General features: G+C 53.5%; 1 protein-coding gene across 1 annotated transcript; it reads right to left on the reverse strand.

Moving 5' to 3' along the window:
* Nucleotides 1-1,456: 1,456 nt before the first annotated feature.
* Nucleotides 1,457-47,338, reverse strand: LHX4 (LIM homeobox 4). The gene is made up of 6 exons (XM_026001067.2): nucleotides 46,984-47,338; nucleotides 30,722-30,893; nucleotides 13,509-13,711; nucleotides 8,986-9,140; nucleotides 8,451-8,622; nucleotides 1,457-6,328 (listed from the first exon to the last, which is right to left on the reverse strand). Exons 1-6 carry the CDS (start codon nucleotides 47,057-47,059, stop codon nucleotides 5,934-5,936), a joined length of 1,173 nt encoding a protein of 390 aa, XP_025856852.1. The 5' UTR covers nucleotides 47,060-47,338; the 3' UTR covers nucleotides 1,457-5,933.
* Between the last annotated feature and the right edge of the window lie 19,595 nt (nucleotides 47,339-66,933).

Below are 66,933 nucleotides of genomic sequence, written 5' to 3' on the forward strand. Positions count from 1 at the left end.
GTATGTGTCACAGGAGCTGATATAGCAAAGGACTGTAATTCCCTCTCCTGAGAACAGATTTTGATCTTCACTAAAAGACTTTTAAGCTCCCCCAGGAATCTCACTGGGTGTCTGCCTGGGAGGCAGTGTCTTTCCCGTGTGACAGCATAGATGTGGGGCACGGCATGCGTCCAGGAGTTACACAGGACAACCTGGTGGCAGCTTTAGACTGAGGACTCAGGAGCCCAGAGCCCAGCGCCCGGCCCTTGTCCCTAAGCAAGTTATTCTTGTGGGCAGTGCTACACGCAAAATACGATGACAGAGGGCAGCCTGGGTGGCTCAGCAGTTTAGCCCTGCCTTCGGCTCAGGGCGTGATCCTGGAGACCCAGGATCAAGTCCCACATCGCGGGCTCCCTGCATGGAGCCTGCTTCTCCCTCTGCCTGTGTCTCTACCCCCCCACCCCGTGTCTCTCATGAGTAAATAAATAAAATCTTGTGTAAGATATGACAGAGAAGACGCCACGGGCTAAGGAGTCTCCAAATATTTCACCAAGTGCTCCAGGATAGCGAGTAGCTGAAGTGATGAGGTTTTCTCTGCCCATTCTCCCTAGGCAGACTCCATCAGCACTGTCCAGTAGAACGCTCTGCAGGGATTGAAATGTTCTGCATCTGCGTGTCCAAATACGGTAGCTACTAAGCACATGAAATAGAGCTGGAGGGAGGAACAAAACTTGCAGTTTTATTGAATGTATTAATCAATTTAAATAGCCACATGTGACTAGTAACTACCATTGGGACAGGGCACCTCTTTTTGGGATCTTCTCTTCAAATACAACCAATCACTAATGGAAAAAAGCACTCTAGTTTTTCCTAGATGGAAGCCCAGCTCTAAATATGAGGATTTTCTTTCTTTCTTTCTTTTTTTTTTTTTTTTTTGATGAAAGAAGCTGTGTTGCTTTTTCCATTCCAGCTGAACTTCAGATCCTGCACACTAATAAAGCCTCTTGCAGAGGAGAAATCTGAATGAAGATTTTTTTTTCTAGAAAAGCATGTCAAGGAGCCCTGATGAGTCTGATGAGGTGTTTCTATCCCCCTGTCCACCCCTCACCCAAATACAGATGTTTGCACGTACTTTCTCTAGGGAGAAAATGTTTAAGTGTGAAGGACTTTAAAAATACAACAGGACAAACATTAACTAAGATTATGTGGTCAGTGGGTCTTCTCTGCCCACCCTCTAAGTTTCCGAGCAAAGGATCGGGCTCCAGAAAATTGCTATAAGCCAGAGCACTTCCTCTAATCAAACAACCATTATTGAGCTGGTGTTCGTGGTTGTGAGTAGTTCTGGCATTCAGAGTTGTATTTTGGGTTTCCTTCTGGTGGTGAAAGGATCCCATGTCAGCTTAGCTTTTTGTTCTAATTATATCAAGAGAAAAAAACATCCAGAGAACCAAAATGAAAAGCAGGACACATCAGCTTCTAAAGAATTTCCATATTTATTTGACATAATTTTACCATACACATCTCATGCCAACACACAGGAGGCATATACAAACAAACGCACCAGCTTCTGTGTTCCAAAGTCACATGGCAATAAATAAGGATGGGTGGGTCCCTTTTTTTTTTTCTTTTTTTTTCCCCCAGGAAATGAGACTTCATTTCTTTTTAACTGTACAAAATTTACACTGCAAAGGGTGAGGGCAACAATCCAGAATGTAGGGGATCTGGGGCTTTGAGGTCTGAATGCAAGTTCAGAGCAGCTTCTGGGGCCCTGCAGCCCTGAACCCACGTGATTGGCTGAACACAGTCCTCAAGTGGGGAAGTACAAATGATTCTTGTCTCTAGGTGGGCAGCAGACGCGAGTGGGGGTGTCCTTCTCTGTCCACCTGTGCTCTGCCTCCCTAAGGAAAGGAATGCTTGGCACACCTCCCAAACCTGCAGCTGTCTCCTCACCAGAGCTAGCAGCATGAAACTGTGCTTTCCGTGGGGTCCTACCAAGCAGTGTGTGGATGGGATGGCTTTGCCGTGCTCTCTCTTTTTGGCTCCAGTCCCCATGTTAGAGCAGTTGGAGCAACTACTGCAAAAAGGGCCAATTGACCAATCCAAGAAAGAGAGAGCCAGTGATGTGCTTTTTATTTAGCTTTCAGCATGCCCAGAGCCCGTCAGCAGCAGCCAATAAAACAAAACTCATTTCCGCTTAATTGAATTTTTCTTCATCTCACGGTTTCCAATTTTTAAAGTGCAATGTTTAAAAATGAGCCTCCTCAGTCCTTCCAGACCCTGCTGGCTGAGGAGGTATGGTCATCATCTCCACGGTTATAACCGGGTTGTCAGTAGTGGTGCGTGGGAGGGGTTCCATGGGAGCATGGACACCAGTTGGAGCACCGTCATGGAGCACTTCTGCTAAGCCGGAGCCCTGAAGCCCCTCCTGCAAGGAGGCAGTCATTTCAGAATAACCAGCTGGAGCTTCAGAGACATTCATGTCTTTTGTTCTACAGATCTCTCACACTTTTTGCAGTGTGAACGTAATTATGCAGACCTAATGGCCCCAGTGATCCTACTAGATTTCATGTTTTACACTGGCAAGAAAACAAAAACAAAAATGACCAAGTTTTAAAGACACTCCCAAATGCTTGTTTTAGGTCTCGTTCTCTTTCCCTGATGTTTCACCGTCCTAGTTTGCAGGAATAATGTTATCAGTATGGTAGTTGGTTTTCCTTTTACGTTATTTTCGTAACTACCAGATGGGGCAGGAAAGAGAAAGCACAAAGATGGACAGCAGTTTGCCTCGAGTTGCACAGCAAGTCCCCGAAAGGAGCCAGGCTCCCCAGCAGTGCGATTCACCTAGAGGGCTGGCTGAGCCCCTGGATTTGGTAGTTCCTCTATGCTTTTCCTACTTCTCAACAAATGTAGATTCTCCTACAGCTGCTCAGGTCCCATTTTTGTTCATACTAGTTACCCCTGGAAACTTTGGGAGTTTTTTTCTTTTTGTCTTTAACTTGACTCCTGGATTCAGAAGCCTCCTACCCTAAGATCCTAAGATCTACTCCTAAGATCTATCAGCCGGGCACAGCAGAAAATGGTTGCTAGTTAATTGCCCTCTTAGAGCCAAAGACAAATCCAAATATTGTAAATGCCTCTAGAAGTTCTCATTTCGTTTTCCAAAATTCACCCATATTGTTTTAGTAAGGAGGGAACAGCTCCCATGTAGCACCTTATACCTCAGTAACAGACTAACACCATAATATTAGACTATCACTGTGATGAGGAATAGAGGAGTGCCTTGAAGAGAATCTCAAGGTGACGTTCTATTCTCCCTCACTGAACCACAGAAGAGCCAAGGAAGTCTTGGCATGTTGTGGCTCCTGGATGCCACTGGCCTATCCGTGTGCTAACCTCACTGGCAAGACGATCCACTTCGAATCCGAGGCCTCTTGCGGCTGTACTTCTAAATGAGGCACCAGTGTTTGCTGCTTTCTGGGCCCGAGGATTAGGGAACTTCCTTCAAGCTCCCCCCACTGGCTTTCTGGCCAGTGCTCTCGCCAGGGCTCTGCAAGCCAACCAACCCCTCCGAAACCAAAGAGGCTACGACAGCCACCGACTGCACCGCTCACTGAGTGTCGCAAGAGACCTCTGTCACTAGTGGGAATAGGGACAGCCTCCCAGTCTCCCACCATTGAATCAGGAGTGAGCATGAGGAAGTTACGTACAGAAACTAAAACAGGTGACCTTCAGCTGCTCTTAAAAAAAACAGTGCCAAGCTTAGCGGGAATGGCTCCCTAGAGAGTCTTCCCCCAGCTGCACCGTAATCCCCCAAAACATGAAGGTCCTCTGAGGTCTCATGAGATACGAGGCCAAAGAGTCAAAACCCGCAAGACTGGGCTGGGTGGGACAGTTTGCAACTGGTTCACTGCCCTACCCTTTCTCCTGCGTAGGGTGAGCAGCCTGCTGAGACTAGCGTGTATAAGCAGCTGTCCTCCTAAAAGACAGCTGGTCTTCCTTTCCTTCGTGTGGCTTCTCGTCTTACACTCGTGCCCCGCCCTCATTCCCAGTGTGGCACTATTGGGGAATAGTAGCCAACTGGCTGGGTGTAACACACCACCATCCCTACACCTGGAGCCTTAAGAAGTCTACATTTGTGGACTCTCCAAGCAAAAATCACAGCAATTGCAGCACACCAAAAAATAAGGGTACAATCCAAACCGATCAGAGCAAAGGTGGCCCGAAGGCTGATGCCAGGACTCTACTGACTTACGTGTTTTAAAGAAGGTTGCCTGACCTCAGTTTAGTCCTGTAAAGGAGGTTATGGTAGATGCAGTGGCCACAGCGGAAGTGTTTTGTGTCTTCCTTTAGCCCGCCCAGCACGTGCCTAAATCTCGTGGTCCTCAAAGGTGACGAAGCATTCACAGAAGGGAGGCCCCTCAGGATCTGTGGCCTCATCACCTCACGTGAAGGAAAGGCAATGCCTACTTACCCTCTCCTACTCTCTGATCCTGTTGAAGAGAATGGAGGCAGCAAGAAGCGAACCACCATCTCCCAAGGGGACCGGCCGAAGGCCCGCCTGGCTAACCACTGCGTGCTCGTGGAGAACTCCCTGCTGCACCACCTGCTCAGCATGGCCTCTCCCCGGCCGTGGGGTCTGCGCGGGGTGGGGGGTGGGGGGCGCCTCCAGCTGGGTGAGGGGCTAGAGCCAGCCTGCAAGCCGAGGGTCTTCGCAGCCACTGGCTGGGGAGCGCTGCCTCTGGGGCCGCAGAGCCTGGGAGCTGCAGCCCGCCAATGCTCCGAACACTTCGCACCATCTCGGGGCTGCTCCCTAGGGCTTCCTTCCAACCAAGCTAGGCCAGAAAGCATTACTAGTTTTGGGAAGAGACCAGCGCTGTCCCGCTGAGTCAGCTACCCCAGAGAAAGCTCTCGTTTGTAAAGGGCTGGGGAGGGCTGGCTGCCGGCGGGATGGGCTCGCGAGCTCACCTAGACCAACGTGGTATCATCTCAGCCCGCGGGATGGGGAGCTCGGGAGGCACGTCTGCCCACGGCTAAGCTAGCGGCGGGCACGGTTAGAGTCCCGGCGCACCTGCCCGAGTGCACTGATTGTCGTTCTGTTCTCTCCGCATTTTAGCTTTGATCCCTTTGCGACCCACAGCCTGTCTTGTGGAATGAATGATAGGGAGCAAATTAAAAAGGCACACTGTGCACCAAGGGGACTCGTCGGGCCGTCGCTCTGATGGTCCAGGGCCACTCAGCTCCAGCCTGAGTCACCTGCAAGGAAAACCACTTCTTGCCATCAGGGATTCAGTGAGAGGGACAGGATTTCTTAAAAACCCAAACTGACAAATATCGTCTGGCTTGTACTTCTGGGCAGGGAAGAAGTCATATTTTTCACAGCAAAAAAAAAAAAAAAAGAAGGGGACATTTTTAATATCAAACGGTGGCCATCAAAGTTTTCACTGACCTTTAATAAGTGATTTTTTATTTTCAAAATGAGCGTTCAATAGGGTGGTCCAGAAATCACTTTTATTATACTCAAGGGCCATGATGCCTCTACCTCAGGAATCTCAGTTCTGGAGAGAGCAGTGGTTCAGGAGGCATCTCATGAGACACACCCGTCGGAGCAGAGTTCCCAAAGGCCAAGGTGGCCTGACCGTCACCTCGTGCCACCAAGCACCGAGCAGCCAAAGCCTGTAAGCAGGACGGGGGTAGGAAGCCACCAAGCAGCACCCTAGCGCTCTAGGCTCTGCGCCCCTGTGCTGTGTTCTGGGAGGAGGCCGCCTTCCCACTACTTCCCCAGGATGACAAGGCCCTAGCGTGGTCTCTCGACCACCTAGGGATCAGCGGAGGACTTCCATTGAAAATAATGGAAATTCACATTGGTGCACTTTTGATCCTTAAAAGGCAAGTCTCTTTTGATCCTTGAAGATATTCTCTCAAGCCAGGACGGGTAGGGTGGGGAGGAGAGATGTTTAAAAAGGAGGATGATCCATTTCATCGAGCCAAGAGGCTGGGCTAGTTGGAAAGTCGGGATAGCCTACACTGCTTCCTGTGGAGATGTCAGAGGTGGGTCCCCCAGCCATGGCTCTCAGCGTCTGGCTGACTCCCTGCCCTGCATGCGCAATGATGCCCAAATTACTGTCCACCGTGTAATCCAGCCCATTGAGCAAAGGAGCGTGGGATGGCAGGGACGATATGGAGGAGGGAGACTGGGGGATTCCATAGGGGCTCCCATCCCTCAAGTCCTGATAGGATTGTCCTGTCCCGTCCATGGAGAAGCTCCCATTCATTAACTGTCCGCCTGTAACGTCCCCCACGTTGCCATAAATCCTATTGGTGTGGCCAAGTTCTGAGAGAATTTGATCCTCTGTGGACAAAAGAACGGAGATTTATTGTCAGCCGCCAGGACTCCAGTGGTCCCTGTTCTTCACAACCTAGGAATACACATGACCAAGAAAGAAGCCCAAGGATGGCAGCTGCCTCGCTGCCTATGCATGAGTCAGACACGTCAACCTGGCATCCAGAGACTGACCCGCATCAAGGGAAAAACAGAAGAAACACCTGCAGAGACTGAATGCAGATCCCGGAAGGCTGGACAGATGTCTGGTAAGTTTGTTGGCCCCATGTGGCTCATGTACTAAAATGGCTCTGCTAAAGAATATGAATGCCTGAGGTTTGTGGCTCATACGTTACCAACCTCACAAATGGAAACTACGTGCTGACAAGATTTAATCTGAAAGCTTTCAGGCTGAGAAAAGTCCTTGGTTTTACTGGTTGGGAAAGAAACAGGCCCGTGTGCTAAGGGTAGCTGAGGACCACTCTAAGGCATGTATACAAAATCCTTCTGGTCTACCTGGAAAAGCGGGTTCAATACTGAAAGACTTGGTTTCTCTATCGAATAAGCTCTTCACCGGGGACAAAGTATTGACTGGATTAAGGCAAATGGACCTTCTTGTTTCTTGAAGAATTTCATTAAGGGTTTCTAATGGAATCTGTGCTACCTAGAAGAACTCATCTCTCCAACAGAGGCAAGCAGTTTTAGTCTTAAAAAATAAAGTGTTATAGAATTACCCAGAGAGACCCATGACGGGTCAACCGGGGGTCCCACGTGCACCCAACATAAAAGAGCTACAAAGCAAGACTTAACCATCCTGCATGTGTCCCAGACATGGATTTTGGCAGCTCAAATGAGATCAGGTGGCTTTCCTAACCAGCAGGACTGGAAGGTGAGCACAGGCCCTTGAGCCCTTCCCGGGGCCCCACAGGACAGACTTCTAAAGTGAGCTGCAGTCCTCTCGGGGCATCGTGTTCCTTCCTCTGCCCCACCAACTTCCTCTTCTGTTTCCACTCTGGGCCTATGCAGCAGTTCCTAGCAAGCCTCCCCAGACTGAACTTCAACACCCACTCCTGGCAACCTGCCCGCCCCCCCACTCCGTCCCGAAAATGGAAAAGAAAGGAGATCTCATGCTCCTTAAAGGGGACAGAAGGATAAAGGCTCAGCTCCATTATTTGGCCTTTTGCCTATACCTGTCACTCCATACGACCCTCTGTGGGGGCCGCAGGCTCCCTGTGGTGGCAGTCATGTCTTCCAAGTGTACAGCTGTGCTGAGCTTCACCCAAACACATCCATGGTCAGCCGTGTTCATTGAACCCCACGCCACCACTGAGATGGGCAAGGATGTGATTATTCCCCAGTTATAGATGCAGAAACTGAGGAAGCAAATCAATCTGAGAGAGCCACAACTGGCAACCAGATTTCGGGCCCCCGCTCACTACTCTTCCTGTCCACCCACAACAGAGGACCTTCCACAGCTGAGGACTCAGTAAATGAGAACAGGTACGGCTGTTTGCAAACAACCTCGGATCCGGAGCATGCAGTGATTTGCAAATTTTGCTGATGCACAGATCTGAACGGAGCGCATGCTGCGAAGCTTCTGTGCAGGGGACAGGATGACGTGGGCGGTGGGGGAGGGGATTTCAAAAGTGAGGCCTGTCCCCATCCCACATGCACAGTATTGATTTCCCCCAGGGGCAAAGGGCCTCTTGAGCACGTCCTCCCTACCACCAGGAGAGGAGGAAGGGGTTGCTCCAGGGGGTCACGGGAGGGAGGCCAGCGCCCCTGCAAAGGAGGGAAATGCAGGAGAGGGTCTGAGGGCAGGGGCTGAGACACAGCTGTCTGCTCCCGGCTGCACGGCTGGTGAGAGAGCCCCAGTCAGCAGGAAAGGAGGGGAGGCCTTGGGGCCCACGGTCCTGGGGAACCCAGCTTCCACATTCCAGCAGCAGAGCTCTCTTGTCTTCTCCTCCTTGTCCCACCTGAAAGGGCCACTGCCTCTCCCCCACCCCCACCCTTTACTGCAAGTCGCAGGGAAGAGCCTGTGTTCAGGAGGCAGGCGTCAGGCCTCAAGAAAGATCCCTCCTGCGTGTCAAGAATTACTGTTTCCCAGGGGCCTTTCCTAAGGCCTCGGCCTCGCCCCTCCAGCCCTGCTCACCTCGGAAGCTCAGCTCACTGTCACTAACCCCACAGTCCTCTGCAGAGCTCTCCTTCTCCTGCTTGCTGCCTCCGCGGCTCCTCTTGACGCTCTTATAGAACTGCCCCCAGCGGTGCCGCCCCGCGTCCTTCTTCAGGCGCTTCTCCTTGGCCCTTCTGTTCTGAAACCAAACCTGCCACACAAGCCAAAGGGACACACTCGGGGGTTGTCCACCCCAAACCCCAGGCCCCCAGGCTCCCCAAGACAGGTAGTTGAAGACAGGCCCTGAAGCGTTGGTGGAGCTCAGGGCCAGGAGTGTCCCAGCCCACTACTCCTTCCCCCAGGGCCTCAGAACTCCCTCTCTGCTTCTACGAACATCCTGGGGTCACGGGCCTGAGCCCAGCTCCCCAGAGTGCTCCCTGCACCTCCTCCTGGCAGAGCGCAGAGGGCGCAGATCCATACCCCAGCCCCCCCACAGCCCAGCAGGATGATGCAGGCCCAGCCCCACCCCCCAACGAGGGCAGAGGAGGCCGGGGGCGGGTAGCTGGGGCCTCACCTGGACGACCCTCATGTCCAGGCCCGTCTCCGATGACAGCTGCTCCCTCACGTGCCGGGCGGGCTTGGGGGAGTTCTTGTAGGCGTTCTTTAGCGTCTCCAGCTGCTTGGCTGTGATGGTGGTCCTGGGCCGCTTAGCTCCGGCCTCGGAGTCATCTGCAGTGAAGAGCCCTCCTTACTGGCTTCTGCCCGCCCAGAGCAGCTGGCGCTCATCCCTCCCTCCTTTCCGCACGCGGTCTTGCCCACCGTGTGCTGAGCCACGGGGACGAGGGGAGGAATGGTGAAGGGCCTCGCCCCAGGCCTTCCCAGGTCACGGAGATGTGAGGACAACAGCCCTTCACTGGCCTCCCATCTGCCACCTGCCAGCCCTGCCACGCAGGGGCTCCCACCAGGCTGCAGGTGTAAGTTCCACGGGCTTCCCTGTCGTGGCAAACACCCTGCCGGGCCTGCCAGGCCAGCCGGGCCTCAGTAGCTGGGCTGTGAGGCTGAAGGAGCCAGGGCTGCCCCAGACACCCCTGCCCCGCCTCCCCTCCACGGCCTCTCATTTCCCAGACCCCTTTGTGGTGGCCTCCTTGGGCTCAGCAGGGGTGGCCTGCACATTCACGCGTCCTCTAAGCCGTGTCCACCAACTACAGGTCAGAACCCACTAATGGGTTTGTGCTGTCAATTGAGTGGATTAAAAACTGGGGGGGAATGTGCTGCATGGGATGGGATGGGATACGTGAGGGCAGGTATGGTCTCACAGGAGTTGTTTGGGGTTCACAGTATGAATATATATGTGCTGAGGTGAAAATGAGTTTCTTACTCGGGGTCATAGTCAAACTTTTTGAAAACCACTAGTCTGAAGAGTGTTCAGGACAACCCACTGACCGAGCAACAGTCTCAAGTGGATTCTGAGCAGACAGGCCTGGTGTTCCTGGTAGTCAGAGCTGGTTTGTCCAGTCAGAGGCATAGAGGCGCCCGGTGCATGCAGGAGCACACAGGCGGGTGTGGACGCTTGGTCTCCTCTCCCAGCACTAGACTTCCGTCTGCTCTCTGTATGGCACCTCCACTCAGTCAAACCACCACGGCGTCCCTGGCTCTCTGGGTTTTCTGGGTTCCCTCCCCTGTGTCCTTTAACATGTCTCTGCTACACCTCTACCTTCCTTTCTTTTTTCTTTCCCTTCCATTCAAGAAAACCCTCTCTGAGGATCAATAATGGCCAACATTTGCTAAGCACCTACTATGTGCCTGGTGTGAGCTGAGAACTTTATGGGCAAACAATTCTCATGACAATTCTAAAAAGGGTTTCTTGCAGCCAGAAGACCTGGGTTTGACATTCTTGTTGAGTGAGGGAGTGACATGGGCCTGTGGCCTCCCCACTCTGAAGCCTGGGACAACACAGCCTGCCCTGAGCCGGGCGACATGTTGTAAGGATCAGTTGTGCAGGCCGAGTCCACACCACTGTCATGCACATGGCAGAGGGGGCATGAAGTCCCCAGTCCTCTCTTCTCAGGCTGTTTCCTTCTTCAGAGCCATTACTGTCCTCAAACCCCAGCCACCCAACCCCTCCCTGGAGCCCTGGATCCAAAGAGCCTTCCAGAGCCACTGTGGCCAGAGACTGTAGAAAACCTCCAAAATTTTCTAAATTCTGTCATAAGGAATCAATCCCTTCTGCCCATATTTGTAAAGAGAACAGCATGACAGCCGTTGATGCCAACAGGAAATAGTGCCCTTTTAAAACATCAATACAGTCTTGAGATATAAAATTTGAAATAATGAAACCAGCAGAAAAAAAATTCATCAAGAATTGTCTAATTTTTAAATAGGCTGGCCTAATGATTTAGAAATGGTTTTCTTTGCCATGGCCACTGGGGTATAGCCGTCATCCTGGGTCGGTGGCCCACTGGTTCAGAACTGCTGTCTATGTGCACAGGACTTTCTTCTTGCGATTATGGGGACTATTATGCTGTTATTTTAACATTCACTGTTATTATAATTTAAAATCTTTTTTATATCCTATAACAATGTCATCCAAGTATTCATTAAGTAGTGGTGGCAGTGCTCGTGCTGAAAAATGTACCCAAAAATCAATAACTTTGGTACGGAAGTTAAATGTGATAAAACGCTATGAAGAAGGCCAAGCGAGACCACGATATCCTAGGCTGTTAATTTAGGAGAGAGCATTCTGCAAGGTATTAGAGATAGTGCTGAGAAAATAAAAAGTAGCATTAAGGCAAAGATACACTTCACCAGTTATGGATTTATGTGCTTCCAGAATACATCCCCCCTCCTACTTTTTACATTAATTCCTATGGGAAAATTAGTCTTAAAATATGTTGGTTTTGAATTATGCAGGGTCTCCTAGCACTTGTCCCTGGCATAAAATGCAACCTCATTATATTGAAAATGCAAATATCCAGGGAGATATAACAAATGAACAAAATCATTCACACTAAGGTACAAATAGCTGATATTGGTCCTTTGTGTAACACAAGGGAGGGAACTGGAAGCCTGAAAGAAGGTTTAGATCAGCCGGGAGAAATTAAAACAAAAAGAACCAGGTATCTCAAAGAAGAGAAAGATCAGGAATACTGTGTAACCTCCACTACTTGAAAACCTAAAGCAGATCTCAGCCCCGTTTGCATTCCTCTTCAACGTTGTCCTCACCCTCCGTCAGCATCCACCCCACAGGCGTCATCCTATTTGAACCTCGGGAAACAGCCTATGAGGCAGGTGCTCTTACCCCCGCCGCCTCCCCATACAGAGCTGAGAAGCCAAGGCTGAACCAGTTACACAGCTGGCCAGGGGACCCCCAGGTTAGTGACTGAGCAGAGGTGTCCACCAGCCTCTGGTGCCAAATCCGGTGTCCTACCGAGGTCTGGTACAGCACAGACAATCCTTGATAAGAGTGTTCACTCCACATCATTCTTGCCTCCCAGCTAGTCTCCCCCTCTTCTCGAACCATCCCCAGCAGAGCTGGATGCAAGGCCAGGTCTAAAAAGGCCTCCAGTGAGGAGAAGCAGCCGCCAGCCTGGAGGGAGGTGGCGCATTCCTAGCATCTCTGGGGAAGGGCATCAGAGTTCCAAAGGCAGCTGGGGATCTCTGAGTCCATCTGCTTTGATGGTTTATCCCCGACAAGATGCCCTAATCTTCTATGACATCATAATTGACTCCAAAGCAGCAGCATCAAGGGAGTCTTAAGGAACCAGAGTAGATGAATACATTAAGGCAGAGAGCCTGGGAATGGGCTTGCCGAGGTCCCAGAAAGAGGTGAAAGGAGACCAAAGGCCTGTCCATCCTGAAAGGCCAGGGCTGTGGGGGTTCTGGGAGACGAAAGTGGAAGCCTCTGACTCAGGCGCCCCTGCAGTGCTGTCCTGCTCACCTCCCACCAAAGCCAAGCTTGGCTCCAGCTGCCTCCCCAAAACAGCCCCTATACCTCTGCCTCCGCACTACCACAAAACCCTCAAACTGTGGTTATTCAGCAAAAATATACTTATTTCTCCATGTCTGTCTCAGATCTATAAAACACATGTGTGGGGGGCCCAGGAAAGATCTAGAAGACGACACATGACATTGCTGTCGCTTTTTTTCCCATCAAGCCCAGAGCTGTTGAGAGCTGCTCTTTGCAGTAACACCCTGAGTGGATGAAAATTCTAGTCAAAGGCAAATGGCCTTGATGTTTTGTGAGTTTGGGCATCTGAGATTCCCAGGGAGAGTTGTGCCAAATGCCACATCTAGAGCCAGGGTGAAGGGCACAGCCCCTGGGCGCCCAGCTGTGAGTGAGGAGCCCGAGGTGGGGCTACAGGGGAGGGGTCGCCGCCCTGTCCAGGCCCCGGAAAGGCCCCTGGCTGCTCCAGAACACGGCGCTGGAGGGCAGAGCCGCGGCCCTGCCCAGGCTGCCCCCATGGGGGCAGGTTTTCCAGGTGCACTGTTAACCCTGCGGCCTGACAATGACGGGAACCCTGTGGAGGTCTCTGCGTAGAGCCTGGGCCCCAAGGGGGCTGACGGAAGGGCAGGTGGGCAGGAAGCTGTGTGGTTGACTGGTATCAGGGCCTTGGGGAGACACAGGGAGTCCTCACCTCACGAGGAAGGGGAGACCCTGCCCTCGGCAAGCCCACAGCCTGAGACGGGAAACAGTACGCAGTTAACCAAAAGGGGAGTCGACTTAGGCCAGCACTGGGCTCGCTGACAAGCCTGTGAGGTGTGGGGGCCCCGAGGTACACGTGCACCGCAGGACAGGAGACCAGCGAGCAGCCCCGGCGCCCTCCCAGCCCCACCCCAGGCTAGGAGCCAGACACACAGGCCATGACCAATGCAGGGGCCGGGCCGCTCTCTACCTCTAACCCGATTAACGCTGCAGTGAAGCCCGCCAGAGAGAAAGGGGGGGGGGGGAGTGGTGCGGGACCTGGGGAGGGCCCTCAGAGCAGGCGGGGTGTGAGCCGGGCTCTGAGGGACAGGCAGCGCGCACGCAGGAGGACCCGGCCCGGGGCGCTACCCGGACAGAGGCCTGGAGAGGGCCGCGAGGGGGGTGCCTCGGCCTACCGTTCTGCTTGGCCGTCTCGTAGTCCTCCTTGCACACCAGCCGCCCGTCCTCCATGAGGTAGAACTCGTCGCCCGTGGCCAGCTGCCGGTTACAGATGATACAGGCGAAGCAGTGCAGGTGGTAGACGAAGTCCTGCGCCTTGCGCACCACCTGGGTCGGGGGGATGCCCTGCTGGCAGGCCGTGCATTTTGTGCCGAAGCGCCTGTTGGGGCAGCAGGAAGGGATGAGAGAGCGCGGTGTGTGTGTGTGGGGGGGGGTCTGGCCATCCCCCACGTCCTAATCAGCCGATTCCCACATGGGGTGGCCATGGGCATCCGGGCCTGGGCCTGCCCCCCAACCCTGTGCTTACCATCCACTCCCATCTCCGCCCGCCCTCAGTGTTTTGTGCCCCGGGCTCTTTAACCACCAGGGGAAGAGCTGGGTCACAGTGGTCTCCAGTGCCTCTTCTAGGGCTGACACACCAGGGCACCCACTGCCCAGTCAGTACCCCCAAGCCCCTCGAGCAGGCTGGTCTTCAGCTTTCCCGTGAGGCCTAGAGGACCAGCCCCACCGGGCAACTGCACGTTCATGGGCCAGTGTGCAAAGAGCCTCCAGCTGACAGTGCTCCCACAAGGGGAGCCAGGAGACCGCTCGTGCCAGCGTCGACACTGCAGTTCTAGAGAAACTCTACTCCGGCAGCAAGAGCAAGGCTCTCCCAAGGCTCTCTGCCCCACACCGAAGCCCTCCAGGCAGCCCCCATCCCCTCCCCACGCACAGCCCCTGAGCTGAGCTGGTCTGCCGTGAGCCCAGGAGTCCGCATTTCACACCCTGCACCATTCGGGACAAGGAGTCTGCAGACGTCAGTGCAAACGACGGTGCCTCAGCCCTCTCCCGGGGCTATACTTTTCTGGACCAGCACTGAGGCAAGAGGAAGGCGCCACATGCCACCCTGGGCCAAGGGTCGGAAGTGGGGGAGAGGCAGACACAGCGAAAATAGAGTCCAGTGGGGTCGAGGAAGCCCCCTTCCCCATGCGCCCGTAGGCACAGAGCCACACGGGTGGTCGCAGAGGGCCGAGGGGAATTTGGGGCCGGTGTAGACAAGGGTGATGAAGGGGGGCTCCATGGAGGTGAGGCTTGCCTGCTTCAGGAGGAAGGCGGGAGGGGTTGGAGAGGCAGGGGCAGAGTTTAAAACAGCAATCAACCTAATTATTCATGACATTTCACACAGCAGAACTTTATCTTCTTCAGGATGAAAGACTTCGCCTAATGGATCTGGGGAAGGTTTGATTTTAATGGTCCTTTTAACTAATGCTTATAGGCAGCCTGATTTCCCCTGAAAGGACAGTACATATTTCATCCACATTAATACCAAATAAATTAATTATGGTCATGGCTATCATGATGAATCCCAGATTAATGCAGAATGATGGGTCTCTTATGCAGTAATGATACCTGCTGGGGGGCTCCAGGGGCCCGGAGCAGGCGCGGCCAGCTGCCACTTCAGGAGCTCCCCGCCCAGCGACAAGGTGTCACGCAGGGAGTTGAGGGGGGTCTCTAGGTCTAGAAGTGTGGCCCAGGGGACAGCTCTTCTGAGATAAGCTCTGAGAAGGGTGTTGGGCTGTGAGGAGCTGGGGCAACTGGCTCAGAGGGACCCCAGACTCCTGAGCCCCTGGAAAGCCTCTCGATTTGGCGAGGAGGGTGGGGGGCGCAGGAGCAGGCCTCCAGTGCAGGTGTTCTCCAGCCCCCGGCTCAGGATGGACTCTGCAAACTGCCCCCGAGTCCTTCAAAATTGTACAGCGGTGGGGGGGGGGGTTCATTAGATTTTCAAGGGGTACAGGACCCAGAAACGGAGAGTTAACACTGGTTGAATGAATATATCATCAGCTAACCATGCTTTACAGAGGCGGCCCAGGGACGTGCCGAAATCTGAGGATGGAGAACAAAGTACACTGTCAGTTCTAGAAAGTTCTACACCTCCCAGAATGCAGTTGAAACCCGGCTCCTTCAACAGCTGCCGTTTAACCACATCAACCCGTGTTAAAGAGGAAGGCAGGCAGGCACCCAGTTCTACCTTGTGTGAGTGGGCGTGTGCATGTGTGCGCTTGGGGACAAAGAGAAAGGAAGCCTGTGTGTGTGTCTGTGTGTTACTAGAATGTGTTTCCGAAATGCCCGCAGTTTGCACGTCCTCTCCAGGCCAATTCAGAAAGCCGATGCTAGAAATGAGGGGATCCCTGGGGAGCTCAGTGGTTTGGCCACCTTGGGCCCAGGGCGTGGTCGTGGAGTCCCAGGATCGGGTCCCTCATCCGGCTTCTGCAAAGAGCCTGCTTCTCCCTCTGCCTGAGTCTCTGCCTCTCTCTCTCTCTCTCTCTGTCTCTCATGAATAAATAAATAAAAATTTTTAAAAAGAAAGAAATGAACCCAGGCCTTCAGCATGCCCCCTGCAAACCCTCCCAACATGCAACACCAGAAGTCCAGGGTCCAAATCCTTTGCTGCAGACGCTAGAGCTAAAGCAGCTCCAGAGAAGAACGAGAGATTTCCAAAAAGCAAGTGTGGTCTTGTGGAGGGGAGGGGGGCCCAGGGAGGCTCCAGAACAGTGAGGAGCCCTTGGAGAGGACCATCTCTCTCCACGGGGAAGCGGACCACGGCTTTCAGGAACCAGAAGCCCAGTTGACACCAGAGCCCCAGAGCCATGAAGGATAACGGGGTATAAATTTAATCTACATAGCGACATTGATTCATGAGTAAGGGGGGCAAGTGCACAAGAAAAATGAAAAATAAATGGACTTTCCCACCAGCATTTTTTAGCAATTGAAGCAATTTTCCTGATTGTGGGATTTATACTGATAGTAAGTGGAAGCTGCTCCTATTACCTTTCTCCCCTGGAGCACGGCCAGTGGGACCCTCAATGAGGAGACTGCGCCCGTCCCCTTGACCCACAGGGCTCCCCCAGCCCGGGCCCCCCGGGGGCACCCCTGGGACCTGTGGTCAGGGCCAGTGGGGGGGGGCGCTGCCCTGTGGGGGGGGCTCCGCAATGAAGACACGTGCCAGGGCTTCCAGGGCTTGGACCAGCCAGAGTCACCGTGAGGCGCGGCGCCCGGAGGGCTGGGTGACTGCCTTGGGGACGGCGGTGCCGAGGACGCCGAAGTCCAAGTGCCCTGGTCCTGGGCTGTGGCTGCCGCACAGGGGGGCAGCGTCTGAGCACCCTGAGCAAACCTGAAGGATGCTGGGGGGCGGCGGAGCTGGGCACCCGCCTCCTGAGGGATTCTCGGGGCAGTACCGCATCCTCTCCCGGGCACCCGCGGGGTGCAGGGCGCGCTCTCTCTGGCCAGGCCTCCCGGGGGAAGGCAGCTGGAGCTGACCCAAACGCAACGTGCGAGGAAGGACCTGCTAATGGCCGCAGCACTGGCCTCCTCAGGCGGCATCACGGGAAATCCTCTTATGTCTGCCCGGCGTGTAGTGGGCAAGGAAGGATGGGCCGCGGAGGGAGGGAAGGAGACACCGCGTGAGGGGGGGACCGCGTGAGGGGGGGTGACCACGTGACAGGGAGACCGCCTGCGTGACGGGGGGGGGGGGAAGAGACCGCGTAAGGCGGAGAGACCGCGTGGGGGGGGGAGACCGCGTGGGGGGGGAGACCGTGTGAGGGGGGGAGACCGCGTGGGGGGGGGAGACCGCCTGAGGTGGAGACCGCGTGAGGTGGAGACCGTGTGAGGGGGGGAGACCGCGTGGGGGGGGGAGACCGCGTGAGGGGGGGACCGCGTGAGGGGAGACCGCGTGACGGGGGGGGGTGACCACGTGACGGGGATGTGACCGCGTGACAAGGGGGGGACACGGCGTGGGGGGGGACCGCGTGAGGGGGGTGACCACGTGACAGGGAGACCGCCTGCGTGACGGGGGGAGGCGGGGAAGAGACCGCGTAAGGCGGAGAGACCGCGTGGGGGGGGAGACCGCGTGAGGTGGAGACCGCGTGAGGGGGGGAGACCGCGTGGGGGGGGGAGACCGCGTGGGGGGGGAGACCGCGTGGGGGGGTAGACCGCGTGAGGTGGAGACCGTGTGAGGGGGAGACCGCGTGAGGTGGAGACCGCGTGAGGTGGAGACCGTGTGAGGGGGAGACCGCGTGAGGTGGAGACCGCGTGAGGGGGGGAGACCGCGTGAGGGGGGGAGACCGCCTGAGGTGGAGACCGCGTGAGGTGGAGACCGTGTGAGGGGGGGAGACCGCGTGAGGGGGGGAGACCGCGTGAGGGGGGGAGACCGCCTGAGGGGGGGAGACCGCGTGACAGGGGGTGACCGTCTGCATGAGGGGGGCGGGGAAGAGACCGCGTAAGGTGGAGAGACCGTGTGTGGGGGGGGGAACTGCATGGGGGGGGAGACCGCGTGAGGTGGAGACCGCGTGAGGGGGGGAGACCGCGTGAGGTGGAGACTGCGGGACGGGGGGTGACCGTCTGCTTGACGGGGGGAGACCACGTGAGGGGGGAGACCGCGTGACGGGGAGGCCGCGTGGAGTGCTCCTTAAATCCTGCCTATACAGGCAGGGCAGTACGCGCCCAGAACAATACTGCTGCTCGCATCAGAAGCTTTTCCGAGAAAGGAATGGAAGCCGGGTTGCGGCGAGGCCACGGTTGAGGAAAACATGAAGCCCCGCGCCAGCCTCACGCCCGGTCCCCGGTGTGCGCCCTCCTAACGCCTGAGAAGCTGAGGCTCAGGTGGGTGGGCCCGGGCCGCAGCCCACAAAGGCGAAGAGTGAGAAAAGTGGGGCCCGACCTCAGGCTTCGAGAAAAGCGGGGCCGACCTCGGGCTTCTGATAACCCGGTGGGCTCACGGCAGGCCCCCAGCAGCCATCCCCCGGGAAGATGACTCGGGCAGAGGGGCCCTGTCCCCCTGCACCCCGCCAGCGACTCTGAGCCACAGAGCATGAGGCTCCCCCCCTGCAATGTGGGGGCTGCCCCTGGAGCCTCCACCCCAGGAACCCCCCCCCCCCCCCGCACCTTCCCTGCTTGGGCACCGGCCGCCGCCGGCTGGGGAAATGCCCAGACATCACCGCCCACAGCCGGGGCGCCCCTGAGCCCGGGGAGGGGGCCAGGCCTGGGTCCTTGGTCGCACCCTGGGCTCCCGGTGCCCAGAGCCCGAGTCCCCGCCTGCACCCCCGCTGCTCTTGACAGGCCTGGCAGGACCACTCTGCAAGGCGGGGACAGACTCCAGGGTGGCTGGATCCTGCAGGAAGAGGGCAACAGGCAGGCCCTGCAGACACCACACCTTCTAGAAACAAGTGCACGTAAATCCTGTCCCACGGATGCGCTGGCACGTCCTGATTTTAAGTTCTATTCTGTGACCCCAGGTTCCATATTCTGGGCCCTGAGACAGACACTACTAAGGAGGGCAGTGCCTGTTCACGAAGCACCTACTGTGTGTGTCCCCTGCCCCCGTGGGCACATACTGGTGCTCCATCCACAGACCACAGGCTGTGCCCCCTGCGGTGCTCACTGCCACCCCAGCACTTCCCCCAGGGCCCGGGGATTATTCAGCTGCTGCCCTTCCTGCCATAACGCTGGGTGACTTGGCGTCCACACAGCAGTCCTCCCTGCCCCTGCTCCCTCAGTTCTTTGACCGCTTCCTCTGAAGGTCACGGTCTCTAACCTCGCTCCGCCCTCCCTGACCTTGCTGTTGGCAGGAACCGGGCGACTTACAGGCATTGCTCCCTTCGGCCACCCCCTCCTTGTCCTTCAGCTCCCTCCCTGTAGCACCCACTCCCCCAGGGTCCGTCTTGCTAACCCCTCCCCTGCACACACCCTCGCCTTCCCACCTTGTGCTGCACCCTCTGCCTTCTCCACCCAGCACCCCACATGCCACCTCACTGATGGGGCTCAGTTCCAATCTGTGATCCGTGACTCGAGAGGGCCTGAGAAGCACAGCACCCTTCCCCAGTCCACTTGCTCTCTGGTGCTCCTGGGCACCCCCTCCCCTTAGCCCCCTCCCCTGTAGTCCCAGCCCACAGTTTCCTATTGCCTGATGAAGATGAGCACTGGGCAGAGGCCCGCCCCCATGTGCTCCCACAATCCTGTCCAGCTGCCCATTTGTCTTGCTTTCCCTTGGTTCCCTACCGCACAGCCATCTGTGCTCCTGTTGGAGGCTGATGCCCACCTAGACACAGAGTCCGTGTCCTCTTGCCCAATAAGATTATCCCAATAAGCAACTGTTCCTTTCGCCCCCCCTCAGACGTGATTAGTTTTCCCTCCTGACTAGATCCGACCCGGCAGTGTACAAGCATGCTTATTATTTGTGCCACTTCAAAAAAATGTCTCCTGACCCCACATCTCCCTCCATCTACCACCCACTTCTCTACTCCCTTTATAGGAAAACTCAAAAGCAGGGTCTACGCAGGATTCCCGATGTCCCTGTTGCTGCTCTTCTCTCCAATCTACTCTGATGGTTAATTTTATGTGTCCTCTTGACTGGGTCACGGGCTGCCCAGACATTGGGTCAAAGATTATTCTGAATGTGTCTGTGAGGGTGTTTGGGATGAGATTAACATATGAATTAGTAGGTTGAGTAAAGCAGATTGCCCTCCCTGCTGTGGGTGGGCCTCATCCAATCAGTTGAAGGCTTGAACAGAGCAGAAAGGCTGACTCTCCTAAGAGTGAGAGGAAATTCCTCCTGCCTGACTTCCCTGAGCCGGCACATTGGCCTTGCCTTGCCTTTAGACTTGAACTGAAACATCAGCTCTTCGTGGGTGTCCAGCCCGCTGGCTTTGGACTAGAATTTACACTCTCAGCTTTCCTGGGCCTCTGGCCTCCTGACTGCAGACCTCAGGGCTTCTCAGCCTCCAAAATCACATGAGCCAATCCTTATAATAAATCTCTTTATATTAAACACACACACATGCTGCTGGTTCTGATTCCCTGGGGAACCTGACTGACACACACTCCCAACGGGCTGCCACCCACCAATGAGCCATGACCCCAGTGCCGCTGACCCAGTGGTGGGGACTCATCTTCCCTGACCTTCCAGTGGCACTGGCTCTCTCCCTCCTCCTTAGAACACCGTGTTCACTTGGCTGCCGGACTGGCTCTCCTGCTTCTGCCCCTCCCCAAGGGCAGCCTCTCGCCTGGGACTCCACTTCCACTCAAGCCCAGACCTCTCGCCCAACTCCAGACTGGTATGTCCCATTGTCCCCTCGGCCTCTCCTCCAGGATGTCCAAAACCAAACTCCTGATCCTCCCCAGAACCTGCCCCCATCACTGAACAGTGATTTCATCCTTCTAGTGACTAAGGCTGAAAGCCTTGGAGAGCTCCACCCCATCTGTCAGCAAACCATGTTGGTACTACCCAAAATTCAATCCGAATTGGACCACTTCTGACCATCGGCTCTGCTGCCTCCCTAGTTCAGGCCACCATCAGGCCTCACCCACAACTAAGGCTCTCCTGGCTTCTGCCCTTCCCCCATGACCCCACGTCAGTCCCAGGGGCTCCCCCTGGCTCAGGGTAAAAGCCCAAGTCCCTTTACTGGCCTACAAGACCCCCACCCCCCAGACGATCTAGCCTCCCCTCCCATCACTCTGCCTGCTTGCTCGCCCAGCTACCCTGGCCCCTCGGGCCCACGACTCTGCCTCAGCTGGGAATGCTCTCTCCCCAGATACCTGCATGGCTCACGTCTGCATTTTCTGCAGGTCACCCCCTCGCGTGTTGCCCTCTCCAGGGGCATTTCTCCATCACCCCGGCCCCAATCCAGCACTCCCATGTCTCCAACAGATGCACAGCACAGTTCTTGTGTACCGTATGTCTCTGTCTCTAGAAGGCGAGCTCCATGCCAGCAGGACTGTATCTGTCTTTCCACCACTGCCTCTAGCACTTACAGCAGGACTTGCCAGGATACATGTCCTGTGAACAGCCGGTGAACTAACAGTGAATGACCCATCCTGGGTATGCATTAATACACGTGCCCCGTTTGTCGATGAGGAAACAGGTTCAGAGAGGTAGATAATGTGCCAGAGACTACACAGCCATCAACGGCGAAGCTGGGATTTGAACCCAATGCTCTTCCTTACTTGGCCATCGGGAGGCAGTAGGGGAGGGGCTAGCCCGGGCCCCCCACCTCCTGTCAGCCTCTGTCGGGGGTAGGGGGACTGCCACAGCACACTGCACTGTCCCAAGGAAACAAAATACTGCATAACTTAATTTTATGTTCTAATTGCTTGGTGGTGATTTACTGCAAGCTGTATATTTTTTTCCTGGCTGACACTTCTCTCCATGTATTTCTTTTATCTATCACCACACTTGACAGGTAAGTTGCTGATATTTACTGTTACTGTATGTACCAATATTTCCAACATATATCACCACCACAGCCATGTCATGGACACATAAAGTTCTGCCCAAGATGGTCAGCCTTCTCCAGGCGAAGAGGGCCTGACACCCAAAAGTGCCAGAGCCTTGGGGAGTGGATACACAGCACCCCCACAACACACATGTACACCTCCCAGACCCACTGGAACTGCCTCAAGGTGTTCTGCCTTTTATTGGGGGGAGGGGGTAATATAATGCTTTTCTTCTTAACAAACATTCAATATTATTCTGAGATGAATGCTACTGGAAAAGCTTTAGAATTGGTGACCTGGTCCAATTCCTCATTTAACGCAGAACTGGGGCCCAGAAAGGGGTAGTGACTTGTTCAAGACAACACGGGTCAGTTGGTAGCAGAAAAGGGGACAGAGCCCAGTTCCCCCTTTCCCTCAGCCGTGCTTCCCTCCTTCCCTGCTGGGGGTAGATTTGCTTCCCAAGAGGCAATGGGACATTGGATCCTGACCCGACTCTCTTCTACAAGAGTCCGGCCCACCTCCCTTAATCTGGGTAAACACACATCTGGCGCATAGACCGCAGGCAATTTCATGTGAGCTACATCATTTAAACCACACAACCTCCTCATGGGCAGGTATTACCTACTGGTCCCTTTTCACATATGGGGACAGGCTGGGAGCTGTCACCCACTGGCTCAACTACACTCCCCTTCCTTGCCACCCCTGTTCGCTCACCTGTCACCAAACTACCCGGGCAGAAGAGCCACCTGGGATGTCTGCTTAAAAGCAGAACAGCCACCCCTGACTCCTGACTCCTGACTCCAGGCTCAGAAGCCGCACATTTAGCAAGGCCCCCAGAAGGCTCCCCTGTAGCTGTTGCATGGACCACTCAGAGCGACCCTGGGCACAGATGTTCTCAGTGCTCCTGTGGTGCCTGCAGGTTGCTTGTTGATTCTTGTCCCTCAAGATGTCAGTGGTGGTGTCGCAGGCAATGTGACAGGCAGTGGCAGGGACATTCAGGAACAAGAGGTCCTATCCAACCCCTCACACCAGAATGATCTGCTGTGCTGAGTGCTTCCACCATAGAGCCCAACTCTAGCCTGTGGCTCCTCCCCAAGCAGGGGAGATGCCGGGAGCCAGAGCCACAAGCCAGACACCTGCTGTCGCAGGACTCTCTTGTGTGACCAGGGCCAGAGAACAAGCAAGAAGCGATCACAGCTGGCAGGTGCTGGGCAGGGAGTTTCAGGAGGCCCGGCAGGGAGAAGCTTCAAGCTGCAGAGGGGTGGTGCCAGGGGCTAGAGAGGGCACAAGAAATGGGGACAGAAAGAGAGGCCATTTGGGAGCTGGGAGCCTATGACTAAACGTCTGGGATGGAGATGAAGGAGAGAGAAGGTGGTTGCGCCCCAGCAACAAAGAGACAGGATGCTTCCGCTGCTGGCTGGTGTGTTTTCCTGGGATAAAGAGGCTGCTCCACACTTCTCACTCCAATGGCACCCACGTCCCTCTTTGCTTGGGGACCTGTTTCCACAGCCCAGATCCCACTGACTCCCAGGTTGATTTGCAACCACCTGGTCCCAAGCCGATGCCCCAGGGCCAAAAAGTCTATGGGCTGCAGGTCCCCCAGATGTCAGGAGGCCTTCACCCCAGGCTGGGCTGCAGGAGGGTGGGCAGGCACCGCTGAACTGGGGCCTCTGGGCGGGCAGACAGATAATCCTCGGACTCATCACCGCCTGATATACAGCCTCGGGTCCCAGGGGGAGCTGCTCGGCTAAGTAATTGCTTCTGCCTTGATTACAGGCCTTCGCAAATGACTGTGGGTCTGGTCCCACCAGTGTGTTTGAATCTTACAAATGTCCACATGCACAGACACTATCTGGACCATCTGATCGTTACCTTAAAAGGTTTAATTTGCTTAGCGAGGGAATTAGACTATAAACTATTCAGAAATTATGGAAAGTCACACGTCAAAGAGACCCTCCCCCTGTGGGTTCCCCAAGCACATTTTGCTAGGGAGAGAGAGAGAGAGAGAGTGTGTGTGTGTGTGTGTGTGTGTGTGTGTGCATGCATGAGCATCCACACACAGGTAGTGGGGAGGCTAGTAGGTGTGTAGTTACCAGAAATAACACTGGATTGACAAGAACCTGGCACACTGAACAACAACCAACCCCAGAACTAACTGAAGTGGCCTCTTCCTGGGGCAACAGAGTATAAATTGGCCACAGGGCACAGTTGCCTTTACGTCAGGTCATGATCCCAGGGTCCTGGGATAGAGCCCTGAGTCTCTGGCTCCGGGGAATCTGAATTCTCCTTCTCCCTCTCCCTGCTGCTCCTTCTCTATCTCTTTCTCTCTCTCTCTCAAATAATAAAATGAATGTAAAAAAAAAAAAAGCTGGTTAGAGGCAGCCACACAAGCACAGGCTGGTGCCTCCAGCTAGAACCAGGGTCCCTGCTCCGGGAAGGGAAAGCTGCGGGCTGCAGGCACAGCCACACAGCTCTGGACCACACATAGAGGGATGGCACCCTATGCGGAGAACTAGTGGTGGCTCCCCATGCCACCCCCCACACCAACAGGTGGACAGTTGCTCCAATCACCTGACCTGACATTGAGCATGGACACAGGCCACACCTCCTACCACCTCAAGACCCTGGGGTGCAGCCTTCTGCAGCCTCTGCCCCCCGGAACCTCCTACTCTCTTTTTCACTCCTCCCTACATACATCCACCGTCATGACCTTAATAAGAATAGCCCCTGATACTGACGACAACTAAGCACTTCCCTCATCTTACTCAATCCTCAGTAACTCAGAAAAGTAGAGATGTTTATTCTCATCTCTTTAGAGGCAAGACACTGAGGCTCAGGGGTCCAATGCCCCAGTGTCGCACAGAGTCTGGCTTCAGACCCAGAGCCTGCTCTCTCTGTGAGGTCCACCTTGCAGAGAGGCTGAGCAGGCCTCTGCCCACATTACCTGATTTCCTGTGGGCATCTGCCCGGCCCAGCTGAGCCATGGGGGCCCTGGTCACCAGAGTGACTGAGCCAAGGTCACTAGTGAAGACCAGGCTGGAGCCAGCAAAACCACCCTGCGTCCCAGCCAAACGCAGGGCGTGCTGGAGCTGAAACAGGCTGTTCTGAACTGCGGGGATAAATCAGCATCTCCCAGGCTCCCAAGGACGCTGCTTACCTGCCCTTGGCTGACAGCCTTGCTCTCGGCCTGGAGATTGACTGCCTGGGGGAGGAGGCACCGTGAGGGATGGAGCCGCCTGGCCTGGCTGGGGAGCAGCCCACACAGCTCCCCACTGACAAGCCACAATGAGCCACAACGCAGCCTTCCATCCCCCGGGGCCCCCAGCAGTGACCATCTCCACCAGCCTTGTAGGTGAAGGCCTCAGGGGCAAGGAGACACCCCCACAGAAGTTTAGACAGGAGCCCCCTGCGGTGGCGGGCACTCTCAGAACACCGCAGATTCTTCCCTTCAGCCCCCCTGTGGCAGGTAGGTGTGAGCCCCTAGCCCTGGTGGCTAGGGTTGCAAGCCTGGAATGCTCTCGAAAGCCGTGCCTGGCCTAAGTGCTGCTCTCCCTTTGACCCCATAGCCATATTTGTTTTCATACTGTAATAACTGCCGGTTTGTCTGCCAAACCTTCATGCAAAACCCCATGGCACCTTTAGCCTGTGGTCTGGTCCCAACACATGGCAGCACGCCCTCCCAGTCTGCCCGACTACCCCCACCGCCGGCGACCTGAACTGTCATCTCAACAGGTAGGTCTCAAAGTGGGGGTGTGGAGGAGGGAGGCCAGGAGAAGCCAGCAGGCCCGGCCCCACGGGACAGCTCTGACAGCCTGGCCTCAGGGGCTGTGGGTCGAGTGGTCGCCCGCAGAGACCCAGAGACACCGATAATGCACAGCTGGCATCATACCAGACTCAGTTTACACACTATTTCCTTCCCATGGCGCGACAACTCTGAGGGTTACAATGAGCGCCTTGCAGCAGTGACATTCAGAAGGGCCTTGTCACTTGTCTGCTGACAAACAGCTAGTTCAAGACAGGACAAGAATTCAACCGAGCACCCTCTGCGTTCACCAAACCACCCTGCTCCTAAAATCTGTGAAATGTTCCTGTGTCCAGGTCTCCTGAAGCAGGCACCATCCGCATTCTCACTTTTTCTGAAGAGGACACTGGCGTTCAGAGACGTGAAGAACTTGCCAAAGGGCGTCCGGCTGGTGCTGACGGAGCCAGTACTTGAACCCAGGTCCTGGAGTAGGGCATCTGGGCTGTTTGCTGGGGCGTCAGAGTGCGGAAGCTGCCAGGCTCCTCTCGGACCTGGTCAGCGATGAGGCCGGCACCCAGAGGCTCTACTCCCAGACACCTGCCCTCCCCAGGCCCTGGTCTGTCTGCAAGGAGATGGGGGACCTGAGACATGCGGGATACACGGTCCAGAAAGAAGCTGCTTAGCAAATGCAACACAAGGAGTTGCGGGCTCGTCAGCTGGTGATTCCGTCCTAACCCTGCCTCTTCTCTGGGTCTCAGAATTGTATTTCTGCTGGAGAAGGGCAGCCCGGGCCCCAAGAGGCAAACCCAACCACCGGCCAGCAAAAATCAGCCAAAGTTACTGAGCAAGAGAGAGTGCAGCGGCTCTGAGGGGAAAATGCAACAACCACAGAGTACGACCTTCCAAGGATACTGCCTTCCTGGTCTGTGCACACGTCAACACCGCCCTCTGCTGTCAGCCACCGGTATGACCGCGGAAGGCGACCTCCCCGCGACACAGCCTCCAGCCCTGCACTCTTCGCATCAGTCTTGCCTCCCACCTCACATGGAATAGGATACCCCCTGGGTTGTCAGAGCAGTGGCCCTGCCCCCTGGTAGGCGCAAAGAGATCGAAACCACTGACCCTGAACCTCAGCCCCGCAGAGCTGATCAGTGAGGTCAACGCCCTCTGAGCAGGACTATGGGGCAGGTATCAGAAAAGGACAGTGGCTTTTCTTTCTTTTTGCTCTTTCTTCAAGGAGCATAGAGAGGAGAGTGTCCCTGGCTGTGGCCAGGTCTCCCAGTGGAAAGCACTCTGAGGTCTGACAGGTGAATCCAAGGGCATGGCGCCTGCCTCCCCCGCATCAGGCTGCCGGAAGGGACTCCTGCAGCCCTGTGGGGGACAAGGGAGCGACCTGGGGCTCCAGGGACTGCTCTGTCCCTCCAGCCCTGCCCTGTGTTCTCTCTGGCTCACAGGTACCCTGGTGTGCCATCTGAAAGCAGACGCCTGGTGACGTTTAATGAACAGGAATGAGGAGCGGAAAACCGGCGCTGTGGCCAAGTGACAGCCTGAGCCCCAAGTGACTTCCCTAGATCCCTGGGGGTGGAAGGTAAAGCCAACCTGACCCTGGAGGACTGACTCCCTCTGTGTCCTCACTAGGACTGTGACTTGCTACACCAAACAGTCACAGGTCCAAACAGCTGCATGAGGCCTGACTGACCAGGAATCCAAATGTCCTCCCTGGGGGCTGCAGAGTGACCCAATCTTCAGGTCTGAGTGACCTTCCATTAACAGCAGGCAAAATCACCTCAGCTGTAAACTCCTCTCCACACAGCCCCTCGTCACAGAGTTAATGACCTGGGCTCAGCCCCGACTCTGTGGCCGGCTCCCCTACTTCACAAAGGGATCCAATCCTGAGATGGGTCATGTAGTGAAGCAGAGTGGTCCTGCGGAACAAGGGGAGTAACTGTGACTCCATCGTGGGCCCAGAGCACCTGGGTGGCGCTGCGGTTGGGTGTCTGACACTTGATTTTGGCTCCGGTCATGCTCTCAGTGTTGTGGAATCAAACCCCCCCTTGCCTTGGGCTCCATGCTCAGCGGGGAGTCTGCTGGATATTCTCTCTCTCCCTCTCCCTCTGTCCTCCCCTCACTTGCGCTCTATCTCTAAAATAAATAAATAGGGGCTCCTGGGTGACCAGTAGTGAGCATCTGCCTTCAGCTCAGGTCATGATCCCGGGGTCCTGGGATCGAGTCCCACATAGGGCTCCCTACATGGAGCCTGCTTCTCCCTCTGCCTGTGTCTCTGCCTCTCTATTTCTCTCTGTCTCTCATGAATAAATAAACTCATTTAAAAAATTAATTAAATCTTGTAATAAATAAATAAATCACGAACCTGTGACTGCATTTTCCAGGCAGCCTGGGCTTCCATGACTCACAGCATATCATGGGAGGGAAAGAAACTGGTCACCAAACATGCTGTAAATTCACAATGTGATCTACTCTTTGTTGCATCAAACCCCCCAACAGCCTGTGGGCAAGGCCACGTGCATATGGCAGGGACAGAAGAATGAATACTTAATAAACCTTTCCTCAAGCCAACTAGGAAGATCAAACAGGTACAGGAGGACTGACCAAAAACAGGGCACCTCATGCTGAGTCCCAGGAGAGAAAAGGGGCAGGGTGACCACGCCTCCGCAGGGAGCCTGCCCCCTGAAGTGCTGGGCTCATAGCACGGAAGGATTGGGAGACCTTGAGACACATACATCCCTGGAGGACAAACTAGCCTGGGTCAGGGCCTGCCCAGGAAAGGGGGCAACCTGCTGGGGGAACATTGGGTACCCAAGATGTGGTGAGGTAGGACTAGAAGGGAGGCAGGGTATGGGGGGAAGACTCTGTCAGCATAGCACAATGCATCTGGAATATTTTATAGGCAGAGGAAGCCGTGGTGGAGGAGCTGGGGGTCAGGGTCAACTGTGAGATTGGATGCTGGTCTGGTGGGGAGGTACGTGGGCTAGAGGGAGTGGGAGATTAATCACAAAGCTACTGCTGAGCAATGCTCTGGAAGGATCCAAATTAGGTCCCCGGCATGGGGAGGCTACAGAGGCAGGAGGTCAGGGCACTGGGTTGAGTGACTAACTGTCATGGTTATTTCTAGTATTGGGCTTATGGCTCATAGGCCTGTGCTAATCTTTCCTTTCCTTTCTGGGCCTCAAGGGGTCCCTTGACTTATCACTATTTCTCTCAAGCCCAAAACTACATTTGAGCTGCTTACCTCCTCCCTTTCCCAAACCTAGAGCCAGCTAGTCAAGGTCCAGACCCCAGATAGGGGCTCAAAGGGGCTTCTCTGGTGCCATTGTCCTGTGACTTGATCCGAATGGGCTTTACCTGTACCCCAGCCAGTGGTCTGACCCAGGGGCATCTTAGCACCCTCCTGTTCCCAGCTGCCCCTGGAGCTCATGGAAGCTTCCCAAAGGTACAGACAAACCGGAGGAGGATGGCACCCAGACCCTGGAACACAGCTGACCTAACCCCAGGGCCAGGCCCGTGCACCTGCATCCTCTTGCTCCTCCTCACACACATGTTCACGCTCACAGGTGCACACAGGTGCACAACATGTGAACACACACACACACACACACAGTGAAATTCACGCCACGCAGGGGCCTGTGAGGACGGCATGGTGCTTGGCCGGGGTATCACTGAAAAATGAATAACTAATGAGTCTTGTTGCCGGCTGAGAAAGAACATGGGTGTCGGTGACAGCTGCAAATACCAGAATACAGGGAACAGGGCAAGGTTCAGAGGTGAGAGAGCGAAAGGAAGATTGGGAGAAAGGAGGGCAGTACACAGAAGAGATTGAGAGGAAGAGCCAAAGCCCAGCCCTCAGGTGGGCTGAATTTGTTGGATCCAGAATTTGTTGGATGTGCCTGTGTGCCTCCTGCCCCTTCCTTCAGGTAGCATACAGGCACAGACACGCGCACACACACTCACTCAGACACAAACACGTGTCCACGCGTGCATACTCACACGCACACAGAGGGAGAGCGTGGTGCATTGTTGGCCAAAGCGTGATGATAACAATGAGTGTTGCCTCTGAACACAAGCAGGCCACAGTGGAAGCCCCGGTAGAAAACCAAAGTCACCCTTAGTGTGCTTTTCAACTCATTTTGGACTAAAGAAATATGAGAATCCTCAGAAATTAAAATCACTTATTCCCTGAAGTTCTACCTTGGGAGGACCAGGGAGAAACATGTTCTGTGTCCAGGCCAGCATTTCTGCCCATCTCCCCTCCCAGAATACACGACCTCTGAAGGATGCACAGCGCCTCTTGGAGGCTTGCTCACTTGTGCCAAATGTTTCCAGACTCTGAGGGACCTTCCCAGCAGTCCCGTCCCCCTCTGTGCACAGCCATGGGCCTCCCCGACCCGTGTCACTGACCCCAACCCCCTGCTCCTGTGCTGGTGTTGCTGCCACAGCTGACCCGGGTGAGCTAAGGCACCAGCCCAAGTGCCTTGGGTAACAGGTTCCGGGAGAAAAGTCCCAGACTAAATGGCACAGAAAATAAATCCTAGGAAGTCGCCTCGCCGTGACCAACAACATTGTTTCTGATGGATGAAGGGAGGACAGTCTTAAAAGCTGACTCTCAGGTGTCAGGCATTGTCCTAAGGACTTTACACATATTGATCCATTCAGAGCTCATATCAATACTATGGGGTAGGAACTGTTATCACCACCCCCATTTTACAGATAAGCGACCCGAGGCAGAGAAGAAACCTGCTCAAGAGCACATTAAGCGGTTCAAACCCAGTCAGGGTCTGGGTTCTTAACCATCACAAGAAACTGCCTCTTCAGCATGTTTTCAATGAAAGCGATGACACTACCAGAGCCTGGCTTGTCCCTGACCAGGGGCAACTCTCCCAAGCCTCTGTGGCCCTGTAGCAGCCATGGTGACCCCTCTAGATTCTCAGGGTATGAACCTCAGAGCACCCACTCTGAAAGCAGCAGCAGTGCCCTGAGGCACCAACTCCCAGGAACAGAAAGAGCACTGCTTTCAGGATTCGCCAGCATCCTTCCTTAGCTCCCCTCCAGAAACTGGGCTCACACCCTCTGCCAGCACCCCTGTCCCGCCTCACCCACCCGAGGGGAGAGGCAGACACAGACCAAGGCAAGGGGAGGGAGGCTGCACCCAGGGTTCTGACTTACTTGAAGAAATCCTCCTTGCAGTAGACACTCCCGGCCCTGGAGAAGCACCTGTCAGCCAGCTGCATCTGGCAGTCTGCACACTTGAGGCAAGAGCTGTGCCAGTGTCTGTCCAGGACCTTCAGGATGAACTTGTCCAGGATATGCTGGTTGCAGCCAGCGCACTGAGGGATCTCTGCGGGGAGAGGAGAGAAAGGCAGAGTGAGCCTTCCACACAGCACAGCTCACCAGACCAGACCAGACCAGTCCTCATGATTCATTTCCCACTGGAGGGAAAGGATGTAACCCAAACTCTTGGGGCTGCTGCGTACAGCTGTGCAGGCTACAACATTGCACGAGGATCGCTGATCAACAGCTGTGCAGGCTACAACATTGCACGAGGGTCGCTGATCAGGGGGACAGGTGGGAATGAAATCCAGTCCACCCTGTGTTTCCGGTTAGGAGGTGGGATTCTCAAGGAGCAGGAACAGTGCTTCCTTTGCAGCTTTGTGTCCTGGCTGCCTCACACTGTGCCTAGCACACACCAGTAGCTCCACAGATGTTTATCACTGGATGAATACTTGATCAAATCCTAAGAAGTTCACCTTGAAACAGTTAACCAGTTTCTCCTGTGCTCGCCAAAATATCAACAAAAGTAGGAAAACCAAATCTCTCAGGAATCATACGGGCTTCTTGATTCATACCATTTGTTGGCGTGACATAATTTAAAAGTGCTAACATTAGCCTCAAAGCACTGGGGAGAAAATGTGAACGCACCTAAATCTAAGTAGAAAACAAGCTCAAGTGCTAAGTCATTTGTATCTCAAGCCTGTAGATAGGCTATTGGGACACTCACAGTATGACATCACTAGTGTCATCATTAGGCTCACTAAACCCCAAACCCAGACTTTTCCTGTTATGGCCTCAGCAGCTCCCAACATTTGCCTGAAAGTCAGACCCACCAGGTGCCTTGCTCTTTGATCCCATTCTCAGACCAAAATGCTCCATGAAAATTACCAGGGACCACGCTGAGGGAGATACCCATGGGTCTGGACATTGGTTACCTGTCCCTGTGCCTATGGCATTTTTTTTTCTATCTCAAAAGTTTTCCTCCTTAAAAAAAAAAGAAAAGAAAAGAAAAAAGATTTTATTTATTTATTTGACAGAGAGAGCACAAGCAGGGAGAGCTGCAGAGGAAGAAGGAGAAGCAGACTCCTCACCGAGCAGGGAGTCTGATGTGCTGCTCAATCCCAGGATGCCAGGATCATGATCCCAGCCAAAGGCAGCCCTTTAAGGGACTGAGCCAAATAGGTACCCCAAAAGTTTTCCCCCTGGCAAAAAAAAAAAGTGCAACCAATTGGTTACTGAGATACTTACCAAACAGTTCTGATGTGCCCAGCAAAGTACTAAGCACACAAGAGCAACAGGACTTCCATCCATTAAGGAGGAATGGGTAAGATACAGGGTAAGACGATGGATTCTAGAGCCAGCCTGCCTGGGTTTAAATCCTTGCTCTGCTTTTTTTTTTTTTTCTTGCTCTGCTTTTTAACCTTCAACAAATTACTTCCCATCTCTGTGCTCCTGTTAAAACGTATGTGTGCGCGTGTGAGAGACAGAGAGAGGAGAAAGAATAGTAGCACCTGGTAGGATTGTTGCAGAGTGTTGTTGAATCAATATGGGTAGGAGTGGGCCAGTATACAGTAGGTGCTCAATAAAGGTCTGTGATTATTAGGAGATGATTGCAATAACCAAGTGTTAGATGTGGTGCTGCTGTGGCTGAGGGGAAGGAAAGTCAGGGACCCTGGATCATGGACTTGATCTCCTTGGGCCCTCCCAGGAATCCCTGCATGGATGTGGGACCCTCACTAGAGGCTCAGAGAGTGCCCACCTGGCCGGGCGTACCTGTCTGCCTGCAGGTAGTGTGCTCCCTCGGCTGCAGCCACTGTGCTGCCTCTCTGGGGACCATCGGGACTGGCAGCCCTGGAGCAGCAGGGACGGGGCCAGAGGCTGGGGGCCTTAGCCACGGAGAGATCTGGAGGCGCAGAGAGGGGACTCTGAGCAGGGCGGGGTGAATCACCAGGGGCTCCTGCGGGTTGGGTGGGGGGGACCAGGCCAGCCTGCCCTGCCCGGGGGAGGGGGCGACAACTCTTGTAAAGAGGGTCGTGGGGCGAGGGGCGCGGGCTTTGCAGCTCCCGCGTTTGCCCCGGAGCCCGAGCCCGCCCGAGCCCGTAGGGAGGTCGTGGGCAGGAGGTGCGCGGTGCGGTGCGGTGGGACTGCAGCGCCCTGCAGCGCCCTGCGAAGGAGGGAGGCGAGGCCCTGGGCGCGCGGACGCGGCGGGCGCAGGGCGCAGAGCCCGTGCCCCGCAGTCGGGGGTCCGTCCCGGGGCGCAGGCCGCCGGCCGAGCCCCGCGGAGTGGGGGGACCCGGGGGGGGCGTCCTTGTGGGAGTCCCCGGCCAGGCACCCGGGCGGCGGACGCCCCTGGGCCCGGGGACACCCGCCCGAGAGCCAGGGCCCCGCGCCGGGTGCGCGCCCCGCCCGCCCGCGCCTCGCCCGCTCCGGGGCCAGAGGGCGCCGATTCCCACCTAATTGTTGTCTGGCCTTGCCTCCCGGAGAGATACGGCTATATTTCTCCTCCCAGCCGCAAATGCAGGGGGATGAGGGCGAGGATGTGTGCTCATAAAATTTATTTCGAGCAAGGTACCTACCGGGAGCCTTAATATGATGAGTATTCAAGAGAGAATACATTAAGGCTAATGTATGCAGGGGAGGGCGGGCAGAGGAGTTCTAGAGGCTTGGAGACCGAGACATCACGTTTAGGAACAACACTAAGAGCAGACAAGACGAGCCATTTCGGCCTCCAGCTTGCAGGAATGCTTCCTGCTGGATGGGGCTGCCCCGCTCAAACTCGGGGTTCTCTGGGGCGAGGGGGGAGCCCTGGGACCAAACTGGGGTCCTCGAGTTTGGCAAAAACGTGAGGGACATTCTAAAAAAAAAAAAAAAACTAGAACCTTTAACACTGTATTCCAATGAAGATTGTGAGAAGGGATGGCATTTTTAAAAACAAAGATAGCATCAAAATGGCTTGAGAGATGCACAATATGCCAATAATGGTTAAAAAAAAACTGATGGCAAGAGCCTGATATGAACTCCACCAGGTCCTGGGTGTATATGACTCAATAATCCGCACCATTTGGTGAAGAAAGCATCCTTATCCCCATCTTACAGATGGAAAAACTGAGCTTGGAGACATGAAGCAAAGGACCCAAGGTGCCACAATGGGGGAATTGGGATTTGAACCAGGACCCTAGGCTTCAGGTAGGCTAACCCAGTCTGAGAGCTGGAGGGATCTGGACATGCCTCATCTGGCTGGCTCCACCTTGTCATTTTAGGGAGGGGAGGTAGAGGTGGAGAGGTAGTCTCAAAGCTGCTCTGCATACAGTGACAAGGGAGTAGATGAGCCACTGGCCTCTTGGGCTCCATAACAGTTGGGCAAATGGAAATGTTTGAGACATACATTTAGATCGTGAGGACAGGGTGTGCATGTATGGGATGCACACCTAACGCCAGAGCAGGGTGGGAAGCAGAAGCTCCGGTCCTGCTGATCCCCCCTCCCCGCAGCTGCAAGGTGCCAGCTTGTTGATGGCATCTGTCAAGTTCAGATTCATCCTGCCTGTGAGGGGGTGGAGACCTGTGAACTCAGATCCTACACTTCAAGTGACAACACTCCATGTAATTATTTTGATTAGTGTGAAATGTAAGCTATCTAGAAATTTTTCCAGAAGCAACAATACAAGCCTTAAAAAAAAAAACTACAAGAAATTATTGTTATTTTTAAATTCAGAGAGCCTGAACAGGACAGGGGTTATATAGGTCTCCTACCAGGAATAAAGTTGTAACCAAAATTTCCAAGAAGCCAGAAGCTCTCCACATCTCTAGTCACCTCAACTTATTTCATCCAGTATTTGATATAACAAAATTCCACTTTAAAAACTGGAATGTAAGCCGACCCTGGGAGTTGCTAAGACAGAATTTAACCTATAAACCAGTTTCTGATACGAGGAGTCATTTCACTTAAAATGAAAAATGTTATCTTATCTGCACGTAAGTGTTCTTTGGCGATGTTCTCTGCTGGGGCTCGGTGGAGAGTAAGCTCAGTCATGAAAGGACAGCAAAGCCCATGGAACTAAGCTAAGGAATCTGGGGAGATGCTGGGTCACACGGTACAATGCACTCCCCATCATCAGGGTCCAGAGCCTTCTGTGAATCCTGCAGAGTGACATGGCTCAAAGCACAGACCTAAGCACAGCGAGAGCAGCTGCATAGGCAGGCAGGCTCCCTTGGACACATCCCAGGATGCGCTTGATATCCATGCAGATACCCCCCCAAACTCCCACAAACTCATTTACATACAATCAGATAAACAGACATATTCACACATACTTAGTCTACATGCAAACATATAACACACACATATACATACTAACACACATAGAGAAACAATCACAAATAACCCAAGATACACCCTGAGTCATACACAAAGGCACCTCCACATACCACATTCATAAAGACACACAGACCTACACATAATTGCATATACTCACACACACACACACACACACACATACCACCATAGTTTCACACACTCACACATACACATAAACACACACACACACACACACACACACACACACATCCTCATACACAGGCTGAGGCATTGCCATTCTGGAAAAAAGCCAATTCTCCCGAAGTCCAGCTCCATCTCTGGAAGGGAAGCCATCTCTGAATGAGGGAGCTGTCCAACCCTGGAGCCCTGGGGAAAGTGAGCACTGAGTGCTACAGAAAGCTAGGAGGAAGCAGAAACATTTTGTTCAAATAGTCTTTTGGGAGAATTTGAAATTTTTCAGATCTGCTTAGAGTTTAGATGTTCATATCTTTAGGTCTGCCAAATTATTTATAATAAATCCCAGATTGGAGTCTGATCCATCTGGGTTCAGATCTGAGTCTACCATGTATAGGATCTTAGACAAATTGCTTAACCTCTTTGAGTCTCTGTTTTCTGATTTGTAAAACGGAGATGGTGACACCGGTCTCTCAGGGTTGTTGTGTGATCACATCAGGCAATGAGTAAAAAACACTTAGCCCCCAAGCACCATTGCCCAGCTCAATGGCAGCTCCTTTTTCCACTCCTCGTGGCCAGTCGCCAACAAGATGAATTTACATATTTGAAGTATATTAAAATTATCTCATACTTCTTTATTTCCCAAAATAATTTCCTCTTCCTTCACTGACCTCCCCCTACACACACAAAACACTCAAAACTCTCCTCCATCTCCTTAGTTTCAAAGCATCTGAAAGATGTACACCCTTTTCTAATCAACATAATCCCAGAGTATGAGTAACAGATAATACAACATTACAATGTTAAGTCTTTTTGGAATAAGGAAATCTGGCAGATTCTGTTCACTACAGAATGTGGGCAAGTTTACCAGACTTTGGTCTCCTCCCCGTATGTGAATGGTGAGAATGGGGAGTGCTTGGGGTGGGGGTGGGGGGCAGCTAGGACCACCAATTGGCTGACCTCACTTCACTTTTGCTGTACTGTATTCAGTTAAGAGTGGATTGAGTTCACGTTAACAATGGAGGATTCTAGTATTTGTCTTGGAGATCTCTAAAAAGCCCATTGGAAAAGTGACTATTCTTATTTGATGAGAAATGGCTAAAAACCTTTACTTTGCCTATAGCCTTCATCTACCTCTTCATCAAAGAAGCTTATAAAGTCCCTATCATGATGTCCTGCCCTCTGGATCACCCTAAATACTGCGGTGTGGGCACTCGGGGCTTAGTTTTCAGAGTGGTCCATCCAAAGATTGATTCCATTTGAAATTCCCCAATTCCTCCATTAATGACATTTCAGAAAACTGGGAACAGAGGAGGTCAGAAGGTCTGATGCAGTCTGTGGTGGATCAAATCCCCTCCCACACCCCCTCCTCATGACATATAAAAAGGTATTGTGTGTTTTTATTTCCCACTCACGTTTCTTCATTTCCAAGAAACTGCTCTCAAGAAACCAGGGGCCACCATGAAGCATTTCGGAGACGGTTTGCATTTGTTTGTTTGATCGATTTTAATTCTTTGAAAAATGGTGTTTTCTATCTCTCTGGTCACGGATGAGCATCAAGGTGAGGACAAACACTTTTTTTTTTTCCACCAAAGAAACTAAAACTAGAACACACTTGACAGCAACTTCTAAAATGTACTGAAGAAAATTGGAAACAGTGCTGATGAGTATTTTGATATCTTTAAAACTAATTTATTTTGTATCATGAGGAATAACGTTCATTTAACCATGCTCCGAGACCAGATTAATATTTTGTAAAATTTGGACTCTGACGTGCCCCCTTGCAGCACCACGAGACCCTGCTTTTTACCTGCCTTTTGGACGGAGTTCCTCCTTTTGTTTCACAATTTGTCTTAACAGTCTCATGCACCTGACAAGGTTTTCCTTGCTTCTTTCAGGATAGGAGCCAGGGTCTGTGGGAGCGGTTCCTGGTTTGCAGATCCCACGAGACTCCCAGGAGGCTTGGTCCCTCTTGGGACGCCCTGGGCCACTCCAGCAGCTGAGGGCAACTCTGTCTGCAAGGTGGGACCCTTGGTCCGGTCTTTAAGATTGCCCGCACTCAGAACTTTGTCGAGCACTTGCAAATCTCCCAAGTTCATTTGCCCTTCTGGGCAACCTTGTGAAAGGTGAACCTCTACATTTAAAAGAGCTTCCTTAAGGGCACACAGTTGGGGGTCAAACTGGGGCTGGATGCTTCTTTTTGTCTGGGACTGATTGAAGAGCAAGGCTTCCAACAGTGCTCAAGAAAGCCTTGAGGCTTTCGCTCCAAACCCTTTTGCTGGTGACTCCACTAGAGAAGTCAGTCATTTGGGAGCCAATCTTAAATAACATTTGGCTGATACATGTTTCCAAAAATACATAATTTTATTTATTTGTTAAATTTCTTTACTGACTACAAACTGAAAGAAGCTAAATGGGCTTTAAGGGAAGCACAATAGAAATGCTTTGCAAAATATTGTTTTTTCTCAGAACTCTCCATTCTTCTGCACATATAAGGGGGAGAAAATAGGTTTCCCGAGTAAGTAAGAAGGAAGACGGTTTTTAAAAGGCAGGCTGGGATAAGCCCCGTCGGGTGTGAGCTTACTGACTTAATCTGGGGTGACTAATTCTAAAGTGTGCCAACATATGGCCACAGGACATACCAAGCATGGTACCCTGCCCGCCGAGACTCATACCTAGCTTCTGGAATCTCCAAGTCTAAGAATTATAGCGGAGGTATAGTCATAGTTTAATTAAATTAATTAACATTTCTATTACTGAAAACATATTTCAAAAATAAAACTCTCCACTTTAAAGTTGCCACCGTCACCACTGACAATAAAATCCTATTTTTCTGGTCCCAACTTCCCTTTTCTATCACCTGATAACTGTGGCTGAAGGAACCGAGGACTAATTCATCTCTAAGTCCACATCCAGGGTAAGCCTGAGACTCAGGATGTATATTACATGACAAATTATGACTCTGTGTGTCTGGGTTATCCCCCCCTTCCTGCTCTTTATTTTCCATCTCCCTACTAAGGAGAATTCGTTTTTATTAAACAATTTATAGTTTCCTTTTTCATATTGCCCCTTATTCTAAACCCATGTATCTTGAAGAGACTATAACATACTTTTCTCAAATATTTTATACATCTCTTCATAACTTAGTAAAAATTATCCCATAAGCAACACAACTGAAGCATAAAATTCCAATATTAATTCTTCAAAATTTAAGAAGAAAAGGTATATTGAACATCACGGTATTTTGTGATGGTGATGAGGCATTAAATAGAGCCACAAAAATCCTGAAAAAAGCTTAATTAAGAAAAGAACCTGGCATTGCATTTAAAGAAATCATATTCTCTATTATGATTATATTTGCTTACATACTTTAAAAATACATACATATATATACATATATATATATATATAATCTAATTCCCAGTCTTTCCTAGTTTCCTAGGTTTGTGTGTATGTCTTAACGAATGACTAACAATTAGAAAAAAAAAAGTCAGAAAAGCCTTCTCATGTCAGAAATGACTGTGTCTAAGGGTTTTTCCCTCCACTCCTCCTTCAGAATCCTTCCCCCCACAGATCCTATTTGTCTCAGTTGGTGGTTTAGGGTCCCTCTGACAATCTCCTTTGTTCTTTTTCTGCTTGGGCAGCTCAAAAAAAGAGTAACCTTTTCAGTATAAAGATCAGATCTGAAAGTATCCTGGAGACAACTTCGATGTTATCATTTTAAGGCTGAATTTGGACATTTTAATAGGAGTCCTGTAGTAAACAAAACACATAATGTAAATATGTATTTGCAGGTATAGGGTGACCTTCTGGACTAGATGTTGACACAGAATTAATGTTCTTCAGTAGGATATCGAATATTCTCGGTGATTGCAAACAAAACAGAAAATCACATGAAACAGAACCACGACGATTTATGGAAATGCTGTAGACACATCTCTGTTTCCACTCCATCTTCACATTTAATCATTGCTAAATCTCCACAATGGGTTTTTCTGATGTCTCATTCCGTAGCAATATTCCATATGTTTGGCAACCTCTCCCTCATAACAAGAAACTTTCAATTAATTTGGCTGCAAGTTTTGTCTCTATTAAGCTATTCCCAGAACCAATCCCTTAACCCTCTAACATTATAATTAAAGTAAATTATACTTTAAAGGCATTTGGGGGTGAGATACCGCAGTAAAACATCTGTGGCTGGACCCAGACTGACAGAGGGAAGGGGGCTGAGGAAATCTGAGCAAAGAAATCCACCAAAACAACAACAGGACTTAGGACCTGCCTCCCAAGATGATTTTCCAATCCACCATTAATACAGTTAACCTGAAGTACATTTTCCATGGAAGAATCAATTCCAATTTTGCCAATTAAACCCAACCCGTCCACTTACTCCCAACAACACTGCCTCAAAATGGTTGATTTGTACTCCATTTTGACCGGGGCTCGTGTAGAATTTAGGACCTAAAAAAAGGGGGAAATCTCACTGCACCATCTATTTTAGATGACTTTTTTCCTACCACAAACAATAGCCCAGCTCCAGAGCAGCTTCTGTCCTGGAACCAGAAACCGCCCTTCCTTCTAAGGCTCCTAAAAAGGCGAGGGACCCCCATCACCCTGCAGCCTGCCAGACAGTCCACCCCTAACAGAACTCCTGTGCTGAGAATTCCTGCACAACCCCAGGTGCTGCCCTGCAAAGACCTCACGAAAGATGGAAGAAGCAAGGAAAGGGAGAAAGGACGAAGAGAAAGAATGGAGAACAAAGATAGGCACATAAGCCACATGGGAATTTTACTAAAAGCAGCAGTTTGCTCACATCTGTGTCATGGGCATTGTTAACAGTCACTCCGGGAAGGGAGAAAGGCAGAAAATCATTACCAAAGTACACCTGCACCCCCCACCCCCTCATCTCCAAACCCAGCATCTGGTGCTACCACAGCAAACTGCCGCTTGTCTGCCTCCACCCTTGTTTCCCAAAGTGGGTAGCATTATTCCTTTGGTCCTCTCGACAGCTAAAGTGTTTCCAAATCTCTACCATTCCAAAGCTTCTCATCCCTAATCCTCATCAATTTCCCTAAATGAAAGCAATGATACAAGGTCCCTTCCATCCAAGTCCACCAGCCCTCCCCACCCACAGCTCTGCAGTTTGCAGGAGACCAGTTACCCAGCCAGAGAAATCCACCAAATACCCATCGCTGCTGACCAAAACTAGGGGCTCAAAGCAGTCTTCCTAACGACGTGATGCAAAGATTAGTCCCTAGGAACTAATTTTCCATCCCTGGAGGACTGCAGGTGCAACACTCCCTCCCCTTCCTCCAGGGCTGCATCCTCTGCAGGGAGGTCCCTCTGGGTTCTGCCTACTAATGCGGTGCTAAGTACTCACTAATTGACTGGAGCACACAGTGAAAGGGCACTAAATCCGAGGCAAATGGGAAGTTAGGACAAGGGGAATATTTAGGACTTGAGGCTGTCTACACCTGGTCAGCCGGGGTCATCAGGTCACTGTTCAAAACCCAAGACGCCCCTTTGGGCTGTGTTTTGTCTCCTTCACTGGAAAGAAATTGCTTTGCAGGTTTCCGGCCTCCCTCGACCCCCACCTCACCTCTAGGAGGGCTCGATTTTTTTTTTTTAAAGGCGACCCTGGTATTTGCAGTGGTGTAGGTAGGCGGTCTCCAAGATGTCTTGGGGACTCACGTTGCTTTAATCCCCAGAGCATTCAGCCAACATTCTTGCCTTAACCTCGGCTTGGTTTTTTTTTTTTTTTTTTTTTTGGCGTGTGGGGTGTGTGTGTGTGTGTGTGTGTGTGCACCTAGCATTTGGTAGCATTTGGCCTTCCTTCAATTCCTGCCTTTCCCGGTCTTATCCCAACCCAGCCGCGCTACTCATTCCTCTCCTTCCTGATTAGTTTCGCCCTTCAGATCCCATTTAAGGCCATTCACTCTGCCGTCTAAAAAAAAAAAAAAAAAAAAAAGTCCCGTCTCAGATGAAGCCAACCTCCGAGCGCCACAGACTGAAGCCAGCGCTGGGTCCCCGACGGGCCGCGGCTTCCCCCGCAGAGCAGGTGCGCCTTTGAGCCTCTGCGGGCACAGAGCGGCACCCATCACCTCCCCAGGTGGAACTGAAAGGACTTCCTCCGCCGCCCAGGTAGAGATCTCCTCTCTCTCGAGCCCGCCGCGTTCCGGGCGCTCGTCGAGGTCCGGAGGCGCTGGGAGCAGGACCGGGAGCCGAGGCTTCGACGCGGGCAGGGCGCGCGGGGGGCGCGGAGCGCGCGGACCCGCCGCTGCCTCCGGGATCGATGCGCGAGGAGCCGCCGCGCCCCAACGGGAAAAACGCCTTTCAAAGGTTAAAGTCCCGGAAAGCCTTGGGTCGCTGGCGTGGGCGCTTAGTTTTGTCTTCCCAAGCGCTCGCCCAATACTCGGTCTGGAAAGAGAGGTACCGGCCGGGCCTCCCCCAGGCTGGGCACGCCGTCGGCGCTCCCCCCCACCGCGCCTCTCCCGGCCGGCAGAGCCTCTGCCGCCGCCCCAAAGGGGCAGGAACGGGACCCCGGCTTGGCCAGTCCCCGCTCGCTCGGGGCCGCTCAGGAAAGCAAGCCGAGAACTGGACCGCGCAAGGTGCACAGGGTCTGGAAGGGGCCGGGGCGCCCGAACGGCGAAGGAGGCGCGCGGTGGACGCAGAGGTCGTCCGTGCCTCGCCCCCTGCGCAGGCACGACCTCGGGGTGCGGGTCGCGGTGTGCAAAAGGCCGGCTCTCCCCCAGATGCACCGTCCTGTCCGCACCTGCTTCCACCCGCAAGCGCTCAACACCCAGGGCGCGCGTCGAGCCGCAACACGGCACCCGCAGGGGCGCAGCAAACGCCCGCTCCCCGGGCCCCGGGACCCCCAGGTGCCTGCCCGCGGGGCGGCGGAGCTGCGCCCTGGTGGCGCCAGGGTCACGCAGGTCGCGCTCTTGCACCCAAGGACGCCGCTCCCGCCCAGCCCCGCCGGGCCCTGGGTCTCCACGAGCCCGCACCGCGGCCCAGCGAGAAGACATCACGAGTTAGGTCCTGCTTCCTCTTCTCGGTCCCGACTTTCCATCTTCCCCGGATACTGGGGACCGCTTAGGGCAGACCTCCCCGCTCCCGCGCCCCGCCTGCCCCCTCCGGGTCCGGGTTAAATCCTTAATCCCGCTCCCTGAGCGCCCCGCGGCCGCGCCCCATCAAGGAGGGCTCCCCTCCGCTCCCCTCTTTGATCCAGACAGTGGAACCGGGGAGGCCCGAGCCCGCCAGCCCCTCGGGCGCCCTCGGCCACCCGTCTCCACCGCGAGGTGCTGCCTTAGTCACCAGGGTTTCTCCCAGTGTCCCCCCCCCCACCCCCGGTAGGGTGAAGCTGGGGTGACCTCCTCCAGGTGGGGAAATCTGAATCCCCATTCCAGGAGGCCCAAGTCTGCCGGCCCGGGGGACAGCCACCAGTGTGACCTTTAAAAGTTGGCTCCGATCGTGCCTGACAATATTTTTGTGACGCGGGGAAGGAGATTTGTGGTGCCCGGGGCTGCTTTCTGTATGGGTATCTGAATCAATCAATATCTCTCTGTCTCTCTCTCTCCATATATAAAATATATGGAGGTATATATCATATAATAAATTGTTTCTTGTTTTTCTTTTCGGCACCACCAGAAAAGGCAGGAGTGGAAAGAAGCTCAAATTGCTGCTCCAAAGTTTGAGAGAACTCCTGGCCATTTCACCCCTTAAGAAATAGTCTGTTGCAAGAAGGATGATAGCATCAGGAGTGAGGACACCCGGGCCGCTGGTGCTGGAAGACTTACCCCACGCACCAGCAAGCACCCCAAAAGAGAAGAAAGGGTAGTTGGCTGTCCTAGAGAAGTTCTTCACACAGATCTTACCACGAACAAAATCAAACGCCCTTTACCCACAGCTTCAGAGTTCGCAAGAGCTGCAAGAAGTAGATATTTTAGGAGACAAGGGTGGGATGCAAAATGCCCGGTACATGCTCCCCATTTATCACTCCCTGCCTGGACCCAGTGGTCGCTCTTTTCTCCCACCTGGGTTGGCTAGCTCTCCAGCTAGCTATGGGAAAGGGGGGCAATCCCTTCCCTTGGTGCCCCAGGAAACTTATCCGGGAGATAGGCCAAAACCTACGGCAAGGGGCGGATAAAACGCCCATCTCCCTGTGTGTCCCTCACTGTTCCGATTGTCTTGGCGTGCAAGGGGGGCCAGCAGGGCCGAGATGCATGGGGAAACCAATGAGTTCCGGGAGGAAACAGGTTTGGAGGAGGATTGGGAGGTGATTGTGGAATTCAACGCTGCCCCTAGGTCGGTCAGGAGCTGTGGGAATTTGGACCTGGAGTTTCTACAGCCCAGAGGGAGGTGGTGAGGAAGACCCGAGCAGAAGCAGGTTGCGTGCAGAAAGAGAGACCTGCAACCCGAATCATGGCCAAGTAGCTAGGACCCGCTAGCTTGGAACAAGATCCCTTTCTGAACCTATCTACCTACCCAGAAAAAAACAAAGCAAAACAAAAACAAAACAAAAACAAAAACAAAAAAAACACCCAAGGCCCTGGGCTCATGCTGTACGTGACCTTGAGGGTGCAGCCTCCTATAAACTGCGCTCCCACCACCCAGAGCAAGGAGCCAGGGGTTTTGAGTTCCTTAGAAAACATTGACCAGGTTGGTGCCCACCAACCTGTGGGAGATTTAAGGGGGTGGGGCTCTGCCTCTCTACCCCAGGTTGCTCTCCCAACCACTCCCAGACTCCTCCTGCCTGCCCGATTTTTCCCAAGCTTCTTGTCCCACGCTGATGCCCCTCAAACAGATGAAAATCTTCAAGCTTGTCTGGAGAAGTCTGAGCGGACCATGGGCCCCATCAGGCTGCCCTGGAGCTGTCCAGGTGGGGGTTTCATGGGCCCTGCAACCCCTGCACGGGGGAAGCAGGAGGAGGGCCACCATGCTGACGAGCCCACCCAGGAGCGAGCAGTGGCAAGAGGTGGGGTTGTCAGAGAGCAAGGAATAAGCCCGCCAAGGGAGAATTTATTACACCACTTGGTAACACTTTCCTTAAGGGAGGGGACCTCACCTACCCCCAAAAGATATTCTGACTGCCCCTGAAACAAACTGGATTCAAACTCCTGAAATGCCCCTGTGAGGCCAGGGCCCCATAGAGACCAAGGTTGGAGGATCTGTGTATCTATGCCCCGAAGTGCTCCATCTGTGGTGGCTAAAGGTAAAGAAACTGGACATGTATATGCATGCGTCGGGTGGGAGGTGGGCAACTCAAACCTTCCAGTTGTGGGGTTGGAAGAACCCTTGAGGGAGAGCCTTTCTGTTGTCTCCTCTCTCCCAAAGTTTAAACACCCACAGGCCTGAGATTACTCTTCTTCCCCAGCCCCAAGGGCATGTCCCCACCTGACCCCCACCCCCACAGCAAGTTATTAGGCCAGTGGGCCAGGTATCCCAGAGAAGAGGATGGTATTGTGTATGTGTATGGGGGCACCACACCCCACCTATGCCCTGTTCTCTACACAAACAGCTTGATGCTCAGCAGCCACATCTGCTGAAAGGGAATAAGTATGCTCCATGTGCATCCCAAAATAAAATTTTAAAAGCTGGAGCCCAAAGTCTTCAGGGATTGGGCACCTCAATTTTGGCCACTGCCTCCTTCAACCCAGGCCACCAACTCAGGGCAAAACAAAAGGAAGGGCAGACCAGCCCCTCCTGGTTCAGCATTGCCTCTGCTGGGTGACCCTAGGATGAGAGTCCCATTCTCTACTTCATTGAGTTTTTCACAGTTGGAACCCAGACTCAAGCCCTGGTGAACTGTAGCTCTGAAGGCAAATTCGAGGCATTTTAGGAAACTGAGTTCCTGATGCCGAAATCAAAGTTGTCCCTGAGTAAGGGAAACAAAAAGTAGACAATCCAAGAGCGTGTGCTGAGCATCCTAAGAAAGGCTGTGACAGCAGAGCCTGCCACCCTTCTTTGCAGTCCTGATAGGCCACCTACGGACCACAACTATTACAGCACAGACCGGCTGGGTAACAAGGAAGCGAGTCACACACACTCGCCTTCCACCCACTCACACACTCGCCTCCTCAATCATCCCAAGGACTTGGAGCTCCTTTGCCAGGGTTTGTGTTTCTGTTTATCGCAGGGGCCGAGAAGGCACTCCCTCCTTGCCCGTGGCGGGTGGGGGTGGGGTGGGGGCAGTCAGGGCAGCAGCGAACCCCCAAAGCCTTCTACAGACACACCTAGGTCAGCAGCAAACTTCCCAAGCGTGCTGCAGACGTGGAACTCTTTGCCAACGGCCGATAGGAAAAGACACAAAGGGTAACTGCAGGATATAGTCAAAGGACAACCTAAATAGATGTAGGTGAAGCGAACTTCCTCTACTTCCTTCTCAAAAACTTCTCAGGGAGGCCTGGGACCTACCTGCCCTTTGAGGTATGGCCCAAGCGGAATCCCTGCCGCGGAGAGCCCGGGCGCAGGAGGGCGCAGGAGGGCGCAGCCGCGCGCCCTCCTAGTTCGTAGGTAGACACCATTATTTTATTTACTTACGATAAACCTCGAGGATGTAGCCACCGCTCCACCAAAGAAATCGCGGGCGGAGGCACAGCCCTCGGCCCGCCGAGCGAGGGAAGCTTTCCCTCTCGCGGGTGCGCAGGGGTGTTCCGCAGCGCCCCGAGCCTGCAGGGCAGGACTCCCTGGGCGCCCGCCGCGCGCGCGCGGTGCCCCGGGACCTGCTCCGGCCTCTGCACAGATTCTCCATCGGGGACTCAGGTTGGGAGTGCGGGACAGAGACAGATTCCCTCCGGGGAAAATGCCTGAGCGCGCACACCCGAAGACACACAGACACCCCGGGGTGAACACGCCCCGAGCTCCCGCAGTCTTGCTCATTTCGGGCGCGGGAAAGAAAGTGGGTGGGCGAGCAAAGCGCCCTGGGACCCCAGCCTCTCCCCTGCCGAGTCCAAGCCACCCGGAGGTTAGGTCCTCGCTCGCGCGAAGGCTGTGCCCCGAGTTCACAACTTGGTCCCGGCGCTTCTCCGTCCCCTGCATTCCTCGGCCAGCGGGAGCCGGGCGAGCGGAGCCAGGCAGTCCCCGGCCGCGCAGGCTGCGGGCGCCGCGGGCAGCAGCGGCTGAGGACGCACCGGGCGCGCACGCCCAGCGCGCGGGGACCGAGCGGGTGGCCTGGGCTTCCGAGCCGCCAGCCCCGGGGGCGGGGGACGCGCTCTCCAACTTCCCGCCGGCTGGGGTGAAGTTGCACTAGCCGTACTTCGAGCTCCGACTGTGACCCCAGGAGGGAGGATGATTTACAGGGACACCCCCCCGCCCCAGCCCTCGGGCCTGGCCTGCAGTTCGCTCCCAGGGTGTCCCCAAACAGCACTCTCCCCACGCTCCTAGAGAAGCCGTGGGCTGGAGATGCGGGGTTCGGTACCCCCGGCTGGCCTGGAGCACGATCGGGGAGGCTTTCACTTTCGGCCCTAAAAGCCAAGAGCCAGGCCTTTTAAAGGCACCCTGGCCAGTGCCCCTGCCCTGTGACCGCCTCTGCGCCGGGGCCGGCGGCCCCTCGCCCCGCCCGGCCCCTTCGGTCCAGGCTGCACGCAGCGTCCGACCCGCCCCGGACCGGCCAAGGCTGCGGGCTGCCTTGTTATCAAATTAAATCAGCGAGGAAAGGGGGGTGTCTTACGTTGCATCGGCACACCGAGCATCTCCGGGAGCCCCTTGACAGCCCCCTCCGCGGGGACAGCTGCGCTCTGCATCATCTCGGAGCGAGAGCCAGGGAGTCGCAGTCTACGGAGATCTCTCGCTCTGCCGCTTAAGCTGGATTCAGAAATTTGAAAATAATAAAAAAACCCGACCAGGCCGCCGAAGTCACGGTGGGAGCCGGGCCCTCCGCCTCTCCGGGAGGATTCCACAGGCTGGCTGCCCCCTCCCCCCGCCGGTCCTCAGCCGGTCTCAGATCCCTTTGATCTCGCTCTCCCGGGTAGGTGCACATCCCGGGGAGAGGAGACGCTGTTGCTGCAGCTCTGGCTTTTTTCCCCTCCTCCCTCCCCGCCCGCGCTCCCCCCCCTCCCCTCCCCCTCCCCCTCCACCCTTCGCGCGCCGGCCGCCCGGGAGGCCGCGGTCACCCAGGCGTTTTGATTCATTCACACTGCAGGGACGGCCGTGACGTCGCTTTCCGCAGGGAGGCCCGCCCTCCAGCCAATCCCGGACCCGGCAGCCGGCCGCGGACCCCAGCCCCAGCGGGGGTCCCGGCGCCCCAAGTGTGGAGGGCCGCGCGGGGGGCGGGGCCGCACAGAGCGGGGCGGGGCCTCGCGGGCCTCCCCACCCCACCCCCGCCCTGCGCCCCGCCGGCCCGGCTCGCGCCCCGGGTATAAATGCGGCGGGCTCGGCCGCGGCGGCAGGTGCTCCTGGACGGCGGAGCCCGGGGCCGGGGCCTTCCCGCGGGCCCTGCCCGGCGGCTCGCGTCCCCCCAGGGATGGAGAAGGGCGTGGCCGGCCCCCGAAGGCCCGGGCCGCACGCAGAGCTCGGTCTCGGGTCTGCCTCCGCCCGGGACCCCATCCTCCATCCCCCATCCTCCATCCTCCATCCTCCATCCTCCATCCTCCTCCATCCTCCTCCGGCCGGTGCCGCTCCCGCCGGCGCTTCTCTGCCCCGCGTCCGGCTGAGGCCAGGCCCGCCCGCACGGGGCGGGGAAGCCGAGTCCCGCAGCGGCCGCGCGGGCGGGGAAGTCGGCTCCTCCCTTCCCCGGCCCCGTCGGGTCCCCGGGCTGCCCGCGCCCGTGCGGCCGGGTCCTGCCCTCCGCCCCCGGAGGCCGCTCGGCCTCGCCTGCTGCAGCCGCGGGCGCCCTGAGCCGCTCCCCCCGGTGCGCGGAGGGGGCCGCGCCCGCGGACGCGGGGTCCCCAGCGGGAGGGGCACGCGTTGCCTGCTGCGTTTGCAGGGCACCCAGGCACCTTCGGTTGTCCACGCCAAGTTCCTGGCGGCAAGAAGACCGAAGGCCCCCTCTGGGGCCGGTCGCCGCCCGGGTCCCCCGGGCCTTCACCGGACCGCGCCGCCCCTCGGCTGCAGGCGCGCGCACCCACCTCCCCTGCCCCCGGGGGACCCGGAGGCCCTGCGGATGCCCCCCTGGCGACGCCCCCATCCTGAATTCGTTCCAGAGATGCTGACATATGTGCCCTTCCAGCCTGCTCGAGTCCAGCTCGGGTGGGAAACGGGACGGCGTGCCCTCTCCAACCTTACGGAGCGTCCCCTGCCTTCCCTCCTGGCGCTGTCCCCAAACCGGGGCCGCCGAGGGGCCGCCAGGAAGGTGGGGGAGGAGGGCGTGGCCGTCCGCGCTTAGAATTTGTCTTCGGTGAAGCCACCGTGACTTGTGTGCGTCCCGGTACTGGGTTGGCATCATCTCTTGCCCTGTTGAACTGCAAGGTGATTCCAATATGCAAGAAAAAAAGCAAAAAATCCCGGTGACATTTTCAAAATTTACCATTTTTTTTTCTTTTTACAAAAGTGTAACTAGAAGACAAACACGGGAAAATGCCACCCTCGCAAGCAATCGATGACACGAAAAACAAAATATCAGAGTACACACTTCTGTATTGTGTGTCAAACGGCCTCTCCTCGAGGGCCGGGGAAATCCTAGAATGTGGGGCTGGTGAAGGTCTTTGAAACTGGTAGTGTCACAATACTGCTGGTGTGCTAAGAAACTCTTCAATCCGTTAGGAAAGCGACTTGGCGGTATGTATCAAACCCCATAATTTTTTCATGCCCCTTAGCTCATAGAATTCCACTTTGAGTGTCTCTTCCACAGAAATGATCTAAAATGTGAAAAAAAAGATTTCATACATGAAGATGCTTATTACAGCATTATGGTTTGGAGAAAACAACCCTCTGCTATCCAACAAAAGAAAAGTGGTTCAGTAGAATAGATTAAATTTGCTTGGTAATATGTTATACGATTATTGAAACTAATCATGAAATCTAGCAACATGGGAATGCTTGTGAAATACAGAAAAATTTAAAAAGCATGATACAATATTATATAAGTTTTCCAAAATGTTAGTCAAAGACAAAAGCGATAATAATACCCATTGTTGGCTAGGGTGTGGGGAAGCCAGAAAACAATTTTTCTGGTGGGCATTGATGAGGGACAATGTCTTCCGAGGGCACTTTGGCAATATATTTTATAGCCTAAATATTTGATGGATTTGACTCAATCCGTATAGAAATTTAGCCACAGAAAATGATCAAGAATATTTATAAAGATGTAGGTACAAGGATGTTTATAATATTTTAAAAAGATAATAAGCTACATATCCAGTAATAGGGGATTTTTAAATAAATTAGAGTAAATAAAGTAGAATGTTATATTCTCATTAGAAAATACAATAGAAAAACATTAATAAAGTAGTCACTTATTAGACAAAAAGTGAATAGGAAGAAGTATCAACTGTAGGACTTTTAAAAAGCATAGACAGAAAATATATGGTAAAATATAAAAGTGGTTATCTGTACAGTAGGTATATTTATTTTCTTAGTTTTCCTTTTTTAAGTTTCCTGATTTATTTCATAAAGCAGAAAAAAACTAATAAAATCTCTTTCAAAAGTATTGAGAACATTGAACACCAATAAAAAAATAAATTTATTATAAAAGAAACAAAAGCATTGAGAAAACACTGAGAAAGTATATCAAAATGCTATTCAAAAATCTACTGGGAGAAAATTAGATTACGGAGAATGTAACACAGAATTTCCTTCCTTTTTTCTCTTTTCCAGATTTTCTGTAAATTGGTTACATTTTTTTCAGTAATACTAGTAAAAGATAAAATATTTATATTGAGTGAAATGTAGAGCACATGTGGTAGTGACTTTTATAATTAAAAATTGTATTTTTAAAATGCTTTCTGCAGCTCCTGCTCCCCTGGTATGAACCTGCCCAGGTCCTGCCCTCTTTTCATTCACTCCCCTGTCACTGGGTGAGGGCAGCATTCCTGTGGTGGGGACTCTCCAGCACCCAGCGCTGATTCAGCAGCTACTATTCTCACCTTTATCCAATGGCAGAAGAGCCTGGGAGGTCCACTTGGTTCTCAGTTCTTTAACTTGTGGGCGGCAGCTCCCCAGCACCCCAGGGCATCCCCACTCACACACACACTGCAGCTCAGCCAATAAATGCCCTTTCCACATTCTGAGACTTTTCTAGAAGTATGACCTGGGTTCCATTCTCAACATCTTCCATTAACAGCATTCATTTCCTTCCTGGAGCCTCCCACTTCCCCATCTGTAAATGATGAAACCCCAGTGAAAACCTCTCCTTACGTAGATATTCTAGTGCCCACTGCCGCTGATAGCAACAATGACAACAATACAACAGCACACAGTAAGAATGATAGCCACCCACATTACTAACCGTTTGAAACCGTGCCAGGCATCCAGGTAAGTGCTTCTACCTGCCTGACCCATCTTTTCCTCATAACCAGTCAATAAACAGTATTGTCATACCTATTTGGAGGATGGAAAAGCTGAGGCTAAGAGGGGCTAAGCTAGTCCCTACCCTCAGAGAAGGGGAGAATGGCTGAATGCCACAGGAAGACTCTCTGGTGGATACCTAAACCTCTGAGCCCACTCCACAGGGGTCTTCTCTGTGAAGGCCACCCAGGGCTGGAGGTGACCCACCAGGAGCGACAGTCCTTAGGGCAGACCTCAGACCTGTGGCTTTCAGCTACAATTCAGTCAGAGGGTGGACACCAGAGGCTGGGTCAGTGGTGATGTGGCTTTTGTCAGGGCAGTGAGTGAATAAGAGTATCTGGTGCTTTCTGAACATCTACACGTTACATTTCTTTTCTTTTTAATTTTTTTTATTTTTTTTATTTTATGCATTACATTTCTGGGAACCAAACTCAACATGTCAGTGGATCCAGTTCTGAGGGAAGAATCTCTAGGAAGTCCAATTTAGGAAAAATGATTATAGCTTGCATTTGTCTAGCACTTTACAATGTATAAAGTTCCTCTACATATTTTATCTCATTTGATCTTCATAATCATGCTGGGCTTGGGTATGATTATCAGGAAACGGAGAGGTTAAGTGGTTTGCCTAAGGTCACGCTGCTAATAAGTTGCAGAGCCAACTGGAGATTAAATCCAGCCTTTGACTCCTGCTCGGGTGCTCTTTCCACCCTGCCCTGCAGACTCATGTGTCTTCTGACCCTTACATTTTAGGAGCTTCACAGAGTGGGTGGGTTGCCCCTCAGGTGCCAGGAATTCGGAACCCCAGCCTCTTTCTTTGCTCCTCACTCCTGCTCCCCATCACCCCATCTCCAGTCACCTCCTCCTTGTCCTCGGGCCTCTCAAACCCTCTTTCATCATTTGCATTTTGAAACTGTTTCCTTAATTATTCCCCTGCTGTTGGAAACCTGCTCTCCCCCTTCTCTGTGGCATCCTTTGATTTATCTCTGTCTGGATAACAGCTCCCCGATTCTCCTTGGGGAATCCAATTTTCATTCATTTTTCTGCTGAGCTAGATTGATATAGACCCTCTGCCCTGGTCCATATTACTCATCCCCACGGAGAGAACCAGAGAGACCAACCCTCAGCCCGGCCCCTGGGGAGCCACTGTCTTGTTCAGGGAGCCACAAGGAGTTCTCCAATAAAAGGACAGGGGCCTTTGCTCTTCCCCATCTGTCCACCCAGTCCTTCCAGTCATTTGTCAAGGGCCCCTTTCGTGAGCCCACCACTTTGTCATTTGTCTCCTTCTCTTCCCAGAACCTTCCAGGGATCTGCCCCCACCTCCAGGATGCTGATCAGAAGGCAGTTGCTGCTCAACCTAACCCTGCCCTGTGTCCTTGACACAGGAAATGAAGGGACATGGAAAAGAGATGGTTCTTTACTTGAGTATCTAACTCTCGAGATAAGATTCTGAGTCAGTAAGTGGCTGAGAAACAGAATAAGATGAAGGCACCGGGATCCTCAGAGGAAGAAGGAGGGTGACAGTAGCTAACACTTACATCACCAACACTACTCTGAATGTTCCATAAATTTTAACTTATTTAATCCTCATGAACCCTTGAGGCAGGTATTATTATCTCCCTTTTACAGATGAGAAAACTGAGGCGCTGAGAAGTCAAGTGATATGCCCAAGGTTGCACAGCAGTAGTCAGGGGAGTCAAATTATGATCACAGGTAGTCTGGATCTAAGTTTGCCAGTACCACCAGCATCATCATAGAGCTCTCATTTGAAAGTCTACGGGCATACCCAGAGCCCATGGGTCCACACAGAGCCCATTACCTGGCAAAGCCAAGTCCTCTGAGATCCATCTGTGCAGCCATCACATCCCATGGCCTGTGTGCATGAGAAGTTGGGGAATGGGGATCCCTGGGTGGCGCAGCGGTTTGGCGCCTGCCTTTGGCCCAGGGTGCGATCCTGGAGACCCGGGATCGAATCCCACATCGGGCTCCCGGTGCATGGAGCCTGCTTCTCCCTCTGCCTGTGTCTCTGCCCCTCTCTCTGTGTGACTATCATAAATAAAAATAAAAAAAAAAAGAAGTTGGGGAATGAATCAGGGAATTTGGTCTCATTCTAATTTCAGGGTTTATTCTCTTTATTTACCTCCAAAAATCTAGAGTATCTTAGATCATTCCCTAATTCATGCACTGACTGGGCATCTATGGTATGCCAGCTCCTTGCTAGACCCTGTATGACAATGACCTGGAGTGCCAAGTGCAGAGGGTCCATAGCTTGCTTTGCTCCAGAAATCCCAGCATTCCTGTGAGATGGTGTCAGCAAAGTTCCTTGGGAGCAATCCCTTCCTGATACTGGGTGGGAACTGGAGAATGGGTAAGCAAACCTTTGGGTTCTGGTCTCAGAGTGTTTGCGTTCAAATTCCAACTTGGATATAGCCTAAGTGGGACAACTTTGGCAGCATCCTTCTCATTGACTAATTGGGGTAATAATAGCACTCTCCTCACAGGTGGCCGCAGAAAGCACCTAGGAAGCCTTTCCCTAGAAAGGTTGCCTGGCATCATTATTGTACCCCTTTTGTAGTATTTTGTCTGTTTTTCTTTCTTTTATATATTTATGAGAGAAAACAGGGGACAAGAAACTTCATTGAGTGTTTTCTTTTTTAAAATTATTTATTCATGAGGACACACAGAGAGAGGCAGAGACATAGGCAGAGTGAGAAGCAGGCTCCTCGCAAGGAGCCTGATGTGGGACTCGATCCCAGGACCCCGGGATCATAACCTGAGCCAAAGGCAGAGCCTGAGCCACCCAGGTGCCCCTTCTGGAGTGTTTTCAAGCAAAGACTAGCACTTTGGAGCTCTCCTTTCCTATAAATGTTAGTTGGGGAAGAGGAAGACCAATGGTGGGGTGGGGGTCATTCTTTGGGAGTGAAGGAGACCTGCTCCTACAGTCACAACCTGACGTCCAGACGCCAAATGGCACCTCAGGTGAAATTTTGGCCATCTTATGAAAATCTTCCTGACATCTAGGGCAAGTGATTTTTAACCTTGCCAACTTCACTTGCCTCATTTGCAAAGTGGGGGTAAAACCTGCCTACAAAAACAAACAAACAAACAAACAAAAAAAACAACCTGCCTACACTGTAAGGTCTAGTTGGATCACAGAGAATGTGTATAAACCCAGGAGCCCAGTGCTCAACCAACCCACAGAAGGCACTCACATGTCCCCATGGTGGTTCAAACAGTGACCCGCAGTATTAACCAGGTGACTCTGCTCCTTCTGCCTGTTTCTGCACGGCACACTGAGATCTTCTTTTCAGAAGCTACTCTGCCCATAATATCCAGATTTTTTTTTAAAGAATCTGGACTCTGGTGCTTTACAGTTTGTGTAGGTCCGCCACATACCTTTTGTCACCCATGCCTCCTAAGATAGGTAGGGCCCCTCATATTAGGACCACGTTCCAGATGAGGACACTGAAGTATAGGGAGGGAGAGCTGTCTGCATTGCTGGATGAGGGCTCAGACCCACACGGTCCACTTCTCAGCTTCTGAAGAGGAGGCTGTAAGGGGCGGGGCAGGGGATGGGGGATGTCCAGCCTGGCTCCATTTGAAAATAACTGCAGGTGTCAAGGCTAATCTATAAAATAACCCTGTCATCATCTTGGCGAAAGACTTTTATTGGAGGAGCTTAACTCAGCGGTTTCCTCTCAGGAGCTGACTTACAACCAAAAAATGTAGATGTGTTAGATGTGGGCAGAGGAGACAGGAGATGGGCCCAGGAGGTTCGTGGGGAGAAGTGGTGAGGCAGGGTCAGATTCCCGACCCTGGAGCCAGGTGGGCTACACTGTCGATGCCTGCTGGAGGGTTGCCCACTCTCAGCCTCCATCTGCTGATTTGTATAATGGGAGAGTAATAGTACCTGCCTGAGAGTATTGTCACAGAGGGCTGTAGCCATTTAGCACAGGGCCTGGCACGTAGAGAGTCCCCACTGAGGTTCAGCTATCACTAGTATGAAAGGACAAGGAGCTTGACACCTTTTGCATCTCTCACTCTTGGCCTCCTGCCCTGCTCGTAGCCCTGGCTTACCAGGAAGGGGCTTGCCCTTGGTCAAACAAACCTTTCTGATTAAAAACACAGGTCCCCAGAGAAGGGCCCGGGATACTATAACTGTGGCCACTTTTGATGGTCAAGGAAGAAATACTGAGAGCTTTGGGGGACAAAGGATTTCTCCAAGACCTCACCCAAGGAAGGTTTTCTGTAGAAAACATAGATCCTGGATTGACTCTACATCTGAGTTTTATGGCTATGAGAAGTTAAACTCTCTGAGCTTCTGTTTTCCTGTGTGAATTGGGGATGATAATACTCAGATCGTTCTTCTGAGAAGGGGTTGTTGGGGGATTGTATGAGATCCAAAATGAGAGGCTCCTGAGGCAAATGCTGCGTGAATGCTCATTCTATTCCCCGGCTCTTGCACACAGAGGTCCTCAGATTTACTATGCACATAAATCACTGGGGCGTTTTGTTTAAATACAGATTCTGATTCAGCAGGTCTGGGGACCTGAGATTCTGCATTTCTAACAAGTTGTCAGGCCATGCTGCTGGCCCATGGGCCTCACTGTGTGGGGATGCTCTAGGACTCTGCTGTCCATGGCAGTGGCCGCTAGTCACACAGGGCTACTGAGTACCGGAATGTGGCTGGTCAGAAATGAGATGTGCGAAAAAGGCAAATTACAGATTGGATTTCGAAGACTTAATACAAAGAAGAGAATGTAAATATCTCATTAAGATTTTTAAAACTTTTATTACATGTCAAAATGATAATATTTTGGATATATTGGATTAAAATAAATCTATTATTAATTTCCCATTTCCCTTCCTTCTTCTTCTTCTTCTTTTTTTTTTTTTAGCATGGCCACCAGAAACTTTAAATGTAACAGTGCCTGGCATGGTATTTCTATTGGATAGTGCTATTCTGGGGTATTTAGACTTGGGTGTGCTGCACACCCACCCACCCACCCACACACACACACACAGCAGTTCCTTTTCCTCCTAGGACCTAGCACAGTTTCTGGCACCAAGTAAGGGACTAATAAGCATTTGCTGGGTGAATGTGCAGGAAGGATCCCCACAAATGTAGCCCCAGAAGAGGTGGGCCCCACACACTGATAAAGGGACCTCAGCTGCACAAGAGAGGGGCTGAGCAGGTGGCTGTGCCTGAAGAATGACCATCTCCCTCTTGCAGTTGACCCCGACCTGCCACCCATCCATTCTCCATCATCCTTAGCCCTACCTTCTGCTCTTTTTAAGGCACTGATGGCAAAGAAAAAAGGAATTCTAGCGCTCCCTCCTCAGAGCTTGCCAGATAAAGAGGATAGTCATGGGATTGCCTGGAGTCCAGGGACCAACCACTCTGTGCCACACAGGCTTCCTGCCCTCCCCGAGAGCCACCCCAGCTAACCTGTTCCCCTCCCCCAGGTTCTCTTCATGGTCCTCGCCCCATCCCTGCTTGGGGGGTGGGTGGGGGTGGGAAAGCCCAGGACCACAGGGACACAGGCAAGACATGAATTTGTACAGACTTCCCTGAGCCCCTGTCACAGCCTGAGATGCTCTCAGAGAAAGAGATGGAAAGTAGCTTCTGAAGCTGCTCCCCACCTCCACCCTGGAATTAGCAAGGAGGAAGAAAGGACAACTCAGAGTCCAGCTTCCCACATCTTCTACACTCTCAGTGACCAGCGTCAGGTTTCAGGACACTGCAGGCTGAGAGCTGGGAGTGTGGGGTGTCTGGAGGAAAAACCAGCCCCAGGAAAGGCTCTAGCGAGTCAAGAGTGACCTTGGGGTCCTCAGGAGCTGAGCTCTGCCCCCACCACAGGACTCTGAGCTCATTTCTGCCCCCTTCCACGGTGCCCTGAGTGTGTGTACACGAGGCCCACACCATCCCGCTTCCAAATCTCCCATACCCCCTCCTACTTCCCCTCCAAACCTCTGCCACTGAGCAGGACAAAGAGAATTCTCGAAGCATATGAACTTACCAGAGGTCAGGGGAAGAATCTGCCTTCATGGTGAGGGTTTGGAGGCAGGGAGTGGCTGTTGTCGCTGAAGGTGGGCAGCTCTAGAGGGGAGTCAGAGTCTGGGAGGGGAGCTGCAGCCCCATCTGGGGAAGGGGCTCGGTGGTGGGGCGGGGGCTGTTCCAAAGGAGGAGGCCAAATGGATGGATTTGGACAGAGCCCGGAGGAGGCCCCTCTCGTCTTTTCTCTGAGAGAAGGTGCTCTGCTCCCCCCTGGAAGCTGGGGAAATAAGGGTCTGTCTGGGGGAGGGTAGCAGAGGGGCTGGAGACCGCCTCAGAGAAAATTAAATTGCACTTGAGGGCAAATTCTATTAGGGAATAGAGCCTGTCTCTCAACAGCCTGCGTCCATTTAGGTGATTAGCTCAGCCCCGCACCTCCACCCCAGAGCCTGGTGAGCTCTGTCCCTCTGCTGGAGGAGCCAGGCTTGTGGCCTCTGGGGACCCAGCTGCCCCTGTTCCCTGCTCCCGCCCCCCAGCCAACCCTGGGAGGACCCTTCACTCACAGCCCCCCAAGCTCTTTGAAAGTGGCCATGATGGCATAAGCACCCCAGTGTCCGCCTAGAACATTCCTGGGTGATTGGGGTGTCCTGGAGCATACACGGGAACCAAGGGCAGGTGACACCAGAGAGAGAAAGGGGACAGGACTTCCCCTGCTGAGGGAGGACCACTGGGTATAGGGATGGTCAGCGACTGGAAAGCAGGAAGGATCCGGGTACAAGGAGAAGAGAGAAGAGAGAAGGTGTCTGGGTGAGGGAATGGGCAAAAATAAAAATGGGCAAGAGGCAGAATTCGAATCAGCAGAATTTGAAAGTAGCTACAGAGAAAGAGAGGTGACCGACATCTGGAGAATGTCAAACTAACGATCAGTGAACAGAATATAATGGTAAGTAGTATCATGAATTCATCTGTAAAATGGGCATAATAGTAATAAATTGTACCTTATAGGGCTGTTGTGCCATTTAAATGCATATTCTAAGGGTTCTGGAAATGTTGGGGCTTAGTATTAGCTATTGGTTCCGTGTTCATTCATCCTGGATCCAAGCTTTGGAGGCAGCCGAGCTTCCAAATCCTCACCATGAAGGCAGGATCGAAGCTAGATCCGAGGCGCTGGGCTGGTCGACTTGCCACCCCCTACCTCCTAGCTGCAGTGGCACCGCAGGTCCCTGATTTACAGGCCAGTCTCAGCTGGCTGGACCCTCCCCCAGACCCTCTGGCCATCTGCCCATGGACATGGTCTCTCCTCTCCACATTGACCAGTGAAAGAGTTTGCTTGATTTCTTTCAGTTCCAATAAAATAATTTAATTTGCTTAATAAAACTTTATTTAGCACCTGAAATGTTTCCTGAAGACAACAGTGCCCAGTTTTTCAGAACAAGGAGAAACATAGGTGCATACAACATAAAATGAGCTCTGAAACCACATAAAATGAGCTCTGAAACCACATACGGGGGCATAAAGTATTGTGTCTGACCTGTGGCATGAGTTGTTCTAGCAAATGTGACCCTCCTCTTCCAGGCTCTTCTACGGCCCACCCAAGTGCCCTACCCACAGAATTCCAGCCCCAGGTGAGCTTAACCTTTAAACCAAGGGCTAAACAGTGTGTTTATGTTGCTGGGGTTGTTGTACTGGACCACATAGCAAGGGATTTATGTTCTGAGGGGTGGGGAGTGTTCGGAAAGCGAAGGCCCTGAGGGAGGGAAAAAAAAAAGTGTGTGGTGTGCTGGCGACAGGGATGTTCCCAGTGTTGAGGCTGCAGGTTCATCATATTGTCCGTTGTGGCCTGAAGAGGGAAGCCCAGGCACCTTCTGCAATGCCCTCCAGCCTGCCAGTGGGACTGCTTCTGCCCAGAGATGGGCTCCAGTGAGCCTCTATCCAAAGTTTGCCCCGCCAAGGTTCTTGGTGTATCCTGGGAACTAGCTGGTGTTGCAGATAGCCTGGAGGCTGCTTGTCTATCTCCCAGGGTCCGGGCTTCCTGGACTCAGACACCCCAATAGCGTTGACAAGGCCACTGATCCCTAAGAACACCCTAACAAGGGACAACTTGCCCCTTAGGATTCCAGCAGTCTTCATGACAAGAATATCCCTGATAACACATTCCTGCCCTTGACTGGACTTGGGTACCCTCACCTGGGTCCAGGCACACAGGACCCTCTTGGGCAGCTCTGAGAAGGCATTCAAGGTTCTCATTGGCTTCACCCTCCAAAGGCGATCTTACTGCAAGAGGCTTCAGCGCTGCGGCCCCGGGCACGTTGTTTAACCACAGGAAAATGGAATAACACCCACCTCTCAGGATGACACATGAAAAAATGATGCTCAGTGCCGGGCTCTTGAGAGGTGCTCTTTAGATGGGAACAAATGTTGTTATGAAGTTCTTTGCCCCTTTCTTTACACCTCTCTGCTGACAGTAAAGAAACAGTCTTATTTACCATTATGCTTCCAGCTCCAAGTACAGGGCCCAGCATATTACAGTTTCTTTCTAAATATTTGTTCTGTGAATGGATGAGGGAGAGAGGGAGGGAGTTTATAAGTCATCCATGGCTACAGCGCAACAGCGGGAGAAGCCTGAGCACATCCTCCCCCGGGCAATGGTGAGGCTCGGAGCAGCTGCTCCCCAGCACTGAGCACCGTTGGTGGCCCTGTCAGGCCTGGTTAGGCTGTCAGACCTGTTATTGGTGCGGTCGCTGGCTGGATACTCACAGTTGCGGCTGTCAGGGCCCCGTGTACCTCTTACCCCTAATGGGCCCTGGCTTTTTATGGACTTCCTGCTCTCCCTCAGCACTCTGTAGACTTTATTACATGGGCCTGGGCTCTGTGATGAGCTAAAGAAGAAGGGGGAAAGGCCTGGGATGGTGATCCGGACACAGAGGCACAAGAAAAGCCACACCAGCCTGGTGCTTCAGCCACAGCCGCTGCAGTGAGCCTGGGGTTCCCTGTGTGAACCCTCAGATGGCTTCCCCAGGTCCGGATGCAAGCTGCTCTTCTCTTCCTTTCTAAATGCTGGTTCTTTCCCAGGCCCACCTCCAGCGTTGAGTCCCACGCACCTCCAGCATCACAGAACCAGTCCTGAGCCTGGAAACGTCTGAGTGGACTCCCAGCCCAGCCCCTGCCCCTGCAGAACCACGTCTGTGCACCCGTGCAGGGCAGACATGTGGCCTCTGTGTGAACACAGCAGGGGTCCGAGGCTCTCTCTTTTCAAGGCCATTTCCAGGTGGTTCTGCATGGGACTGTTACTATTCCCACAAAGTCTGCCTTTGAATAAGTTTGGTTGAAAGTGTGATTTTGCTGGTGTGTGTTTGTGTGTGTGACGTATGCTTTATATATAGTAGCACTTACATTATTGCAAGGACTTTCAAAAGGACTTTAGCATCTGGAGTTACTTGCTTTTCCACCATTTCCTTAACCTGCAATGATAGGAGTAATAGGTGATCTCCACAATTAGATCTTGGCTTTTTCTTTTCTTTTCTTTTAAGATTTTATTTATTTGTTTATTTATTTATTTATTTTCTTATATTTTATTTATTTATTTATTTATTTATTTATTTATTTATTTATTTAAGATTTTATTTATTTATTCATGATAGACGTAGAGAGAGAGACAGAGACACAGGCAGAGGGAGAAGCAGGCTCCAGGCCGGGAGCCTGACGCGGGGCTCGATCCTGGAACTCCAGGATCACGCCCTGGGCCAAAGGCAGGCACTAAACCGCTGAGCCACCCAGGGATCCCCTAGATTTTATTTATTTACTCATGAGAGACACAGAGAGAGAGGCAGAGACATAGGCAAAGAGAGATACAGGCTCCATGTAGGGAGCCTGATGTGGGACTTGATCCTGGGACTCTAGGATCATGCCCTGGGTGGAAGGCAGGCACTCAACCGCTGAGCCACCCAGGCATCCCTGATCTTGGCTTTTTCAAAGGGGCCCACTGATGTCCTGCTGGCTTTCAGATCTGTGACCCTTTCCTGAAAACACAGTAGTGAACTGCTCTCAAAGATTTAGTTACAATTCAGGTGACCGTCCTTTTCAAGAACATCCACACCATGCCACACACTCATACACAGAGTAGACCTTTGGTGTTCATAGGAGTCAGAAAAGACCATGCAGTACTGCGTCCCACAGGTGACCCCTAATGAACCACATCTCCAGTATTTGTAACCTTGTGGAGTCCCCTCCCCTTGAATCTGGGCTGGGTCTGTGGCTTACTTTAACCCACAGAATGCAGCAGAGGGGACACTGTGTCACTTCCAGCATGAAGCGTTGAGAGGGGCTGCATTGGGCAGAGGGGCTGGTCCCTTGTAAGATGTTCAACTACAGGGCTGGACAGATGCCATGCCAACAAGCTCACCAGGAATGGTCTACCAATGTACAAATCTTACGGTGTTTCTGAGAACCCAAATTAAAAGAAAACATACAGGGATCCCTGGGTGGTGCAGCGGTTTGGCGCCTGCCTTTGGCCCAGGGCGCAATCCTGGAGACCTGGAATCGAATCCCACGTCGGGCTCCCGGTACATGGAGCCTGCTTCTCCCTCTGCCTGTGTCTCTGCCTCTCTCTCTCTCTCTGTGACTATCATAAGTAAATAAAAATTAAAAAAAAAACAAAGAATAAAAAAAAATAATAAAAGAAAACATACACAAAACCCACTTTTTAGTATCTTTCCTCTCCCTGGGTGGCTGTATGCATCTGGGGCACAGAAAGCCCAGTCAGCCTGGGGCAGAGGAGGAGCAGGGTCCTAGCAAATTCAGGAAGTGTTTTACATCCTGGTGGGAGAGGAGGGTATGTTTTCACTCACCAGCCACTAATTGAGGAGCCAGGGTGACAGAGACACAGGGATGGAGAGGATGTAGCCCCTTTCTCCCCGAGTTCTCAGAATTCACAGTCTGATGGGGGAGGCCGGGTGGTCAGCACACACCTTCAGCAATGGGAGGGGAGCAGCAAGAGAGGAAAAGGATGGCGCTTACCATGGCCTGCACAGGAGAGGAAGAGCTTGACTGCAGGGTGTGGCTCAAGGAGAGTCAGGGAAGGCTTCTCAGTGGAGGTGACCTTTGAACCCAGGCAGGCACTTGCTGAGGAAGATTTTGGGGTGGGGAGAGGAGCACACACAAAGGCCTGCAAATTGAGAGAGCTTGAGCCTCGGGGATGTACAAGTCCTAGGGTCCAGGCTGGGTGGGTTCCCCTGGGGGTGGCCAGAGAGGCAGCTAGACAATGGCACCAAGCTCTTACATGTTATGGGCTGAGAAGAACTTGGACCTCAGGCCTGGACTTCTCACACCGGGGACATCTTGCTTAAAAAATCCCTGAGGAGGAGTCTGGGTGGCTCAGTTGGTTAAGTGTCTCTTGGTTCCGGCTCAGGTTGTGATCTCGGGGTCGTGAGATTGAGCCCTGCATCCGGCTTGGTGCTCAGTGCAGAGTCTACTTGACTTTCTCTGTTCCTCCCCTTGCTCTCTCGCTCTCTCTCTCTTATAAATAAATAAATAATATCTTTTAAAAATGGAGGCATCTGGGTAGCTCAGTTGGTTTAGAGTCTGCCTTCAGCTTAGGTCATGATCCCAGGGTCCTGCTCAGCGAGGAGCCTGCTTCTCCCTCTCCCTCTGCCTGATGCTCCCTTCGCTGTGCTCTCTCTCAAATAAATAAAGAAAATCGGGTATCCCTGCCTTTGACCCAGGGTGTGATCCTGGAGACCCAGGATCAAGTCCCACGTCGGGCTCCCTGCATGGAGCCTGCTTCTCCCCCTGCCTGTGTCTCTGCCTCTCTCTCTGTGTGTCTCTCATGAATAAATAAAATCTTTAAAAAAGAAATAAAGAAAGAAAATCTTTTTTAAAAATTAAAATAAATACCGAGGCTATGCCCTCTGAAACATCCCCCCAGCCCCTGTTACCTGCAGAGTCCAATCCAGACTTCCAGGCCATTCTTTCAGTCCCCTGCTTAGGCCATATCCTGCCCACACATCCTTTGTGCTTTCCGCCCCTCTTTCCTTCCCCTGCCCCCCCAGGCTACTTTCCTGGTGAACCCCTGCTCTTCTTGCCTGCCTCCCTCCTCCAAAGCCTCCTGAAGAGGAGGTGAGTCCTGGGGCCCCACAGCACCCCAGCCATTCTGTGGGGCATCCACCAGGCTGACGTGTAAGGGATCCCTTTACAGGTCAGTGTCCCTTTCTGGACTCCACGGTCCTTAAGGGCAAGGCACCTTAATAAATATTTGTTATGAAAGTTACTGCCCACTCAACGCTTTCCTCTATAAAAAGGACACAATGTCCTTTTCTCCTCCTCCTCCTCCTCCTCCTCCTCCTCCTCCTTCTTCTTCTTCTAGACTTATTTATTTGAGAGAGAGAGAACAAGTGGAGTGAGGGGCAGAGGGACAAGTATGCTCCCCGCTGAGCCCCTGCTCATGTTAGCAGACATGAGGCTCGATCCCAGGACCCTGAGATGATGACCTGAGCCCAAGGCCACGCTTCACTGACTGAGCCACGCAGCCATCCCAGGAGCAGCACTTCCACATGAGATCGTTAGCTCTGCTGAATGAAGCGTCCGTGACTGTGGCCCCCTGTTGCAAGTCCCCCGACCCCCCAAACATATGTACAACATTACTTCTGTCTTTCCAGTCACAGGCATAGGACAGCGGTGACAGGAAGCGTGTGGCTCCGGTCACAGGCTGGACCCAGAAAGGAGTTCTCCCACGGAGAAGCAGAATTAGCTGGCCCTGTCTCCCCCAGGCCCAGAGGTGACAGCTTCCTTTAGGCGGGTAATCCACCATGAAGGCTGCATTTCACACTTGCCATTCCCGAGCAGGCCTGCGGGGAATTGCTCCTGCCGAGTGAAAATTGGAACTCGTCAGGGTAATTTGTCCCTTTTACCACACATATTTCAGGGCTGGTGCTCATGATCGGACCTCTGACTGGCCATGAATCAAACTGGTCTCCGGGAGCCCCTCACCCGCAGCTGGCAGAGGGCGTGGGCAGCCGCCCAGCACACCCGTCATCCTCCTGCGGTGCCGGGACTGATCCACCTCCCGCCCCGCACCCCCACCCCGGTGGGGAGACCCGCGCCCCCCACCTCAGTGCCCGCACCCCCACCTCAGTCCCTCACCCCCCACCTCAGTCCCCACAGCCCCCACCTCAGTGCCCGCACCCCCACCTCAGTCCCTCACCCCCCACCTCAGTCCTTCATCCCCCACCTCAGTCCCTCACCCCCCACCTCAGTCCCTTCACCCCCTACCTCAGGCCCCATACCCCCACCTCAGGCCCCACAGCCCCTACCTCAGTCCCTTACCCCCCACCTCAGTCCCCGCAGCCCCCACCCCAGTGGGGAGACCTGCACCTCCCACCTCAGTCCCCACACCCCTCACTTCAGTCCCTCACCCCCCACCTCAGTCCCCTCACCCCCCACCTCAGTCCCTTACCCCCCACCTCAGTTGCCACACCCCCCACCTCAGGCCCCACAGCCCCTAACTCAGTCCCTTACCCCCCACCTCAGTCCCCGCACCCCCACCTCAGTCCCTGCACCCCGACCTCAGTCCCTCACCCCCACCTCAGTCCCTCACCCTCTACCTCAGGCCCCTCACCCCCCACCTCAGTCCCTTACCACCCACCTCAGTCCCCACACCCCCCACCTCAGTCCCTCACCCCCATCTCAGTCCCTCACCCCTCACCTCAGTCCCCACCCCCCACCTCAGTCCCTCACCCCCACCTCAGTCCCTCACCCCCACCTCAGTCCCTCACCCCTCACTTCAGTCCCTGCACCCCCACCTCAGTCCCTCACCCCCACCTCAGTCCCTCACCCCCACCTCAGTCCTTCACCCCCACCTCAGTCCCTCATCTCTCACCTCAGTCCCTGCACCCCCACCTCAGTCCCTCACCCCCACCTCAGTCCCTCACCCCCATCTCAGTCCCTCACCCCCATCTCAGTCCCTCACCCCTCACCTCAGTCCCCACCCCCCACCTCAGTCCCTCACCCCCACCTCAGTCCCTCACCCCCACCTCAGTCCCTCACCCCTCACTTCAGTCCCTGCACCCCCACCTCAGTCCCTCACCCCCACCTCAGTCCCCGAACCCCCAGCCCAGCGGGTTCCCGCCATAACCTCTGCTCACTCCCGGGTGGGCCTGTGCGGCCTCCCTGGAACAGAAACTTCTCAGTTAGGAGCTAAGAAATCTGCGCTTCACCTCGCGGTTTGTGCTTTTTGGTCCTTAAGCGGGGCTCTTCCAGCCCACGTGGCAACCATGGGCTCCCGAACCTTCTCTTACTAGCTTAGGAACTTTTCATCGTTCACGGGGAGGTCGGGGAGGTCTTAAATCCGTCTGGGCTCAGCCTCGGAGCAAGGCGGGGCCGCCTGCCCCGCACACCCGAGCCAGCCTCCCGCACCCTTGACCGCCTTACAAAGTTCCCCGCCTCGTGTGGCACAGGTCCATGTGGGCGTGGGTCTTCCTTTGAGCCTTTTATTGGGGTTCCTATGGTTAAAGTCACACTTACAAAAAGTCCTCACAGGGCAAGTCCCCTTCTTTACTCTCTTTCCTCCCCCCAAACTGACTTGGTGATCCCGGGCCTCCAATTCCCTATATTCACTTTGGAATCAGGTGGCTGAGACCCCCCAACCCCAAAATCCATCTGGACTTTGACTGGTGTTACACGGACCTTCAGGTTAATTTGAAGAGAACTGTTCTCTCTACATTGTTGGTCTGCCCGCCCCTCGGCACCGAATGTCACTTCAGTGACACCTTTGGGTCCTCAGCGAGCGCGGCCCGTGTTTCTCCATTGCGTCAGCGCGGGTGGGATCCTGTTCACGCGCTTCTCTGCAGACTGGAGTCTGTCTCTTCCCGCCACCTCGTCACAACATGGAACCAGAGACCCTCTTTAACTCCTCCCTGGGTCCCGAGGGCCTAGATGCTCTGACCCCACTCTGCTGCTGAGGAAAACCCCAGAGGTCGGGAAAAGGTGAACCTGCTGCGGAGGCTCAGGTGGCCCGGCTGCGGCTGGCCGGGTTCCAGGGAGGACCAGTGAGGAGAGGCCTCCTCCCCCGGAAAGTCCCGCGGCTGCCAAGGCAGGGACCTGGCTTGGAGAGAAAGGCTGGGGCAGCCGGGGGCGGCCCGGGGAGCCAGCGAGCCCGGGAAGCAAGTCAGGGGCGCCAGACGCTGCAAGTGGAGCTCAGGGCGGCAGGTGCGGCCCGAGGCAGGACACTGCGGGTGTGGGCAGTCTGTGTCTGTGACGCCCGGGGGTCCTGGGATGTAGCATTAAGTGACACACTGGGCGGGGGGGGGGGGGGGGGGGCGCATGGCGTGTGTAGTGTGTGTCTCTCCCTGTTATCTGCAGAGAATGGGTCTGAAAGGACACACGAGAAGCCGGTGGCACTGTGGGCTTCCCGGGAGGGGCCCTGCATGCTGGCGGGCAGGCCAAGGACAGAGACCTGGCACTCTAGGTCCGCTCCCCTCCTCCTCCTTTTCTTCTTCTTCCTCCTCCTCCTCCTCCTCCTTCTTTTTTAAAGATTTTATTTATTTATTCATGAGAGACACAGAGAGAGAGAGAGAGGCAGAGACAGGCAGAGGGAGAAGCAGGCTCCATTGGGAGCCCGACGTGGGACTCGATCCTCCGTCTCCAGGATCATGCCCTAGGCTGTAGGCGGCGCTAAACTGCTGAGCCACCAGGGCTGCCCCCCCCCCCCCAATTTTTAAAAAAGATTTTATTTATTTATTCATGAGAGACACACAGAGAGAGGCAGAGACACAGGCAGAGGGAGAAGCAGGCTCCCCATGGGGAGCCCAACGCAGGACTCGATCCCAGGACCTTGGGATCATGACCTGAGCCCAAGGCAGACTCTCAACCACTGAGCCACCCAGGTTCCAGAACAATGTAATTGGAACATTACAAAAATGTTCTAGTTTTGACACATGCCTTCAGTATCCATATGTATATATGCATCTTCTTTTTCAAAAATGAGATCATACTATATAGAACTGCTCTTGTAGCTTCGTGTTTTCACTTAACAACATGGTGTGGAGGTATTTTCAGCTTTAAAAGTACACATCCAGGGGTGCTTGGCTGGCTCAGTGGTTGAGTGCCTGCCTTGGGCTCAGGGTGCAATCCTGGGGTTCTGGGATCGAGTCCCACATTGGGCTGCCCACGGGGAGCCTGCTTCTCCCTCTG

This window comes from Vulpes vulpes, chromosome 13, assembly GCF_048418805.1.
Source record: "Vulpes vulpes isolate BD-2025 chromosome 13, VulVul3, whole genome shotgun sequence".
NCBI lineage: Eukaryota > Metazoa > Chordata > Mammalia > Carnivora > Canidae > Vulpes > Vulpes vulpes.

Coding starts and splice junctions, on each gene's coding strand:
- LHX4 (XM_026001067.2), bottom strand. CDS start 47,059: ATGATGCAGAGCGCAGCTGTCCCCGCGGAGGGGGCTGTCAAGGGGCTC. Junction 30,894..46,983: donor GCTCGGTGTGCCGATGCAAC/GTAAGACACCCC, acceptor CTCTCCCCGCAG/AGATCCCTCAGTGCGCTGGC. Junction 6,329..8,450: donor CAGTGAGCTGAGCTTCCGAG/GTGAGCAGGGCT, acceptor TTTTGTCCACAG/AGGATCAAATTCTCTCAGAA.